General features: G+C 38.4%; 2 protein-coding genes across 2 annotated transcripts; both read left to right on the forward strand.

Moving 5' to 3' along the window:
• The first annotated feature begins 9,507 nt into the window (after positions 1 to 9,507).
• Positions 9,508 to 17,267, forward strand: LSM8 (LSM8 homolog, U6 small nuclear RNA associated). Its single transcript, XM_055590772.1, has 4 exons — positions 9,508 to 9,683; positions 10,858 to 10,898; positions 14,233 to 14,360; positions 17,009 to 17,267. The coding sequence occupies exons 1-4, from the start codon at positions 9,653 to 9,655 to the stop codon at positions 17,097 to 17,099; spliced, it is 291 nt and encodes a 96-aa protein (XP_055446747.1). The 5' UTR covers positions 9,508 to 9,652; the 3' UTR covers positions 17,100 to 17,267.
• A 149-nt stretch (positions 17,268 to 17,416) lies between these two features.
• Positions 17,417 to 42,270, forward strand: ANKRD7 (ankyrin repeat domain 7). The gene is given in 10 exon segments (XM_055589378.1): positions 17,417 to 20,533; positions 25,899 to 27,403; positions 34,509 to 34,623; positions 34,782 to 34,955; positions 36,175 to 36,187; positions 36,190 to 36,304; positions 37,866 to 37,932; positions 37,934 to 37,975; positions 39,043 to 39,193; positions 42,170 to 42,270. Coding segments are annotated over 9 exon segments (1,011 nt in total). The 5' UTR covers positions 17,417 to 20,533; positions 25,899 to 27,170.
• Positions 42,271 to 72,089: the final 29,819 nt, after the last annotated feature.

Raw genomic sequence — 72,089 nt, forward strand, 5'->3', positions numbered from 1 at the left:
GAGTAATTCATCAAGACTTAAGATTTCAGTGCAGGTTGAACACATACCACTCCTCCTTGCCCTGGCAGTGGAGCCTAAACCTTATAACACCAGCATAATGAGTAAGAAACACACATGAAGTAAATGGCAATCTAGGCTGAAGAAACCAATGCTTACACCTAAAAATTCTGGGGAGAGGTTTAGAATTTAGAAGGACTCTGTGCCTCAGAGAAAGATGGTCATGAGCAATAGTACTTACATTGTTTATAAAGGGTCAAATATGCTCCAATTCACCTTCTATCTGATAGTACAGTTACTTTTCTCAATGAGTTTCTTTAGTCAAAATCCACAAAGATAATAAATTAAGTGGTTGTGCATCTCCATTAATTTTTTATTGCTGCCATAACAAATTATCTCAAATTTCATGGCTTCAACAAAAAAACTTTATCACTTTAAACACTGTAAGGTCAGAAGTCTGGTATGGGTCTGACTGGACTAAAATCCAAGGTGTTAGCAGAATGTCTTCCTTTCTGGAGGCTCTAAAGGAGAATGCATTTCCTGTTTACTTGTTTTTTGGGCAGAATCAGGTATGCTTCTCTTCCTGGGACCAAGATACTTGTTTTCTTCCTGGCTGAACACTAAGGGCTGTTCTCAGCAAGAAACCAGCATAGTCCTTGGCTCCCGGCTGCCTCCTTCTTCTCCAATTTCAAAGCCACCAGCAGCAGAACCAGATCTCATGTAGGACTCTCAGACCCACTCTCTTGCCTCCCTCTTCCAGTTTTAAGGATTCAAGTGATTAGAGTCAGGCCCACTCAGATAATTCAGAATATTCTCTGCACCAAACATCCTTAATAATAACTACATTAGCAAAACCCATTTTTGCCATATAAGGTAGTAGTCACAGGTTCCAGGACATCCCTGGGTGGGTAGGGGGGCATGCATTATTCTGGCTACCACAATACATATCTGCTTCTCCTACTTTTCCCAGTGGGATTGATATCTGAAAAATGTTGAGCTGCCTTTGTTTATTCTTGGATATCAATTCCTTCTGATCTCTGAAAAAGTCTACCTTACAAGGGCACACAGTGATATATCCATGGATGTGCTGCTGATCATCTGTAGGTACAGACTCAAATTTTGTCTTGTGAGTAAAAGTTACTTTATTTCTAATTACTGTAAAGAGTACTGAACTAGAATCAAGAAGGCGTTCACTGTTGGCTCTGCTATGTGACCCTCAGAGACTCTCTCAGCTTCTCTGGGACTCAGTTTCCTATCCACCAAAAGAGAGAAGTGAACTTGGAAATTCCTAGATTTCCTTCTAGCTCTTAAAGTCTAAATGCATGGTTTTGGGGGGAAAAAGGCAGCAGAGGTGGGAGAGCAATTATATTATAGGTAAAAAATCAAACAACTACAGCAAAACTTTTAAAATGAAAAATTTTCCAGAAAAGCATCTTGCAGAAAAACCCAAATGAACTTTTTGACCAATCCAATAGTAAGGTAAAGCTTTGACTTTTTCACTCCATACATATTTTAATGTAATTTTAGGCATTTGCTTTCCATTAGTGACTCAAGGTAACTTGGTTTTGTCAAGACAATTCTTATATGCTTCCTGCTACCACTGCATTTTCAAGAGCTCTCCCTTGTGGCTCAGAGGGTAAAGAATCTGCCTACAATGTGGGAGGCCCAGGCTCAATCCCTGGGTTGGGAAGATCCCCTGGAGAAGGGAATGGTAATCCACTCCAGTGTTTTTGCCTAGAGAATTCCATGGACAGATGAACCCGGTGGGCTACAGTCCATGGGGTCCCAAAGAGTTGGACACGACTCAGCAACTACACTTTCTTTCTTTCACCACTCCATTTATCTTTCTATCTTTCTCACATTATTCATACCTCATAGGCTAACCTCAGTATATCAATAAATTAGCTTTGATCTCTCTCACAACATTATGTCTGCAACAAATCTAAACCAATCTATGCTTTCAGTGTGGATTATAACATCAGAAGCAAGTTTAGGTTGAAGATCGTAGATGTAAGTCAAGTAGTTTCTGCCATCAACATCATTTTTCAAGTCCATCATGCTAAAATCACAGTGAAAAGATAGGATAATTTTATCTGTACTGCAATCCAAGCTGCTAAAGACAGTTATCTTTAAAAGACAAGCAAAAATTACAAAAAGCACTCAGCTTAAAAGAATGTTCCTTAATCTGCCTTGCAATAGTGATTACACAAAAATAGTTGTTTACACATGCAAAGGATACTGAAAAAGTGCAAGTCTGGGTGCTCCATTTAGATTAGTCGCACTCTTGACTTGCTATTTAAATCAAGTTACCCCAAGTTGTATGAATCAAGCACCCTTTCAGGCCAAGGTCAGAGGAGGCATAAGACCAACCTGCCTGGTGGCTCAGTGGTAAAGAATCTGCCTGCAATATAGAACATGTGGGTTTGATCCCTGGATCGGGAAGATCCCCTGGAGAAGGAAATGGCAGCCCATTCCAGTATTTTTGCTTGGAAAATTCCATGGACAGAGGAGTGTGGCAGGCTATGGTCTAAAGAGTCAGACATGACTAAAGAGACTAAGCACACGGCCCCAGCCACAGGAGATAAGTAAAATAAGGGCAGGTTAACCAAAGTCAAAGACCAGATATGCAGTGGAATAGTAGTAGTCTGCTGTGCTGGAACACTGTTTTGTGTGGTATAAATCAGCTCACATGAGATTGTTAAGTAGGGGAGTGATGTTAGAATAGTGCAGAAAGCAGGTTGGTATCCAGGTAATTTTTCCTAGCACTTTAATGTCCCGTGCTACCAAGAACCAACAGCTAAAAGTCACATGGCTGACTGATGGATTAATCCTGGCCTGGAAGAACATGGTACCCAAATAACACTTTTTCACCCTGTGGCATCCCGCTGTCCCCTCAGCTTAGCTCAGCCATGTACTCCATTTTGATAGTGCTTATTTTGCATGTCTCCTAGATCTGTACAAAAGCAACAACAGACAACAGGTCAGAGCCATCTGTCTCTGGCATCTCTAATTTTGTGCAAAGTCTGCAACTTCTGAGGGCGATGCTCTTCTGCCCTTGCTTCCATCACTTAGCAGTGTCTGTCTTCCATAAACTGTCATTTGTCAAGACACTTCCAATTTTTTTTAAAGGTACAGCTCTCTAAGTTACTATAGCATCTCATTGCATGCATGCTCAGTTGCTTCAGTCATGTTCAACTCTTTGCAATCCAATTGACCATAGACTGCCAGGCTCCTCTGTCCATGGCAAGAACATTGGAGTGGGTTGCCATGCCCTCCTCCACAGGATCTTCCCAACCCAGGGATGAACTTGCTGTCTCTTGCATCTCCTGCATTGGCAGGTGGGTTCTTTATCACTAGCGCCACTTGGGAAGCCCTAGCATTTCTTTACTTGTAAGGAATTTCACATATCATGTCCTTTTAAATGTGTTCTTTTTGTTTGGACTGTTATTGTCTCTGTTAATGCTGTCCACTGGTTCTCAAACTTCGCTTCCTCTTACCATCACTTGTGGACCTTTTAGAATCCAGATGCCTAGGCTCTCCCCTCATATCATTTAATTTAGAATGTCTGGGGGTGGAAGCCAGGGCATTAGTAGTTTTCAAATATTCCCAATGTGTTTTCAATGAGCAGCAAAGTTTGAGAACCACTGCTCTAGTTCAGTTGTTCAGAGTTTGAGTGGTCTTTCCCAGACCAATTTTTTTCTTATGGTCTGTTATTTTAAGTGAGCTTTTTTTTTTTGTTTGTTTGAACGTGAGGATTTTCAGGAATGTACATGTCACACTGTAGCCAAAATGTTTTATTTTATCATTTCAAATTTCCAAAATATAAATAATTTAAATAATTCATAAAAGTATCTTTAAGCATTTATTAATATGCATTATTGAAGATCCTCTGGAGAAGGAAATGACAACCCACTCCAGTATTCTTGCCTGGAAAAGCCCATGAACAGAGGAGCCTGAGAGTCTATAGTCCATGGGGTCGCAGTGTCAGACACAACTTAGCGACTGAACAACAACAAACAATAATCTATAAATGACACAGTGGGCCTCCTGAGATAGACTGGCTCTCCAGATCTTTAGGATAAAGTGCGTGCCACAGCTGATGTACCCGGTATGTCGGTGACCTCACCACCGGCTGGTGCACAGTGTGTGTCACACCTACACAGGTCTACAACTTGGCCCCCCTCTACTTTATTTACAAGCAGCCCTGTCTTTTCCTGGGTCTCCCTACTCTTGCCATTCTTCCAATTCACCAACACTATCATTATGCTGCTCTTGATTTGCTGGCTGCCTCTCCGCCTGTCTTAACCATTATCTTTTAATCACATGTTTTCGGCCTTTCTACTCCTGCTGCTACAAATCAGAAACTCATATCTGGAGTCTTGCTAGTCTTCTAATCCTCACTTTCTACCTCCACTAAATAATGAAAGTCAGGTTAATTTTCCTAAAGTGCATCTGTACTTTTCCTCAAGCTACAACTTAACTCTTGACTTTTTCATAAAATGGTCCAAGATTCTAACACATATCCACCTTCTTCTTCCTGAATCAATTAAAATGCATACTGCTTTATTTGTCCAATCAGAAAAAAAGAGACAGTGAGCAAAATACTTTAGTAGTACAAGCCCTGGGACTCAGTAAAAGGTTACCTGTGATATAATCTATGTCCATGAGCAGTAAGAACTGACATTAATAGAGTGCTTATTACATCTTAGGTTTTACAAGAATTACTTTTAATCCACCAACAATTTGATAAAGTAAGTACCATCATTTCTCCATTTTACAGATAAGAAAACTGAGGTAAGAAGGTTAAGTAATCCACTCAGAGCCTCACTGGATCCAAATCCAAACAGGCTAGCTCCTGAGGTAGTGTTCTTAATCAAAACCCTATACTGCTTCTCAAGTAGCAAGTTAGTTAAATGTAATTCTTCCCAAATCTTAAAAAATGGCATAAAAAATGCCTGCTCTAATACCTAAAAGGAAAAAACCCATAATATATGAAAAACACTTTGTAATTTACACTATTAAATGAACTAATGTTTTCACATCAATTATCTTTCTTTATAATTTGGGATATTTATTATTTTTCCATACACTAATTATTTCATGCTTATAATTAAAGCTCTGTACCTATTCGGGAATTTCTTTGTAAGGAGAAATCAGGGTTTATTTATGTCCTTTTCAGCCTTGGAAAATCCTAGAAAGATCTATTTAATATACATTGCTAATTGGTTGACACTTTCAGAACTTGTAGGAATACAAATTGATATAAATAAAAGCTACATAATATTAGATTAAAAGTAATATTTTAATTTTCTATTATTGTCATTTTTTTCCTATGAACCATTCAAATTCAGTTTCCTCAGAATCTACCATGAGTCTTATTCTTTGGGTTAACGAAGGAGAACAGGATACAAAGGGAAATGAGTTATGTCCTGCCTCTCAAGGGAATTAACCAGAGAGAGACTGATTTTATATACTTTGGTTTCTACTAATAGAAAGTAAGTTCAGGAAAGTCAGATATCTAGCAAACTCCTTTCTACCCTTTCCCCTTTCTTTTCTGCCCTATTCTTGATAAATCTTGATTGCAGTTCTAGATACATGTAGTTGGATTACTAGTGAGAGATTCATGAATGGGTTGGCAGAGATAAAATATTGAGCCAATCTTAACTGAACTAAATATAAAAGAAAAAGCTTTCTGATCAAAGTTTGAATTCAGACCTAATGGACTAAAACGAGTGCTCTTAGTAAAATAAAAAACATTCCAGCATACTTTGATGTTTTAACAGTGACAGAGTTTCATTCAAATGAGTAGCACTTTGAGATATTTAAGTTCAAAATTTCATTGTGCCCCTTGGTAAAGAAACCACCTGCCAAAACAGGAGATGTAAAAGACATGGGATTGACCCCTGGGTCAGGAAGATCCCCTGGAGAAGGGCATGGCAACGCACTCCAGTATCCTTGCCTGGAGAATCCCATGGACAGGGAGTCGGATACAACTTGGAGACTGAACTTGTAGTTTAGGTATGTAGTTTATGATGAAATTAGTTCTGTAAGTTACTATACAATGTTAATAAACATTGTCACATATAAATACACTCTAAGAGATGAAACACTACACGGGTTATCCATTTTAAATACTTAGTATAATTTGCTGCTGTTGTTCAGTCGCTCAGTCCTGAAGGACCCCATGGACTGCAGCATGCCAGGCTTCCCTGGCCTTCACTATCTCCGGGAGTTTGCTCAAACTTAGCACAATACTTTTTAAAAACTCCTTACTAATGATACTACATTTATCACTAGATAGTACTTTGGTTTTCTTTTAGTTCAGTATCTAACATCTGCACATCACATGATAGCTTCATTTTTCTTTTAATTTACGAAAGATACTGCACTTGCATTTACCACCACCACCACCATCCTCCCAAACAAACAAGAAACTGGGACATGCACCACCTAATTCCTGACTACATGTGGTTCAAACAGGTCAAAGTAAGTTTCAGTATATAAAATACTAAACATTTGGGAATGATCTGTAGGTAATTTTGTGAGTATGCTGTAATGAAAACAGATGCTTTTCAGAAGAAAATTGCTGACATTGCAAGAGTTTTTAAACCTTCTTCAGTTAAGAAACAGCACACCTGTGAAAATGACTATATACTACCAAACGCAATCTATAAATTCAATATGATCCCTATCAAATTACCAATGGCATTTTTCATAGAACTAGAACAAAAAATTTCACAATTCATATGGAAACACAAAAGACCCTGAATAGCTAAAGACAGTCTTGAGAAAAAAGAATGGAGCTGGAGGAATCAACCTTTCTGACTTCAGAGTATACTACAAAGCTACAGTCATCAAGACAGTATGGTACCAGCACAAAAACATAAATATAGACCAGTGGAACAAGACAGAAAGCCCAGAAATAAACCCATGCACCTATGGGTACCTTATTTTTGACAAAGGAAGCAAGAATATACAATGGGGCAAAGCAGCCTCTTCAATAAATAGTGCTGGGAAAATTGGACAACTACATGTAATAGAATGAAATTACACTTCCTAACACTACACAAAGACAAACTCAAAATGAATTAAAGACCTAAATGTAAGACCAGAAACTATAAATCTCTTAGAGGAAAACATGGCAGAACAATTGATGACATAGATCAAAGCAAGATCCTCTATGACCAACCTCCTAGAGTAATGGGAATAAAAACAAAAGTAACAAGTGGGACCTGATTAAAATTCAAAGCTTTTGCTCAGCGAAGGAAAATAGAAGCAAGGTAAAAAGACAACCCTCAGAATGGGAGAAAATAGCAAATGAAACAAATGACAAAGGATTAATTTCCAAAATATACAAGCAGCTCATACAACTCATTGCCAGAAAAACAATCAATCTAATCAGAAAGTGGGAAAAAAGACCTAAACAGACATTTCTCCAAAGAAGACATACAGATGGCTAAAAAACACATGAAAAGATGCTCAACACTACTCATTATTATAGAAATACAAATCAAAACTACAATGAGCTATCCTCACACTGGTCAGAATGGCCATCATCAAAAAGTCAACAAACAATAAGTGCTGGAGAGGGTGTGGAGAAAAGGGAACACTCTTGCACTGTTTGTTAGTGGGAATGTAAATTGATATAGCCACTATGGAAGATAGTGGCCTTAAAAAACTAGGAATAAAACCACCATATGACCCAGCAATCCCACTCCTAGGCATATACCCCGAAGAAACCAAAATTGAAAAAGACACATATATACCATTGTTCATTGCAGCACTATTAACAATAGCTAGAACATGGAAGCAACCTAGATGTCCACTGACAGATGAATGCATAAAGTTGTGGTACATATACACTATGGAATATTATTCAGCCATAAAAGGAACACATTTGAGTCAGTGCTAATGAGGTGGATGAACCTAGACCCTATTACACAGAGTGAAGTAAGTCAGAAAAAGATACATATCATATACTAATGCACATATACAGAATCTAGAAACCAGGTACTGAAGAATTTATTTGCAGGGCAGCAATGGAAAAACAGACATAGAGAATAGACTTATGGACATGGGGAGAGGGGAGGAGAGGGTGAGATGTATGAAGAGAGTAACATGTAAACTTACATTACCATATGTAAAATAGATAGCCAACAAGGAATTTGCTGTATGTCTCAGGAAACTCAAACATGTGCTCTGTATCAACCTAGAGGGGTGGGATGGTGAGGGAGATGGGTGGGAGGAAAAAAAAGGAACAGCACCGTTAACTGACATCATAAGGCAATTTTGTACAAAGGAAAAATAACGCTGGTATTTTGTACATGCATTTTTTCCCCCTAACTTCAAGTCCTTTAAATCTAAATACCACAGTAAAATAAATACGTTTTGTAGTAACACACATAAATATCCAAAATGATAAATGGGGTAGAATTTAAGGAAACTGCGGCCCAGATGAGCTGATGTCATTTGTGCAAGGATACACAATTTCATTAGCACAGCAGGACTAGAATCCAGTCTGCTGCTTATTTAGCAAGCTCTTCCAGAATCAGTCCTTTCCAGGAATAAGCAGCGGACCTGCCAGCCTTTTAAAAGTAACTGATTTTATAACCTGAGGGGAGGGAGACTTTGTGGTGGGGTAAAAGACTGTTTCCTAAGGGAGACTCACATTCTACCATTTGGATTCAGTCCCTGGTAGCTCAGATGGTCAAGCGTCTGACTACAACGTGGGAAACCCGGTTTTCATCCCTGGGTCCGGAAGATCCTCTGGAGAAGGAAACGGCAACCCATTCCAGAACTCTTGCCTGGAAAATCCCATGGACGGAGGAGCGTGGTAGGCTACAGTCCAGGGGGTCGCAAAGACTCGGACACGAACGAGCGACAAAATAAATGAGTGACAACGCGGCCGCGATGCAGCATTTTTTTTTTTTTAAACAACAAAAACATTTGTATTGGGGTATAGCCCATTAACAATGATTAACAATGTTTGATAGTTGCAGGTGAACACGATGCAGCACTTTTAGAAGCAAATGCAAACTGCGAACATGCTTTTAACTACTGACTTCTCCAGATATGTATACCATACGGCTACAACTTGTGGAATTTTGTTCGGGGTCGTTTAGCTTCTAAAAGGTTAATTTGCGGCCCCTGTAGCACAAAATTAGGGATTCCACCTCCCAGCGTCTACACTTCGTACCAAAACAGCACTCATCTCTCTACTTCACTTGTGACAAAAACACCTTATTCGGTTTTCTCCTGCCTTCCCCATCTTCTCTCAACATTTCCCCTTAGTAACTTCTGCCACTAAAGTCTTCCATTCAGCTTTGAAGCGCGCTCGCCCACCTTCTCCCCATCTTCAGGGAGCGTCTTTCTTTCTTCCACTGCCCACTCTCTTCAGCTCTCTCCGGCTTCCAAAACCACCCTCAAGAAACACTGCAGAAATATATTGCGCACGCGCATTAAAGTCGTCGTCGCTTTGCATCTCGGGAATGCTTGGCCGGGTTCTTTCAGTCTCTGATTCGTGGAGCCTCCCTGCGGTAGTTCTCGCGGTATTTGCTGCCGCCAGTCGGCGGGAGAGGCTGCTGTTTCCTGGCGGTCCTTTCTAGCTCATCTGGTGGCCGGGGCTGTTGTGTTTTCAGTCGCCAGGTCGCGTATCATGACGTCCGCCTTGGAGAACTACATCAACCGTATCCTTCAGCCGGCTCCCGCGGGCATTAGCCAAGGCCTTGGTGAGCCCACGTCTGCTCGGAGTGGACCAGTGCTGGAAAGGCCAGGGTTCGGGATCGGCGGGCGGTTGGGGTACCGGGCCACTGACGGGCTTGGAGCCCGGGGTGGGGATACAGAGGTTAAGGATCTGGGACCCATCAGGCTCACCCCTGGGACTGGAACTCTCAGCTCCTGCGGGCCCAAGGCGTCTTTTAACTTGAGAGAAAAACTGAGCAAAACCGACATGATTATTCTGAACTTTTCCGTGTCTCTAGAAATCAATTATTGATTCACCCTTTCCATTTCCCTCGGGCCTATACGTTCACGTTTAGGAATAAGATAAACAGTTTTACCAGTTGCGACGGTGAACTCGTAAATCTATGTGTTTGTTTTATTAATAGGCTTTGCTCAGTCTTCGAGGATAGCAAAAACTTTACAGATGATGCAAAAGTGGAATATCTGCCCTTTTATCAGTTGAAATCTCAACTTTATTGTTGATGGAATTAAACTAATGCTTACCGTTGTAATAGTTCGCCTTATGGGGCAAATAACTTTAAAAAGCCCCTGTAATTGTACCCTATGCACCATTTTAAAGTCTCGGGACAGAAACATTACGTTGTGCTCTCATGTACAAATTTGGGGCAAAAGTGGAACGTTAAAGGTTTTTCTTTTTAAATGATGCAAGCATATTGGTACTTCTGACATTGATTATAATTTCTTTTGAATTCCAGAAGGCAGGTCCTGGAAGACAGTGTCTTAACGTACATTAAATCATTTGACATTGAATAGTTTAGCACTGACCCAATTTTCGTTTCAGAGATGAAGAAACAGGATTAAGAAAAGGAAAAATATTTTCAATTTTCATATTTGCAATATTCCCCCATTAAAAATGAGTACCAAACATCCCAGCTGTTTTAAGGTAGAATACACTGATCTCATAAAAAGGATGTTCTTTTTCTATTTTTCCTTTTTTCAATTGTGTAGTTGTCACAGAGAATTAAGAACATACAGTTTTATGTTGTAAATGTGGCTGTGTTAAATAGTTGTATCTTAATTCTGTCACTTTTTCCCCTAGTAATTTAAACCATTTCCTTGCCAGATTTAAGTTTTCAGTTTGCATTCCCTCAGAAATGCTTTCCTTGATTCGGTTATCAGGAACTGTTGCTGTCATTACTTCTGATGGGAGAATGATTGTGGTAAGTATTTGGTGTATTCATTCTCTGCTTTCTTTTAGGCTTTTCTGCCTGCAATGTTCAGTTTTCCCAGACTCTTTGTGACCTCATGCAGTGTAGCCTGCCAGGCTCCTCTGTCCATGAACTTTTCCAGGCAAGAATACTGGAGTGGGTTGCCATTTCCTACTCCAGAGGATTGTCCCAACTCAGAGATCAAACCCGGATCTCCTGCGTCTCTTGCATTGGCAGGTAGATTCTTTACTGTGGTGCCACCTGGGTAAGCCCACTCTTGTAGGCTTATTGGTTGTAAATTTTTATGTACAACCTCTGATCTCCAGTGCCTAGGCACCAGAATACACCTGCATTGCAGTTTTCTTGTGATTCAACTCTTTATCTCTTTGATAAATAGCTGCCAATTCGTTTTTTGTTTTGTTTTGTTTTTTTCATTAATAAACATTGACTGTAAGTTACATACAAGGCTTCTTCTAGAAGCTGGGATGAATAACAGAATCTGCCCTCAGAGAACTTCTGGTCTAGTCTGCAGATATCTGTCTATATTTTGTATTTATCTTCCTTCATCTTTTATTTCCTTCCCCATTCAGTGCTCTGACATCTACTACATGAATCATACAGTTTTTGTTTTTTTTTTTAATTGTGTGTGTGTGCTTCTTGGAAACTTTTTTTAAAGATTTAGATACTACCTCTATAAAATGAACATTTAAGACATGTATGGTGTTAATCTTCAGATATTCTTAGGTTGTAGTATCTTGTGCTTCTGTAGAATAAATTATGATGAATATCTAAGTTTATTCATCTCATTTTTCCTTTTATCACTGTATCCCATTTTAATTCCAGAAAAGTCTTAGATTCTCTGAGGAATTTATTCCATGATTTTTGGCCGCTTAATTTCATTTATAATTCATGATTGTTAACTTTCAAAAAAGTTTTAAAGCTGCTAAACTTTATTGTCTTATGTAATTCATAGAATTTGTTCTATCTTCCCACTCTGCAATTGCTGTTTTTGTTTTCTTTTTAATCCTTGGGATTTTTCTCAGTGGGTCCTTAAGTGGCAATTACCAAGTGTCAGACTTTGCCATTTATTAAACATATGTCTTGTACCAGGCATGTCACGTGTGTTAGATCACTTAATCCTAGTACAACTCTGTGAAGAAGAACTAGCCCTGCATTATAAGCTAAGTACCTGGATCAGAAAAAGAGTCACTTTCTCAGAATCATGTGAATGTATGTGGCAGAACCAAACTGGGATTTAAACTGGATTTGACTCCAAAGCCTAAGGCCAGTGGCCTTGCTTCCTTCTTAATCAAGAGAGTAGTCATGGTTTTGTTTTAATTTTTTTAAGGTACCTCACATTGTATTTCGGAGAAGGTGACGGCACCCCACTCTAATACTCTTGCCTGGAAAATCCCATGGATGGAGGAGCCTGGTTGGCTGCAGTCCATGGGGTCTCGAAGAGTCGGACACGACTGAGCGACTTCACTTTCACTTTTCACTTTCATGCGCTGGAGAAGGAAATGGCAACCCATTCCAGTGTTCTTGCCTGGAGAATCCCAGGGATGGGGGAGCCTGGTGGGCTGCCGTCTATGGGGTCGCACAGGGTCAGACACGACTGAAGCGACTTAGCAGCAGCAGCAGCACATTGTATTTTGTCAAATTAAGAGAGTTTGAAATATCTTAATCTCATCTTAACTTTGAAAAGCCTACTGCTATTAAGAAATATTTGCAAATAGTTTTTTAGTTTGTGGAAACCTCGAGTTTAAATTTTTTTTTAACAGGATAGATGATAAATTGGAAACTTGTTTTAACTTTATAGAAGGAAAGCCATTTAAAAAGAACATTTTGAGAACTAAAGTTCAGCAGTTCTGTATTCCTTTGACACATAGTTCACTTGATAGAATTTGTTGAGTCCCTAAGTTATGTCCGACTCTTTGTGACCCCATGGACTGTAGCCCACCAGGCTCCTCTGTCCATGGGATTTCCCAGGCAAGTATACTGGAGTGGGTTGCCATTTCCTTCTCCAGGGGATCTTCCCAACCCAGGAATTGAACCCACATATACTGCATTGGCAGGCAAATTCTTTGATGCTGAGCCACTGGGAGAGCCCACTTGATAGAATGTGTGTGTCTACTCAGTTGTGTCCAATTTTTTGCAACCCCGTGGATTGTAGTCTACCAGACTTCTCTGTCCATTGAAACTTGATTAAATAGTTACTTGTAAGATGAAGCCAAGAAGCTATGTATGAGTGTGGTAACAACTATTTGCTAACTAGTTTAGTATAGTAAATACTCCACATTTTGCTTCTTTTCCAAATTTTAAGTTAACATTTTCTCTTTATCTTGGTCTAGTTTTACATATTTTGAGTTTTAAAACATGAAACTGTAATAAGAGATTTAACCAACCAAAGCCATCAGTATAAGTTGATGTTCTTCAGAAACTGAAATAGCATCTGAGATACTGTGTTGTAATATGCCCATGTCTTCCTTTATTAGGAGCCATGATTCTTCTGTAAAACTCTGAATATTTCCTTCAAGTTGTAGAACTTTCCTTCAAGTTGTTGTGATCATATTTGTGTCTACTCTTACTGAGTTATTAGGGGGATTAAATAAGTAAATCCATATGCAACCCATAGAACACTTTGGCAAGTACTAAGTACTCATCTAGCCTTAGCTATTACTACTACCAGTTGAAGCTTGTGTATATTTAGGGGATTGATTTGAGTCTCTGAAAAGTGGTAAATTATATTTGTTTGTTCATAGTAGTGTAACATAGAAGTTCAGTGGTCTGGCTTTGAAGCTAGCCTTTCATGGTTTGGATTCTAGCTCTGCTAATTTCCACCCATGAAACCGTGAGAGATTACTTCTCTGTGCCTCAATTTTTCTTCTCTGAAGTGGGAATACATATAATATCTACTACAAAGGGTAGAGATTGGTTGAGATAATGTGTGTAGCATGTTTACTGGCATGTAACATGTATGATACTGTTACATTACTATAGCTGCTGTGTATAGGAGTATTTCCCTTAAGTTTTCCTTGTTTTAGTTTGTATCTTTAGAATATTCGCTTCTGGACAGCCTGAAGTTTTATGCTACTTCCTTGGAAGTGAACTAGTACATGGGGTCCTTTGTAATTCTCAACAGCTCTGTGCACTAGCAGAAGCTTGGTGCCCCCCTCCCCCTTAAAAAACCAAGAGTACTCTTGGTCATAAAGAGATATTTTATAGTAAACTTGTATGTATATTTAAAATAGGTCCTCCTGTTGGAATACCTGGCAGCTAAAATGGTGTGGTTGAATTTACACATTCAGATAATTTGTCTTTTTTCTCTTGAATATTTTCTTTACAGGGAACACTGAAAGGTTTTGACCAGACCATTAATTTGATACTGGATGAAAGCCATGAACGAGTGTTCAGCTCTTCACAGGGAGTAGAACAAGTGGTACTAGGGTTATACATTGTAAGAGGCGACAATGTGTAAGTAAAATGTCTTTTTTAAGGCAAGTAGCTCAGACTGTAAAAGCATCCACCTGCAATGCAAGAGGCCTGGGGTCAATCCCTGGGTCAGGAAGATCCCCTGGAGAAGGAAATGGGAACCCACTCCAGTATTCTTGCCATGGAGAATTCCATGGATAGAGGAGCTTGGTGGGCTATAGCCCATGGGGTCTCAAAGAAGTGGACATGACTAAGTGACTAACATACAGCAGTATACAATAGGTGCACTGCTTTGCTGAATGGAAAAGAGGTTTCTATTTACTGAGATTTGTCCATATTTCTCATAGTTAAATAGCCTGAATAGGGTCCAGAAAGAGCCCTGCCTTAACACTGGATACTTCTCTGGAGGAGGTTCTTAAAATGTTCTCCCAAAATATCCCTAATTTCAGAGGAACATAAATACACTTCCGGGCTAGAGTTTGAAAATGTCTCTGAAATCTCTTGTGTGAACAGTTTTAAATAATGCTTTATAACATAGCTGAATTTATCCATTTTTTCTTTTAATTGTTAGTGTAATTGGCACACTTAAGCTGTCCCATGTTTATGTCGTGGCCTCAGTTAATTTGTGACACTGATACGGCAGTTTGAGAAGATATGTTTTAGTGGTAACAGTATAAGAAAAGTGTAACAGTGTAGAGTAGTACTGTCCAATACAGTTTTAGGGGATGATGGAGTGTTACATATCTGTTGTATATCTGCATTGTCCACTGTAGTAGGTACTAACCAAGTGTGTGGCCACTGGGTACTTGAAAAGTAGCTGGTGTGACTGAAGAAATGAATTTTAGATTTTACTTATTGTACTTAATTTTAATAGTCACCTGTGGCTAGAAGCTGCTGTATTTGTACAGTTATAGAGACTGGAAGATTGTTGAATCACTTTACTAGTGAGTACTGTTAAAAATTAAAACATGGCTGGAAGGCAGCGAAAGATATATTAGCATCTCAGATTACTTTGTTGGACAAGTAGAATATGGAAGAAAATCACCTTTGGATGGATAAATTATTTGATCTTTAATCAAAACCAGAGGTTTATAAAATATCCTATAGAGATAATATTTAGGTGATGTGAGCTGTAAAGAATGGCACGTAGAGCCCAGATCTCCTGACCAGGACACATTGATTGTATTGGGACACTGCATAATAATTGAGTTTAAGATGATTTCTTCTACTTTAATTTAAAAAATTTTTCTCTTTTTTTGAACTTCATTTTAAAAAAATTTAAAACATTGCTGTAGACTCACGTGGTATGCTGGAGCCATCTTATACTACTCACCAAAGTAGATTTTTATATTTTGGGAAATTTTGCAAGCTGATTGATTGACGTCTTGTTGGTAGCTTAAAATTGGCGGTAGTAGGATTATTTTGCACTATGGCTATCAGTCAACACTGCGAATCAGCCTACCCCTTTTCCTTGGAGAACTGGTTTTAAAACATTTTTCAGCACTCTACTCTCCATAAGGATTTTAAATGACACTAGATGTCACTTAAATGACATTTTAAATGACACTCTCCATAAGGATTTTAAATGACACTAGATAGAACTGAGGTCTTGATTTGTTTCATATTGAGGAAACTGAACATATTCTTCTACAGTTTGGTATTTCTCATTTATTAAAGAATTGAAGACTTTATATAGTTTAAAGCAAAATCAAGCAAATTCTGTGTAACATATTTATCTGTAGAATTTACTTTCAGTAAAGCCAGACAAATTTGAACAACCAGTCTCTTATGAAATAATGTTTCAAATATGTCCCATGGTCTGAATGTAATAATACCTATATCCAGCTAGAGATTTTGGTTACCTAGCATGGCATTAATGAAATTAATGTTATACATATTATGTTAGTGTTGAATCAAGGAAAAAATTTGCTGACTTTTAACCCTAGTCAGTCACAAGTCATTCACATCAAAAATCATTTGTTAGATACCTGAATATCTGTTTTGTCATCTTTGTGTGGAAGAATTGCACTTCTTTTTGTTGTTGGGTTTACACTGAGTAAATTGAGAAACCATGAAAGGGAAACTAATAGATATATTGATGGATTTAGTTCATTGAAGTTACTCAAATAATAGATACTTTTATTTGCTTGTTTAATAGTGATTTTTTGATCCTCCCCCAACCCCACCGTACCTCGCCCATTCCCAGAATAGTCCTTCAGTTCAGTTCAGTCGCTCAGTCGTGTCTGACTCTTTGCGACCACATGAACTGCAGGACGCCAGGCTTCCCTGTCCATCACCAACTCCTGGAGCTTGCTCAAACTCATGTCCATTGAGTCGGTGATGCCATCTAGCCATCTCATCCTCTGTCATCCCTTTCTCCAATAGTCCCTGGATTCAGTGAAAATCAGGATTGAAACTCTGGGGTTTTATACCATTATCTATCCCATATGTTTTTTTCCTTTAAAGACTTGTGACTTTCCTTTAGAGAGTAGTCACACTATGCAGTTCATCCTTTAATCTTCGTTCCTGTAACAGTGTTGCCTTCAATTTGAGTTTTGTGACTTAAATGTACAATTTACTACCTTATGAAAATGTTTTTCACTTAACTAGTAATTCTCTTTATTATCTCCTTTCAGTTTTAGTCAGAAATGAGATTGTTCTGATTTTTTTTTTTTTTTCCCCCTTAACAGTGCAGTCATTGGAGAAATTGATGAAGAGACAGATTCTGCACTTGATTTGGGGAATATTCGAGCAGAACCTTTGAACTCTGTAGCACACTGAGGAAAAACTACATATATCACACAGCTGTAAATCTTTGTACAGAAACTGATTATTCTGAGATTGATGGTCAGAATTTTTAGGAATGTGTAATTGTGGATTTTGACTCCATGTTGATTCATTGTAATATGATATGTAAATTAAAGTATTTCTACATTTTCTTGAAAAAAACCTTTTTTTTTGGCCTAAATAATATACTTGGTAGCTTGGTTTTATTTTTCTATTAAATATTAATAGTAAAGAAATCTAATGATTATTTTGAGAACTTTTAGAAAAGATATTCTACTATTTTAATATTTATGGAAAATTAGTTGAAAAGAGAAATTCATGTACTATATAAATTAAACATACAAATCAGTAGTGCAGGATACATATGTTTTTTTTTTTCCCGGATTTTTTAAGTCATGGAAAGGTAAATCTTGTCTTGTGCAGCTATCTGAACCATCCCCATTTATCACACTGCCCTGCTGGTTGCTCAGTAGCACTTTAGAAATGTGGATAAAAGTGTATTTGGTTGAGAAAAGGAAAAATGCTAACACAGTTGTGTATATTACCTGACAAAAATTTATTCTATATAGTCTTAAAACCCATGTTACCTTTTAAGAATTGGGGAATTTCTAGTATTAAAGGAAATTTTTTGTTATTTTTAAATGTGAGTAAATATATTTTGAGGCAGTGCTTGCTATTATTGTCAACAGCTTTTCATGATTCCCTCGTTCCATAAACCTATTTAAAAAAGATGTAAACATGTTTTCTCCAAGCTTGTCAGGCCTATTCTTTGGTTGATTCTTGGAGTAAGTCAATTAAATAGATTAAATGTTCCTTCTTTGCTCAACTGGTTGTGTATACTTTTTAAAGGATCCCTAGAAGCAGAGCTATAAGCAGTGTTTAGATACCCAAGCTAGTCCACAAAAATTCTCAAGTCATATGTAGGCCAAAGTGCATAACTTTGTGGTAAGAATAGAAAAATATTTATTTTCTTGTAATTCAAAATTTCAGTAGTTTCTTTTTAATGAAAGTATTTAAAGTAGAAGTTGCCAAGCCTTTTTTGTTAAGAAGCAGGTAATATTTTAAGCTTTGAGGGCCATATGGTCTCTGTCACAGTTACTTAAGTCTGTTGTTACAGCATGAAGATAGCCAAAGATAATACCTAATAGATGATAGTTGCAGCTGTGTTCCAATGTTTCAACAGAACTTTATTTACGATAACAGGTGGCAAGCTGGATTTGGCCTGTAGGCCACAGTTGTTGACCCTTGGCTCAAAATGAAAAATACAGGCTCAATAGGAAGAGATGATGACTGATTTGTATAAATTCTGGAAAGGGTTTCTGGAATGGATCCTTTCAGATTTCAGAGGTGGATTTTATTGTATTTTTTTTTTTTTTTGTAATATTGAAATCCCTACTTGTTAAACATGGTAGTTCTTTTGGTTCACAAATAAAACATTTTCCAGAGGAAAATATCTTCACATTTTCACAAAACCAAGACCTGTAAGGAGGGAACTGTTAGATAGTTTTCTCCCTTGGTCATGAGGCACCAATACCCAGAATAACTTGGTTGATGTTCCGATGTTCAGGGCTGTCTCTGGGAGGATTAGAGGAAGGTTAGGTAGTATTGGCTATCCATAGATATTTGGCTTTTGTAGTATAAGGTTTTATAATCAATTTAGTTATAAAATGAAAACAATGCAAAGTGGGTAAAGCAAATAGGCCACTTTAATTAGGGATTGTAAACCAGATGTTCTGTTTAAATAAATAATGTATTTTAAATTGGTCAACTAATTCCAAAAGGAAGGAATACAGCTCATTCAATTGCTAAGTAAAATATATTCTAAGTATAAATGATGTCCAGAATCTAATGCTTTCTCCACAAACTTGACCTAACAAAAATAACACACATACCATAATCCCTTTCCCTCATAGTAACAATTTTCCTCTATATGTGTCCTGGGGGCAGCAGGGGATAAGATGGTTAGATAGCATCACCGACTCAACATGAATTTGAGCAAACTCTGGGAGATAGTGAAGTATAGAGGAGTCTGGTGTGCTGCAGTCTATGGGGTCACAAAGAGTCGGACACAGTGACTGAACAACAACCTTTTGAAATCTAAAATGCCTCATAAAGATGTATTTTCCTAATTGATGCCAGAATAATCATTCCCAAAATATAAATTGAATGTCTTTATTAATGGTTGGTAGGGGAAGTGAATGAAAACACAAAAGGGTAATTCTTCATTCCTGGGTGCACATGGTGGGCCTTTTATGCTTAACAAATTCAAGTTGGATTTCATATTGCATGAACATTGTAAGGGAGCCACAATTATGAGTGCCAACTTGATTAATATGCAGTGTCAAGTCTTATATTCTTTTTTTTTTTTTTAAAGGTAGTACCAGTACCATTTTATTTAGTGTTGTAGGAAGTTTTTAGGTTACTTCTCAAAAACAAAAGCAAAGAAATGCAAAATTCCCAAAATAACAAGGCAGGAGATAAGAATTCTATAATCCAGAAATGCTGGGTGAGCTTTCAATCAGAGAGAGGAAGAGGTCACGTCAGTAGCTCACACAATAGATACTGAGAAAACCACAGGGTTGAGATTGGTGTAGAAACTAGAGGGTAAGCTCTCCACCCGCCCCCCAACGGCAACAGATCCTTCAGCCTTGAGGGACCATTCACCAGTGAATGGGTCTAAAAGTGAAAGGGCATGAGGAGTGAAGATCGCGCCTAATTTTACAAGTTGCCTCTGGCCTTCAGTCTGGCAGGTGGCTAAGGGTCATGGACCCTCCCCACTCCGTGCCCTTCTGAGCCCCCACTGTCAGCTGAGCTGGAAACCACACACGTGTGCCAGTCACTGCCCACACACCCTCCACTCTGGGTCAATGGCTGTTAGTGTGGCGAAGGGCAGACTTTCTTGCTCTTCCATCCCGCTACCTGGGGAGGCTGACCCACAGGAAATAAAAGGGGTGGGCAGGACATCTGTCAAAGCCCAACGACAGAGATGATATGAAACAACTGGGCAAAGGATTGACTTTTTTTTCCCAGATGCTGACCTCCAGTGGAAGTTCATCACAAGGTGTTTGGTATTTCACTGGATGCTTCCCTGAAGTACTGACTGGTCTTCTGGGGGTAGGGGGTGGGCAGCCAGGCAGGGCCAAGAAAGAGCTGCTCCTGCTTCTGCAGGGCATGGCCTCCTCCAAGGACCCATCAGTTCAGTGAGCATTCTCAGCAGCCAGACTTTATAATTTCTTTATAAAAAGGCTCAAATCAATTTAACCTGCAATTATCTCTGTGCTTTGATTCAGACTGTCTAAGCTGAGCTTAATGAAACAAGCAAGATATCCACGCAAGATATTTTCACTGAAGTTTTTTGTAAAGGGCAATTAACTGCAAAAAGAACTTGTTTTTTAACTGAAAAGATACCAACAGTTTAAAGCATAAAGGTAATCCTTTAGTAATACTTGCTTTACTTAAACATGTGTTTAGTACCTTTATAAAATTCTGGATTTTTAATGTGAAGTAGAAGTATGACAAAAACAGCTTATAAGTAGTATTCACTATACAAATGTTGGCTGTCTTGTTCTCAGATGTGTAACATGGAATGTTCACCATGTAGATGAGAGTATAGTGTCCCTTTATAATGTGAATGTACTTGTAGTCACAGTTAAGAAGCAATCTGTAACTGGCAATATAGTGTATTCTGGGCCTTCACTTTTGAAATTAGTAGGGAGCATTTACTGAGTGCATAGCATGGACTAGGCATGATACCAAGTGCTTACGGATCATTTTACATGTGGGGAAACAGACTCAACAGGGTTAAGTGTAATTGAAGCAGGTTTTTTGTATTCCTTATATAGCCTCTCAGCAGCAAGTATAATCTCAAAATCTCTGCTGTCTAGTATCTCTCAGAAGCCTGGAGGAAATAGAACTAAGGCAGTTCGCAGCACCATTTTCATTTGGTTACGTGAGATGCTTTAAGTACTCTTGGGTCCTACTCTTGCTGATTGTGGCTCAGTAGATCTGAAATGGGGCAAAAAGGAATACTTACTAAAAAATTAAATCATGAAATTGTGGTGGAATTAAAAGACCTAGCACTTGTCATATGCCAGATGAATCCCCAGTTATACCTCAGAACCCTTACCTTGAAGACAGTGGTAATACCTATCTTCCAGGATTGTGACAAGTGAAATTAGACTGCATTTGAAACAATTGGTATGATTTGCTAGCCACAACAGTACACTATTCTAGGTATCCAAAGACCAATGTGGAAAAGTTATAAACATGGGTCATATCACCTTAGTTTTTCAGAGTCCCACTGGCTATCATTTCTATAAGAGTTCTCAGTATATAAATTAGGAGGATTTCAGGTTGAATAATAATAATGTATAATAAATTTACATTATTTTAACAAATATACAGGAAGATTGATTTGTTTTATGAGGAGCTCTATGCCAAAGGGCAAAGAAAACCTTTTCCATTTAATTGTATTTTTTGTTAGTTTGTTTTTCAAGCCCTTTAAAAAGCTATCCATTGATCTTTTATTATAGAATGTTGTAGCGTGACTTAACAGCCTTGAAAATTTAACAGAGGTTAAAGTAAGACAATACAGACATTACTCCCAAAGTAGAAGCATATGAAAATACAGAACACAATTTTAAATGTGTATTTAGGTAAGAAAAAGACTTTTTAAATACTCCAATATTAGAGCATATCAGTACACCTAAAAGGCACAAGAATTATTTGTTGAGTGAATAAGTTAGCAAATGAAAACTATGTTTTTCTTAGGAAAGGATTTTTGAGGAACCACAGAAATTAACTCTATAGTGAGTACCTTGATGACTAAAACTACATCTATTCCATGCTTCTATTTTTGACATCTAATAAAATGCTTCATTTATGTAAGGGCATTTTATAAATTTATAAATTTTTAACTACTATAAATTTTAAACTAATGGTGGCCTCATAGTTGTTCAGGTCATGCACTGCACAAGTTATCACCTTTAAGGGGAACCATTTTCATTGCAGCATTTTTGCTTTTGTGACATATTTTTCTACTTCTATCAAAACTCTGAATTAGGTTCAGAGATGGGCTATTTATAAACTATTATACAAACATAATTTCTCTGCTTGATGGCAATTAAGTGTCTTGTTCTAACAAAATTAGTAAACATTGTGGACTGGATCAGACATGACTGAGTGACTGAACCACCACCATGGACCAAATGGTGTGTCCCTCCAAAATTCATGTGTTGAAACCCTAATTTCAATGTGATGGTATTTGGAGGTGGGAACTTTGGGAAGTAATTAAATCATAGGAGCCCTCATGAATGGGTTTAGTGCTCTTATATGAAAAGGCCAGAGATAGCTTCCTCTTTGAGCCACATACGGACACAGCAAGTAAACCAGAAAGGGCTCTCACTAAGAACCCGCTCATGCAGGTGCTCTGATCTTAGACTTCCAGTCTCTGGAATTGTTCTAACAAATGTTTGTTGTTTGAGCTACCTAGTCTATAGTAGTTTGTTACAGCAGTCTAAACTGATTAAGTAAATCATGATGATTAGCCAACAAACAGAAGAAAAGTATTTTCTTCTAAGAGGAGCAAAACATTCTCTTCAAATTATGAAAGAAAGATCGATAATAGATTGTTAATACAACCACATATAAAATAACTTGTGATTCTCAATAAAGAATTGCTTTAATAACATCTATACTGATTTGCAAAAGTAAATTAAAATGTAATATCTTATTAGTATACACCATCTAAACCTGACATTTCTTTTGCAGTTCATATAATTTTGTTGAAAGTCCCAGTTTAAAGAGACAGGTGTTTTTCTTACAAATAAATCACTCTGTAAATTATTATAAATGATTATCATATAATAATCATTTATTAGAAATAATGTTATAAAAATAATGAACTCATTTTATAATAAATCCAAATTGTAATTATAGAGAAACAAATGACATACTTCCTAATTTGTACAAAGGGACCATATGGGTTTAATGAACTTAGTGAACTTTTGAAACTAAATATAAATCTCTCTTCAGACATTATTATTTCACAATTTCAGTTACCTTCTTAAAGAATCATAAATTGTAGAATTTCAAGAAAGAAATGCTGATGACAAAATTTATATATTGATCTTTAGACAGGTCTTTTGTTATCAAAACTTTCATAAGCCCATTCTCTGTATCTTTGGCAGGACCACCAACAGAAAATCCACTATGAAAAGTCTTTAACTTGATAGGTACATTTGAGATCAAGGATATTTGGATGTCTTTTATTATTTTTCCTAGGAAATTACATGGGGGTTGTTATGTAGAAAATATGATAAATAACATAGCTATTTTAATACTGATATAGGTACCAACCATGTTACATAATACTCATGTGTCTGATAATAGAAGAGACAGCAGCTCATAACCTATTGATAAAAATTATATAAAATTAGCATACAATTATCCATACACTTCAAATTCCTGAGCTCTATTAGCTTTATCTTAGCATTTAAGGGAAAAATTGTTCTCAAGTCATCCTGAATTCAAGGGGACTCAGCTCATTAAATTAACCAGAGATAGCATGATATGAGAAGTGTCCTGAAGCTTATCAGTTCCTATCCCAGTTCTAACACAAAGCTTTTTCCCTTGGTCAAGTAATGAAAATGAGAGAGACGATGTTGGCCTGGACTACAGTGATAGCTGTGGTCAAATTCTGCATGTATTTGGAAGCACTTCATACAGGTTTTGCTAACTCATCATATGTAGCCTTTGAAAAAGAAGGAAGTCAACGATGATAGTAAAATTTTTGACCTGAGCAACATGGAGAATGGAATTCAGTTCAGTTCAGTTCAGTCGCTCAGTCGTGTCTGACTCTTTGCGACCCCATGAATCGCAGCATGCCAGGCCTCCCTGTCCATCACCAACTCCCGGAGTTCACTCAGACTCACGTCCATCGAGTCAGTGATGCCATCCAGCCATCTCATCCTCTGTCGTCCCCTTTTCCTCCTGCTCCCAATCCCTCCCAGCATCAGGGTCTTTTCCAATGAGTCAGCTCTTTGCATGAGGTGGCCAAAGTTTCAGCTTTAGCATCATTCCTTCAATGGAATCCCAGGGCTGATCTCCTTCAGAATAGACTGGTTGGATCTCCTTGCAGTCCAAGGGACTCTCAAGAGTCTTCTCCAATACCACAGTTCAAAAGCATCAATTCTTCGGCGCTCAGCTTTCTTCACAGTCCAACTCTCACATCCATACATGACCACTGGAAAAACCATAGCCTTGACTAGATGGACCTTTGTTGGCAAAGTAATGTCTGCTTTTGAATATGCTATCTAGTTTGGTCATAACTTTCCTTCCAAGGAGTAAGCGTCTTTTAATTTCATGGCTGCAGTCACCATCTGCAGTGATTTGGGAGCCCCCCAAAATAAAGTCTGACACTGTTTCCACTGTTTCCCCATCTATTTCCCATGAAGTGATGGGACCGGATGCCATGATCTTCGTTTTCTCAATGTTGAGCTTTAAGCCAACTTTTTCACTCTCCACTTTCACTTTCATCAAGAGGCTTTTGCCTGCCCTTAAGTAAGAAAGACAGTGACAGATTGGAATGAGAGGAGAACACTTGAAACATGTTAAGTTTGAGATGCCTATAGAAGCTATAGACAACTGGATATACCAGTCTGGAGTTTAGCAGAGGGAACCAGACTAGAACTCCCAAATTTGGCATTGACAGTGTATAGATATGTTGAAGTTTTGGAACTGAATGAGATCAACCCAGAAGGGCATATAGATGGTGGAAGAAATCAAATGGATTCTGGACATATTGTATAGTTAGACTTGACAGAATTTGTTGTTAGTTAAATGTAGGTGTAAAAGGTAAGATTCAAGAATGGCTCCAAGGGTTTGGAGGAAAAAAATGAAGCTATGGATTGACTGATCCTGAGACTCCATTATTGGCAATAAAGAGGAATCAGGGAACTAAACAGTAGGACTGGTTAGAAAGGAAGGAATGAAACCAGAGAAGGAAAATGTCTTGGAAACCAAGTGAAGTGTGTTTTGAGGAATAAGCAGCGAATTGACTTGGATTTACATGAAAAGTGAGAAATGACCCTTGGGTTTCATGTGATGGAGATCACAGTCAATCATATTTAAAGTAGTGTGGATTGAGCAAAATTGGAAAATAGGGTAACTATGGCAATTGCCTTTAAGTGAGAACAGAGGAAGAAAAATTACAGACAGAAATTACAAGATTATAGATAATTCTAAGGCTTTTGCTGTAAATGAGAGAAATGAGGCAATGATTGCAGGGGGAGGTGTGGTCAGTTTTTTGTTTTTAGGATAGATACTAGCATGTATTTATGTCAATAATGTCATCAGAGACAGAAACTAAAGACATGAGAAAGCAGGGGAAAGGTTGATGAAGCAATACAGAGGATGGGGTTCTAGAAAATAAGAGAAGTGCTGGCCTTTGCTAGAAACATGGACATATTATATGAATAGAAGAGAAGGTAAAATATTTTTTTGGCAAGGTGTAGATAAGTGGATGGGCTTCCCAGGTGATTCAGTGCGAAAAGAATCTGCCTGCCAATGCAGGAACCCCAGGAGACACGGGTTTGATCCCTGAGTCAGGAAGATCCCCTGGAGTAGGAAATGGCAACCCACTCCAGTGTTCTTGCCAGGATAATTCCATGGACAAAAGAGCTTGGTGGACCACAGTTCACAGCATCACAAAGAGTCAGACATGACTGAGCAACACAGCACAGTGGAGAGATGTCTTGGTAGCCTATAGAATTGCTTTTCTGATTCTTTTCTCAGTGAATCAAGAAGCCACGTCATCAACCAAGAAGTTTGAAGACAGAGAAGATATGAAATATTCAAGGAGAGTGTAAGTATGAATGGATGAAGAAAACACCTAAGAATTGCTGGGAAGTATAATCCATTTCAAGTGAAATCCATTTCAGGGTTTTCATGAACTGAGAATGAGAAAAGACATCACAAATGTGTATTTTCCTTTAGTCACATAGGAACTCAGGGCTAGACAAATTTAGATAAGAATTTTATTATTTATTTATGCATGTATTTATGTATTTGACATTAAATTTATGTATTTATTTATGTATGTATTTATGTATTTATTTATTGTTGCAGCATGTGGGATCTTTAGTTGCAGCATGCAGGATTTAATTACATAACCAGGTGTCCAGCCTCAGCTGCTTTCATTGGGAATGCAGAGTCTTAGCCACTGAACCACCAAAGAAGTCCCTAGATGGGAGTTTTAAATGTAACTAAGTCTATGGTTTAGGCAGACAAGTAAGAAAAGGAATAGGGGCCAACTTATTGTAGGTGTATGCATGGGAGTGATAATCATTAACTGTGTAATTTAATCTAGTTATGTAGGGAAGTGAGAACACAGAGTGGGGTGGTCAATGTCACTGAAAGGTGGCAGAATTAAGGGACTGTAGGTGTAAAGAATTAGAAGGATTTTTGGAGTTTTGTGATGAATAAGTTAAAATATGAGAGATGGTGTTCAAAAGTATGTTTGAAATTGATATTAGGAAGGGATTTCAGTTATTATTAAAGGCTAGTTGTATCATGTGAATCATGTTGGTGAGAGGCAGGATGTAGGCTGGAGGCAAGGTCACTGGAGGAGGTTCATCTCCACCAGAAAGAAAATAAATCTTGGTTTGTAAGAGTTGAAGCCATTAAGTCTATCTTTGAAGGAAAAGGGATTATTTGTAAGGAAGTTGGTAGATTTCTACCCAAAGGCTCTCGATCTAATAGGAAGACTGAGAGTGTTTGAGTTAATCTAAGATCTTGGGGGAAGAATCTGGATTTGGGCAACACTGGGTGCCAAGGCCCTGCGTGTTGCTGGGCAACTGAGAAAAGCTGCCCAGCCTAGTTCTGGTCTTTGGCGCACTTCCTGTCTGCCACCCACTTCGGGTCTCTGGTCGCTTTGACTCCAGCGTTGTGGGGGAGGATCTGGCCAGAGGGGTCTGTGAGCCAGAGCCTCAGGGCCCAGAGGTAGGTGGGGCAGTTAGGAGTTCCAGGACTTCCTGGTCACACTGAAGGGCTGCCTCCTGCACCTCCATGAAGAAGCTTTTCACCTTACCGAGAAGGAAGGATAAGCCCCGCTGTTCCTGCTCACCCCTGCTTGTAGGCAGATGGGCCAGTATTGGTCTCCTCGCCCAATCAGGCTACACCCTTCGAGATAAGAATTTAAAGAAACTTCACAGAGCTGCCTCAGTCCGGGATTTAGAGACGGTGAAGGAGTATCTTCAGCTCAAGAAGCATGATGTGAACATATGGGACAGAGAACTCAGGTGACCAGAGTGACTGAAGGGCAGCACAGTGGGGAAGCTGGGGCCACTGGGTCCTCTAACCAGAATCATGACTTGTCTGGGCCCCCCCTCTGCTTGTGACTCCATGTTTCCCACAGCAGAGAGGTCTGGTAACCATTGGCAGAGGGTCACACCTCCAACTTTCAGCTTCTTCCCTTTAGAAAGGCTCTTCTGGATATCTGAGGGCATTTGCCTTAATCTCCACTGCTTACTCCACCCTCTTCCCGATCTACAGTTTGTCCCTGTGGCAAATCTTGTCCCTAGCCACTAAGATTTTCCATGTTCCTAACGTACTGATAGAAAAAGAGTAGAGGCAACTTTTCAGAAGAGTACTTGTTAAGATTTTAAGACTAAAAGAGCAAAACTTTTTAATGTAGATATCCTATGAAAAAAAACTTTTTTTTTTTTTGAGTTATAGAGGATCTTCAAAAAGCTCATCAGCAACCACTTACTGCAAAAACAAAACTAATTTTATAAAGAAATGAAAAAGTTATGTATTTGGCATTAATAACAGAAAATGTGTTCTATATGTGCCTCCCTTAAATCTTGTGGGGAGTTTTCAGGTCATTGATTGTGTAAAATGTCATGTTTCATCACTATGGTTAGAGGATTTGTGTTAACTTATGGATAGGTTTATCTCCTCTTTTAATAAAATCAGAGTTATCTAATTTATCTGATTTTTATCCTGTACCACTGCTTTGAATTTCTTTACAAGGTCATGAATAACCTCAGCATGACTTTATTCAGTGGTCAATTCTCAGTCTTATCTGGTAGGCATCTCAGCCAAGTCTCCTACTTCTTATCAATAGTATTTAAAATACTGTATTGTCGTGCGGGACAACTGGTTCACCTGGCATTTGTCCTACTTTTGCGTACAGTTCTTTTTAGACTCTTTTTCTGGTTTCACTTCATCTTCCTGACTGGTAAATATTTGAAGCCTCAGACCTTGAAATGATTCTGTTTCTCTTAATCTTCACTTGACTGGTGAAGAGAGATCGTCTGTATCTGATTTCCAATGCTTCCCAACTTTTTAATCTCCAGCTAGACTTCTCCCTGAACTCTAGACTCACATATACAAATGCCTACAGTATCACTTGGATATCTAATAGACTGTGGTGTGCTTGTAAATGTTAAATAACAGGCTTTTGAGTTGGGGTAGGAGTGAGGAGAAGGGAAGAGAAGCCCTGATTTCAAGCTACAAATGTGATATCAATTGGCTTGAGTAATTCCTGAGACTTGAACAATCAGCTTGTGAGAGCCACTAGCTCCACTCCATCACTGCTTTGGGATCTCACATATCCCCATACTGCACTCCTGTTACTTCTCAGATCTGCTCTGCTCTTCCTATAAATGCCAAATCCTTTCTTTCAGTTGTATAGACCAGAACGCCTAGAGTCATTCTTGACTAATCTCATTCTTTCACATCCTCCATTTCTTTCAACAGGAAATCTTGGTTTTACCTTCAAAATAGATCGAAAATCTAGCCGTTTCTTGCCACCTTCACAGTTACCACCCTAATCAAAGCCACTGTCATACTTTAACGAGACTACCACAGTGGCCTCCCAGGTAGTTTTCTGTCTTCTAACATTTTCAGTTTATTCTCCACACATTAGCCAGAATGATCCTCTAAAGTGTAAGTGAAGTGATGCTTTCCTTGCCTAAACAACATCCATTGGCTTTTCTTCTCATTAGGGGTTAAAGCCAAAGTCCTTCCAAGGCTCATAAGCCCTACACAACATTCACCCCCACTTCTTGGTATCTCTGTGATCTTGCCTCCCACAACTCTCCCTTTCATTCATCTCCAGTTCCCACTTGCCTTTTTAGTGTTCCACAGAAATGCCAGACATGTAGTTAGAGCCTTTGGACTTGCTGGTTCCTTTACCTGGGGTACTTTTCCCTCCCAGATAGTCACATGGCTTGGTCTCACTTCCTTCGGGTTGTCACCATATCAGTGAAGGCTTCCTGGGCTACACTACCTTCAATTGAACCCCCTCTCCATGCTGACATTTTCTGTTCCTCTTCCCTGCCTGATTTTTCCCTTTAGCACTTAATACTGTCTGTTGTACCTTGTATTTTTTTTTTGTTGACCTCTTCCGCTAGCCAGATATGATTCATAAGGTCAGGTATTTTTGTTTTGTTTGCTGCTGTGTCTTCATCACCTACAAACTTGCCTAAGCCATAGTAAGTATTTAATAAATATTTTTGATGAATTAATACATACATATATATATATCTATGCAGATAAATATAAAGATATTACTCAGCAATAAAATGATATCTCATTAATATAAGAAATGAAATTACTGATACATGCAGCAACATGGATGAATCTCAAAAGTGTCATGCTAAGTCAAAGAAATCAGATAATAAAGACTGTATATCAAGTGACTCCTTTTCTATGAAATTCTCAAAAGGCAAAAGTATAGCCAAGGAAAGCAAATCAGTAGTTACCAGGTGCTTCATACAGGGACTGGAGGAATGAGATTGATTACAAAGGGATATGAGTGATAGAAATGTTCTTTATCATGTTTATGGTGGCAGTTATATGACTATATATTGGTCAAAACTCATAAAATTGTACATTTAAACTTTTTGTATATTATACCTGAATAAAGCTGAATAAAAAAGTTTCAAACTGTATATTCTATTTGAATATTTGTGTGTGTGTAGAAAGACTGAGAATGGGATAAAGTATGAGTGGATACATACTAAACTTAAAATCACTGTTTCTGAAGAGGAGATGAGATTTGGATAGGGGAAGTAGAGAGAGTAAGAATGGTTATGGGAGACATGCCTTGTGCTGTTTAATTTTTTTAAGTGATTTATAGTTATTTATATAATGCTGCATGAACTCATTTTAGAAGCATTATGCTAAAGGTCTCTGATGCCTCATGTAGGTATATGTACATATAAATAATGGCCTTAGGAAGTAATATTCTATATATGTTTTCTAGTAAACATAATGATACTAAAAGTGGAAGTTTCTGGTTAGGAGAGAACAAGAGAAACACCATGACAGTTAATGAGCAGGTTGTTCTGAAGGCCATAGTAACCCAGTAGGAAGAACATTGTTTTGGGAATAAAATTCTGAATTTGCAGCCTGTCCTGCATTTGTATGACCTTGACCCTAAATCTCATATTGTCAAATCAGAATTATTACTAGATAAGACTGATCTCTGATCTGAAGTGTTTTTTAAACCAAGATCTGCAAGCCCTGTTGCAAACTATTTCTTATTAAACCAGAAGAGCTCCGTATTAATGTCCTTTGTTTATTTGGCTTATATTTATGTTTTTATTTTAAAAGCAATGTACCTAATAAGTATAAAAATGAATGGAAGATATCTAATAACTCTACCAGCAATAAAATTAAATTACCTTCTGTGTGTGTGTGTGTTTTTTTTTTTAATAAAAAGTCCCTCAGATCTGTAGATAGCCCGGTCAGTGCAGGCTCAATTCCAAATGAACACTTTCTACCATACTACTCAAACCCAGATTAGATCTAAAGTGCTGGTTTACAGTTGAAAGTAGTGATCTAGTGTGAGGTAGCTTCCTTGGTTACTTCTTCACTCACCCTGAATTCTAAGTTATCATCAAGAGCCCAAGTCAGTTGATAAGGGGGGTGTTCTCAGGATGACCTAATTTAAGAGGGCAGCTGTGTTCTGGTCTTGCACCCTGTGCAGCAGGTAGGACTTCTCTTCAGTTTCCGGAATAGTGACTCTTCATATCCACCTGAGTCACTCCTTTTGCTAAACTTCAGTTAAAGATTTATGGGATCTGATAATTCTTCATTTGGCCACAATCTCTGCTGACAGTTCTTTCACTGGTATATGAGAGATGAGAGACTGGGAGGAAACAAAACTTGAATCAAACAGTAGGATACCAGCTTGCCTAAAACCCTAGAAACCAGCACTAGGCCTTGCAGGGATTTAAGTTTCTTGTAAGTACCATGAGTTAAAAGGTAACAATATAAATCAGAGTCTTCACTTTGCAATATGGTACACTAATAAAAGTTGTGTATTTTTGAGAAATGGAATAATACACTTGGTTTTAAAGTGTGTTGCTAAGATATTTGTAAATACATGTTTTGCATTCAGCTATTTAAAAAAATAGGATGGTTTTTGACATTAGGTGAAAAAGCATTGATATTGTAGAAGCTCTTGTATGTGTACACATTTGGTAAATGATTATAACAAAGGCATTACTTGCTGCATATTTCAATATTCCATATTCTTAATTCTCTGAAATTAAGACTAGTTAATCTAAAACTTGAAATGGAGGCAATCTGTATATTCTTGAGACTTTTTGTCTTTTCAAGCCAGGATGACTCATTTGAAAGGATGCCAAATATTCTGAGAAAAAAATCTTTTTAAGACTATTTTGAAGGTTGATGAATATTATAACCTTTGTAAGGTTTCATGCCTACTCAGGATAGATTAGTCTTGTTTTCAAATTTTGTGTAAAAGACCATAGGACTATATATCGCTCAATGCTTCCTTAAGAAACTGAAGCTTTCATAGCTATTTTATTTTATTGACTCTGTGGTTGATTTCCTGTGTTCCTTGGGGCATATAGATGTGCTCTGTGATCTTTATAAAAGTTTCATTGTCATGTAGGGTTTAGACTTAAATTGGAAGAGTGAAATATTCAGCAGGCATGCATCAGCTACTTTTGGAAAACCTACTGGGAATTACCCAAATGCCATTTACTTTCTCTCAGAGAAAGAGAAATTGGCATTGTTTTTGCTTGTTTTCATGGAAAAAGGAAATTAGAGCTGGAGAGAGAGGTAGATCTAAAGACTGAGCAAAAACCACCTAAGTTCCTTGAGACTAAATTTTTGAGATAGGTGTAACAGTAGGTGAAAGAGACAGATCAATATATCTGTTAAGATTTGCTATGCTATCACAAGGAGTTATTTTAGGTCAGCTTAAAGCCTTTTGGCCCTATATATTTGGGTTGAAGACTGGAGAAATTTCCTATTACATAAGAAAGTTTACCTTTAAGCCAAATTATGGATGTCAACAAAAAGGCTGATCAGTGCTTTTCCTGTTTTGTAATTTCTGAGAAATCAAATTAGTTATCAGAAGTTTGTTTGGTAAGGATGGAATCACAGCAAACAAGGAAGATCATTTTGAGGGATATTTTCATCTAGATCACGATGTCTGAGGAATCATTTTTGTTCTACACAAAAATAAAGTAATCCTTTCCAATGACTGGGAAATGTGTGTTCCTTAAATTCACATTTTCTTTACCATGGAGGATGTTAATCACAAATAACTTCTGATTTCAGTCTATTACCTAGCTGACTATCCTCTTTCTGATTATAGTCTTTCTTCAGATAGGATAATATAATTGGTTAGGTTTCTGTTCTTTTGTATTATACTTAGTCTTGTCTTCCGGAGATTATATTCAGATAACTTTGATTGGAGTTTGTCTATTTCCAAATTGTTCAAAATTATTTTTACATTTTTTAATTTTCTCCCATAAATGGTAAATTATAACATCATCTATAGATTTTATGTCTAACTCTTTGGAAGTTACCTTATTTGAAAGTCCTTATGGGCTACCTTTTGCTCCTCTTAGTATAAATACCAGTACTGTTTAGGTACGTACCCATAAAGTACTTTTGAGAATCTAAAATAAAATGGAAAATGGCATCTAAAATCTTTTGTTTAGGACCTGAGCTATCTATATATAGATTTTATATTATAAAATTATCTTTGCTGCTTCTGCTGCCAAGTCGCTTCAGTTGTGTCAGACTCTGTGCGACCCCATAGACGGCAGCCCACCAGGCTCCCCGATCCCTGGGATTCTCCAGGCAAGAACACGAGTGGGTTGCCATTTCCTTCTCCAATGCATGAAAGTGGAAAGTGAAGTCGCTCAGTCATGTTTGACTCTTGGCGACCCCATGGACTATAGCCTACCAGGCTCCTCTGTCCATGGGATTTTCCAGGCAAGAGTACTGGAGTGGGGTGCCATTGCCTTCTCCGAAAGGTACCTTTAGTAAGAATATAATGATATCACCTTCACAAATAAATAAAAGATTATTGAGGTCCAGTTCAGGCTAAAAACTACAGATTTTAAAAGGAGTCATTAGTACCTGTTATGTTATACTTCATGAATATGTGCTTGATTTCTTGGAGGCCACATAGAATATGGCTCTTTGAGAAGAAAAAAATATTTTAATAATTAAAAATTAGGCTGAGGTCTACAACTTAAAGAGAGCCCTTAGGCTTTTCACCTTTGTGTTCACTTCTTAGAGCAAATATCAACTTTAATAGCTAAGCAAAGAGAAATACACACAACTTAGGTGTAGCATGCTGTGGAACAGGGGTTCCAAGCATAGGCAATGTCCCTTCTTTCTATTAGCTGGAACAAATATCTTAGGTTTTGGAGATCATTTCTAGATTTTTTTTGGATATCTAATTTTATCATTCATTCCAAGGCTTAGACTCACTTTGGTGTTTGAAAAAAGCTATTTTTTTTTAACATAAATAAATTCTCTTGGAAGTGAAACCAGTTAAATAAGTATCTTCAGGGCATTTACATAGGCCTTTTAATTCAGTAAAAATTAATTATAATTAATATGAATTTTATGTAAATATAAGTAAGCATATGAAGCAAATACCTTAACAATATATGATCCAGCATGTTCTTGGGCATAGTAGGTAACTTATCAAACTAAGACTTATCTCTATTTCTGTAAAAAGTAATTATAATTAATATGAATTTGGTGTAAATATAAGTAAGCATATGAAGCAAATCAGTCAGCTCAATTGCTAAGTCATGTCCAATTCTTTGCGACCTCATGGACCTCTCACTAGGCCTCCTTGTCAATCACCAACTCCTGGAGCTTGCCCAGGCTCATGTCCATCAAGTTGGTGATGCCATTGAACCACCTCATTCTCTGTAGTTCCCTTCTTCTCCTGCCTTCAGTCTTTCCCAGCATCAGGGTATTTTCTACTGAGTCATCTGAACGTATATGAAGCAAATACCTTAACAATATATGATACAGCATGTTCTTTGGCATAGTAGGTAACTTCTCAGACTAAGCCTTATCTCTAACTTGTGCTTCATTATGTCGATACAGAACACCTTTGCACCTGGTCTGTGCTAATGGATATTCAAATATTGTCTCTCTTTTAACTGAGAAACAGTGCAAAATAAATGCCTGGGATGGTGAAAACAGATCTCCATTGACTAAGGTGTGTTGATTTTTCCTTTTTGATTGAATTGCATTTGAGTTCTTCTCCTAGTTAACCTTTGTTATATGTCATATTTTAAAACAGTATTAAATATTAGTTTAATATATCAGATCCTAAGTAGTAAATTGGTTGGCCATCTATTGCTTTTGTGTTGACAGGCAGTACCATGTGACAAGGAGAGTTGTGCTACTATTCTTCTAGAACACAGTGCAGACCCCAATCTGGTGGATTTAGATGGCACCACTGCTCTTCATTATGCTGCCTGTTGTCAAAGTGTCTCATTAGCTGCAAAACTGCTGAAACACAAAGCTAACCTTAAGGCTCAACATAAGGTAGCCTTCTATTAAAAATGATACCTGGTATTTTAGGAAGCAGTGAAAGAAGATATTCATTGCAGATAATTTATATCGGTTGAGACATATGTTATATAAAGCATGAGTTTTACAAAATGAATTTAGGGAGAAGGAGAGGAGAAGATTATCAAATACTGATAAGTTTTCTTTTTATAAAAAACTTTATTTCATTTTATATTATAATCCTGACCTCCAAAGCAACATAATGTTTAACAATTAAAATTGTTCAAAGGACCACATCAAATGAGAAATACTTGATTTCACTATAAATCAACATTGATTAGAAATCATTAAGACTGTATCTTTTTCTATTTTATTTATATACTCATGAATAATTATAAGAATAGAGTAAAATTAGAAATGTACCTGTTATACTAAAAGTAATCCAAGTCCCCTATTAAGATATTATGCATAATTGATAAGCATACCTTTTAAAGCTTCCTAACACTTTAGTTCACTGATATTTTATCCTCATGACAGGCCAAAATAAGTGCCAGCCTTGGAAGTTTAAATGAAACCCTAGGAAACCAACTGTGTATTGTGAATTAATGTTTTGTAATATTTGTATATATTCTAGGTGCTCATTAATTAAATGTTCCATACTGCTCTTGCCCACAATTTGAATTAAGCCTGAAGTAGAAACTTTAATTTTATTTTTTAACTGGTTAGCCATATTTTATGTTTTTATTATTTTATTTATTTGTGTGTGTATGTGTTAGTAGCTCAGTTGTGTCTGACTCTTTGCAACCCCATAGACTGTAGCCCACCAGGCTCCTCTGTCCATGGAATTCTCCAGGCAAGAATACTAGAGTGGGTTGCCATGCCCTCTTCCAGGGGATCTTTCCAACCCAGGGATCAAACCCACATATTTTACATCTCCCGCATTGGCAGGCAGGTTTTTTAGTACTAGTGCTTCTTGAGAAGCCCCGGCATATATATTTATAAATATATACAAGTATGTGTGTGTTAGTCCCTCAGTTGTTTCTGACTCTTTGCAACCCATACACTGTAGCCCACCAGACTCCTCTGTCCATGTATATATTCTTTTCTAGATTCTTTTTCATTTTAAGCTTTTCATTATAAGATATGACAGAGGTTTCTTATAAACACACTAATTTTTTAAAATTGAACTTAAATCTAAAAAGCATGTAATGTTGGTACAGTATTTAAAGTAATCATTTTGAAATATTTTTTCCAGGATGGGTTTACTCCACTCTACTTGCTGTTACTGAAAATAATGCAGAAATGGTAGAATTTCTTTTGAAGAGTGGGGCAGATGTGAATGCTTCAGATAAGAATCGAAGGTATCAGATCAGATCAGTCGCTCAGTTGTGTCTGACTCTTTGCGACCCCATGAATCGCAGCACACCAGGCCTCCCTGTCCATCACCAACTCCCAGAGTTCACTCAGACTCACGTCCATCGAGTCAGTGATGCCATCCAGCCATCTCATCCTCTGTCGTCCCCTTCTCCTCCTGCCCCCAATCCCTCCCAGCATCAGAGTCTTTTCCAATGAGTCAGCTCTTCGCATGAGGTGGCCAAAGTACTGGAGTTTCAGCTTTAGCATCATTCCTTCCAAAGAAATCCCAGGGCTGATCTCCTTTAGAATGGACTGGTTGTATCTCCTTGCAGTCCAAGGGACCCTCAAGAGTCTTCTCCAACACCACAGTTCTAAAGCATCAATTCTTCGGCGCTCAGCCTTCTTCACAGTCCAACTCTCACATCCATACATGACCACAGGAAAAACCATAGCTTTGACTAGACGAACCTTTGTTGGCAAAGTAATGTCTCTGCTTTTGAATATGCTATCTAGGTTGGTCATAACTTTCCTTCCAAGGAGTAAACGTCTTTTAATTTCATGGCTGCAGTCACCATCTGCAGTGATTTTGGAGCCCAGAAAAATAAAGTCTGACACTGTTTCCACATCTATTTCCCATGAAGTGATGGGACCGGATGCCATGATCTTCGTTTTCTGAATGTTGAGCTTTAAGCCAACTTTTTCACTCTCCACTTTCACCTTCATCAAGAGGCTTTTGAGTTCCTCTTCACTTTCTGCCATAAGGGTGGTGTCATCTGCATATCTGAGGTTATTGATATTTCTCCCGGAAATCTTGATTCCAGCTTGTGTTTCTTCCAGTCCAGCATTTCTCATGATGTACTCTGCATATAAATAAACAGGGTGACAATATACCATTATCTAATAGGAATACACACACACACACACACACACACACGTGTGTGTGTGTTAAATGCTAGGTGTTCATTTCTTAAATATACCAGGCTGCTCTTGCCCACAATTTGAATTAAGCCTATATTTTATATATATATTTATACACACACATATATATATATGACATATATCTGATATTGAAAAAATTTGGCCATATGATTTTGGACAAATTATCTAGATTCTAGGATCTATCTTTCTATCTGTAAAATCAAACAGTTGGGCCAGATTTTTAGGTTATTGTTACTCTTTTAAAAAAAAAATAATGTTAGAATCTTCTACAGAAACCCAATCTATAAATCCCATATGCTGTAGTTAAATGTAGATGGGGACTCAGAGTCCCAGACACTCCTCTCCATAGAATTTTTGACACATTTCCTGGAAAACATTACGGTTCTCTGGAGCAGGGATTGAAAACCACTAAACTAGTTGCTGCTAGGGACTCTTATTTTCAGACTCCATAATATATATGATCTGTGATTACTGCACCTTTTTGAGAAGATTTGCCCCACATTTTACATTCTTGCCTTCTTTTCCTGATCATACATTTGAACAGGAAATTCAGAAGACTAACTTTTTAAAAAATAAAAGATATTGTTAAGATTCATAAATGGACATATATTTCTATCTCTTGCTCCAGAACAACCCTTATGATTGCTCCAGTGATGAACCCACAAGTTTAGTTACTCTTCTTCTTCAGCAAGAAGTGGACCTATCTTGCTAAGATATTTATGGATTCACAGCTGAGGAATATGTGTCTTTCAATGGTTTTAGTATGTAAGTGATATTGTGTATCTTTTAACAATTGTGTGGAATTTGAGCATAAGGAAAGAAACAGTAGCCCCAAAGTACAAAGCCCACAGTAGGGGTAAACACATGATGAACTCTGGACACAAGCATCCAGTGATGCTTGATTTCCCCATCAGTATAAGAACCACAGGTTCTTCTATTGAGGGGAATAGAGACTTCTCTCTTAAAGGGCACACACAAAATCTCACACTCTCCAGGACCCAGGGCAGAAGCCGTAACTTGAAAAGGAGCTTAAGTCAGACCAACTGCTGTTCTTGGAGAACCTCCAGGAGAGGCAGGAGGCAATCAGAGGTCACCTTGGGGACACGGACACTGGGGCAACCATTTTGGGGAGCTCATTCTATCACCTGGACACTGGTGCTGGCAAGCACCATTTTGGAATTCTCCCTCTGGCTTATTAGCCCCAGGACCAGCCCTGGCCCAGTGGTCTGCAGGCACCAGTGCTGGATGCCTCAGGTCAAGCAACTAACTGGGCTGGGACACAGCCCCACCCACGCCAGACAAGCTACTTTAAGGCCTCCATATATATAGATGCAGATATACCATATCTTATACAGTGTATAAGCAAACTCTTCTTTCTTGAGATTTTAACAAAACAATTTATTCATATATTCCTTATGGAATAAATAATTAAAATGAACAAGAAAAAAAAAAAAAAAAAAAGACACCCCTGAGCCCACAGCTGCCCCTAGACAGGGCCATGCCCACAGAAAGCACAGACTCAGACCCACACTCCAGTGCATAGGTACTAGACCTGGGATTCTCCAGAGCCCTCCAGCCAGAGATTCTGGGACCCAGCTCCACCCACCAGTGGGTAGACACCAGCTGCAAGACAGCACCAGCCCTGAAGCCTGCAGCCCAGGTCCACCTACTAGCCAGCATGCTCTAGCTTCGGGACAGACCTCACCCATCAGCATGCAGACAACAGCCATAAGACAACCTCAGCCCTGCAGCCTGTCAATCTGGCCCCTCTATCTGCAGGTTAACAGAAGCCTGAGGACAACCTGGGCCCTGTGGCCAACTATGTCAGGAAGTGGCCCCACCCACCACCCATCATGAGCCGAGTGATTTAATACCAGCTCTGGGACTCCTGGACCCTGCAACCAGGCCCCAGGATCCAACTCTGCCCACCAGTAGACTGGCACTTGCCCCAGGATCTGGTTTTACCCACCAGCAGGCAGGCAAGAGCCCTGGAGTCTTCTGAACCCTGACTTTACCCGCAGGGCCCCCTAGAGTTCATTAGTCAGCTACCTCATAGCATGGCCCTGCCAACTAATGAGGCAGGGCCTGGCGACTAACCAGGCCAGGAGCCAACCAAGCCCACCAGACTGCCCATAGTAATCAGTCTGCCACAATAGAAGGACCCATACACTCCACATTGGGGGAGTGGCTACCCCTAGAGCATAAGCACCTCTGGTGCTAAGAGGGGAGTGCACTGCTGGGGTGCACAGGCCTACGAAAGGCCACTTATCAAAAGAAATGTAACCAAGCTACCAAATACATAAAAATAAAAACAGCAAGTTATGCAAAATGAGGTAAAGAAACATATTCCAAGTGAAGGAACAGGATAAAACCTCAGAAGAGGAACTACGTGAAGTAGACAAGGAATCTACCTGAGAAAGAGTTCAGGGTAGTGATCATAACAGTGATCCAAGAACCTAGGAGAAGGATGCATGGACTAGGCAGTTAGAAGTTTTTAACAAGGAGTTAGAAAATACAGAACAACCAAACAGAGCTGAAGAATACAGTGACTAAATTTAAAAATCCGGTAGAAGGAAATAATAGTAGACTAAATTTTGCAGGTTGGTGAGCTGGAAAATAAAGTTGAAGAAATCACTGATTCTGAACAGGAAAAAAGAGAGAGAGAGAGAAAAGGAATGACAATTTTAAGAGATCTCTGGGAGAATATTAAGCACACTAATATTCACATTAAAGGGGTGCCAGAAAGAGAAGAGAGAGAGACCAAGAGGCTGAGAACATATTTGAAGATATAATAGCTTAAAACTTACCTAACCTGGGAAAGGAAACAGCATCCAAGTCAAGGAAGGGCAGAGTGTCCCATACAGGATTAACCCAAAGAGGAACATACCGAAACAGCTTAGTGAAAGTTGTTTAGTTGTGTCTGATTCTTTGCAACCCCATGGACTATACAGTCCATGGAATTCTCCAGGCCAGAATACTGGAGTGGGTAGCCTTTCCCTTCTTCAGGGGATCTTCCCAACGCATGGATCGAACCCAGATCTTCCACATTGCAGGCGGATTCTTTACCAGCTGAGCCACAAGGGAAGCTCCAAGACAGACTATAATTAAAATGGCAAAAACTAAAGATAAAGGATAGTGGTGGTTGTTTAGTTGCTAAGTCGTGACTGACTTTTGTGAACCCATAGACTGTAGCCTGCCAGGCTCCTCTGTCCATGGGATTCTCCAGGCAAGAACACTGGAGTGGAACCCAGGGATTGAACCTGCATCTCCTGCATTGCAGGTAGACTCTACCTCTGAGCCACCAGGGAAGCCCAAAGATAAAGAATATTTAAAAAACAGCAAGGGAATAGCAACAAATTATATACCAGGGAACTCCCATAAGGTTATCAAATGACTATTCAGCAGAAACTCTGCAGGCCAGAAGGGAGTGGCACAATATATTTAAAGTGATGAAAGGGAAAAATCTACAACCAAGATTACATGATAAGGCTCTCATTCAGATTTGATGGAGAGATCAAAAGTTTTATAAACAAGCAAAAGGTAGAAGACTTCAGCACCACTAAACAGTTTTACAAGAAATGTTAAAGGAGCTTCTCTAAACGAAAAAGAAGAGGCTGCAACTAGAAACATGAAAACTATGAAAGGAAAAAGAACATCAGTAATTTAAGTGTAAATAAATGACTATGGAATTTTTATCATCTCAATATTACTTTAATATTTTTAGTGTTGAAAATTATAAGAGCATTATATTATTGTTCTTTTTCCAAAAAGGTAAGAGGGGAGAGAGAGAACTTCCTAATGACTAAGCAGTTACCTTTAGGATATGAGAACTATCAAAATTTATTAAAAAATGCAAATAACTTTAAACTTCAATCTAATGCCTCTATCCCTCTTTTTTGTTTATGCCTTTCTTTTGTGATGGGAACTAAGCTTTTTGTAATTGTGACTTCTGCTGGGTAACAGCTATTGCCTGTCTACAGTCTCTGCTTTTTATTATCATTTGTTAGCTCGCTTTCCTGGTATATCAGTTCAGTTCAGTCACTCAGTCGTGTCCGACTCTGTGCGACCCCATAGATGGCAGCCCATCAGGCTCCCCCGTCCCTGGGATTCTCCATGCAAGAACACTGGAGTGGGTTGCCATTTCCTTCTCCAATGCATGAAGGTGAAAAGTGAAAGTGAAGTCGCTTAGTCGTGTCCGACTCTAGGCGACCCCATGGACCACAGCCTACCAGTCTCCTCCATCCATGGGATTTTCCAGGCAAGAGTACTGGAGTGGGGTGCCACCAGCTCCTGGGGTCCACCCAAATCCATGTCCATCGAGTTGGTGATGCCATCCAACCATCTCATCCTCTGTCATCCCCTTCTCCGGCCTTCAATCTTTCCTGGTACATAGGGTCTATTATTTGGTAAGAGTGGAAGCCTAGAATAGGCTTTTAAAAAAATAAAGGAAACCATCTCAAATGAGGGAATTATATTTAGGTATTTGTTTTACAGTTAGCTTTAACCCATACATTGCCTCATTCCTTTCACTGAAATTCTGAAATCATATGCCTATTAATGAGTGGCTAGAATGGGCTCTTTTCAGGCATGGAGACAAGGTTTCTTCTTTGCTAGATATGGTTCATTGGGGTGGGCCCTAGTCCTATCTGACTGGTGTCTTTATAGAAGAAGATTAGGAATGCAGAGACACACAGAGGACAGTTATCTACTAGCCAAGGAGAGAGGCCTGTAACCGTTACAGCCTTCCTGTATGGCCCTCAGGAAACCAACCCTGCTGACACCTTGATCTTGGACTTCCAGTCTCCAGAATTGTGAGAAAATAAATTTCTGTTGTTTAAGCTACCCAGTCTGTGGTATTCTGTTACAACAGCCCTAAAATCTATATACCAATCTATATACCAAGTATAACCTAAAGCCCCTTTTTCTACCTTGTGAGTGGTTTTTTGTGGTTACAGGAAGAAAAGAAGTGCCAAGAATGGGAATATCTAAAACAAAAATGGTGTCTATTGATGCAGTTGACTTGAGAGGAGGTTGTGGTCAGCAGTTGAGTGTGTGATGTAATTGGGAAGGCATTATTAGCTAACATCCATGGTTTTCACTTGAGAATTATGTATTATGAATTGAACTGAATACTTATGAACGTTGGAATTCATATATTTAATATATTTTCTCTTTATGGATAGATATCATCAATTAATTGTTAATAATGAAAAGGAAAAAAAAGTAAAACAGATATCTAACTCTATGAACACAACTTTGGGCACTATATTTGATACAGAAGAACTGCAGGAAGGTAAGAATATACAAATTGAACAAGTAGTTTTCCTTGTTGATTTTTATTTGTTTGGTTTTTAGGAAGGAACACTGCTTTTGCAAATAATATATAAATTTGAAATTTTCTATTTTGAAATGCTAAATATCTTAAACACTATCCTTAAGAATATTAGTGATTAAAACATTCTGACACTGTTGAGTGAAATGTAATATAAAAACATACTGAATGATGAAGACATTTTTATTCATTGTCTTGAATAGTTAAAAAAAAACACATTTTTGCAGGCAATGGCAACCCACTCCGGTACTCTTGCCTAGAAAATCCCATGGACGGAGGAGCCTGGTAGGCTGTAGTCCATGGGGTCGCTAAGAGTCGGACACGACTGAGTGACTTCACTTTCACTTTTCACTTTCATGCATTGGAGAAGGAAATGGCATCCCACTCCAGTGTTCTTGCCTGGAGAATCCCAGGGATGGGGGAGTCTGGTGGGCTGCCGTCTATGGGATAGCAGAGTCGGACACCACTGAAGTGACTTAGCAGCAGCAGAGATTTCCAAAGATAAAAAACTATTAGTATATTTTTTATTTTATTCTAAAATTACTTCACATAAATACATTTGCTATCAATTAATGAGATTGCAAGGAGTTTGTCACGACTCAGTGACTAAACTACTACTAATATAACATATCATGAACTCCTTATTGCCAAATTCAGACTGAAATTGAAGAAAGTAGGGAAAACCACTAGACCATTCAGGTATGACCTAAATCAAATCCCTTATGATTATACAGTGGAAGTGAAAAATAGATTTAAGGGACTAGATCTGATAGATAGAGTGCCTGATGAACTATGGACGGCAGTTCGTGACATTGTACAGGAGACAGGGATCAAGACCATCCCCATGGAAAAGAAATGCAAAAAAGCAAAATGGCTGTCTGGGGAGGCCTTACAAATAGCTGTGAAAAGAAGAGAAGAGAAAAGCAAAGGAGAAAAGGAAAGATATAAGCATCTGAATGCAGAGTTCCAAAGAATAGCAAGAAGAAATAAGAAAGCCTTCTTCAGCGATCAATGCAAAGAAATAGAGGAAAACAACAGAATGGGAGAAGAGAGATCTCTTCAAGAAAATTAGCGATACCAAGGGAACATTTCATGCAAAGATGGGCTCGATAAAGGACAGAAATGGTATGGACCTAACAGAAGCAGAAGATATTAAGAAGAGGTGGCAAGAATACACAGACAAACTGTACAAAAAAGATCTTCATGACCAAGATAATCATGATGGTGTGATCACTCACCTAGAACCGGACATCCTGGAATGTGAAGTCAAGTGGGCCTTAGAAAGCGTCACTATGAACAAAGCTAGTGGAGGTGATGGAATTCCAGTTGAGCTCTTTCAAATCCTGAAAGATGATGGTGTGAAAGTGCTGCACTCAATATGCCAGCAAATTTGGAAACCTCAGCAGTGGCCACAGGACTGGAAAAGGTCAGTTTTCATTCCAATCCCAAAGAAAAGCAATGCCAAAGAATGCTCAAACTACCGCACAATTGCACTCATCTCACACACTAGTAAAGTAATACTCAAAATTCTCCAAGCCAGGCTTCAGCAATATGTGAACTGTGAACTTCCAGATGTTCAAGCTGGTTTTAGAAAACACAGAGGAACCAGAGATCAAATTGCCAACATCTGCTGGATCATGGAAAAAGCAAGAGAGTTCCACAAAAACATCTATTTCTGCTTTATTGACTATGTCAAAGCCTTTGACTGTGTGGATCACAATAAACTGTGGAAAATTCTGAAAGAGATAGAAATACCAGACCACCTGACCTGCCTCTTGAGAAACCTATATACAGGTCAGGAAGCAACGATTAGAACTGGACATGGAACAACAGACTGGTTCTAAATAGGAAAAGGAGTACATCAAGGCTGTATATTGTCACCCTGCTTATTTAACTTCTATGCAGGGTACATCATGAAAAATGCTGGACTGGAAGAAGCACAAGCTGGAATCAAGATTGCTGGGAGAAATATCAATAACCTCAAATATGCAGATGACACCACCCTATGGCAGAAAGTGAAGAGGAACTCAAAAGCCTCTTGATGAAAGTGAAAGAGGAGAGTAAAAAAGTTGGCTTAAAGCTCAGCATTCAGAAAACAAAGATCATGGCATCTGGTCCCATCACTTCATGGCAAATAGATGGGGAAACAGTGGAAACAGTGTCAGACTTTATTTTTTGGGGCTCCAGAATCACTGCAGATGGTGAGTACAGCCATGAAATTAAAAGATGCTTACTCCTTGGAAGGAAAGTTATGACCAACCTAGATGGCATATTCAAAAGCAGAGACATTACTTTGCCAACAAATGTCCATCTAGTCAAGGCTATGGTTTTTTCAGTAGTCATGTATGGATGTGAGAGTTGGACTGTGAAGAAAGCTGAGCGCCAAAGAATTGATGCTTTTGAACTGTGGTATTGGAGAAGACTCTTGAGAGTCCCCCGGACTGCAAGGAGATCCAACCAGTCCATTCTGAAGGAGATCAGCCCTGGGATTTCTTTGGAAGGAATGATGCTGAAGCTGAAACTCCAGTAGTTTGGCCACCTCATGTGAAGAGTTGACTCATTGGAAAAGACTGTGATGCTGGGAGGGATTGTAGGCAGGAGGAGAAGGGGACGACAGAGGATGAGATGGCTGGATGGCATCACTGACTCGATGGACGTGAGTCTGAACTCTGGGAGTTGGTGATGGACAGGGAGGCCTGGCGTGCTGCGATTCATGGGGTCACAAAGAGTCGGACACGACTGAGCGCCTGAACTGAACGAACTGAATCATCTTTTTGTGTTTTGTCTAGTCTTCTATTGTTAAAAGAGTCACTTCCTATGCTCATTGATTCCACTCTTAGCCCCTCTGCTCCTTAGTGTTTCAACTTTTCTTAATACTACATTCCTGAATTACCATCACGGAACACAAACTATAGGAACTTTTGCAAGAATCTTAATCTTAACATTTCTGAACTTGTTTCCTCATCTGAAAAACTTACTGTGCAAGTAAATGAGACACAGTAGCTGATAAAGAGTTGTTGCTGATAAAAATGTTAGTTTACTTTCCTTTTACTTTGGGTTGAATAAATAAAGCTGTAACCGCTTTTTTTTTTTTTTTTTCCTCCTGCTGCTGGTTTTCATATTTTCCTGGACTTACTTTTCAGTTCTGTGCAGACCTTAATATAAAACTCACTATACACTCTGGCTTTTACCAAATTTCATGTGATATCAGATTTTTCATTATTTTCTTACTTCGACTATAGTTCTATAGCATATTATGTAGTAGATTGTAGAGCTTCCCTGGTGGCTCAGTGGTAAAGAATCCGCCTGCCAATGCAGGAGACTCACATTTGATTCCGGGTCAGGATCCCTAGAGAAGGGAATGACAACCTACTTCAGTATTCTTGCTTGGGAAATTCCATGGACAGAGGAGCCTGGTGGCATATAGTTCATGGGGCTGCAAAAAGAGTTGGACACAATTTAGCAACTAAATAAGCAATAGTAGATTGTAATATTGTTCAGCAAATATCTACTCTTTCTCCCTGACCCTATTTCCTTTCAAACTGACTTGGTTTGACCATGTGACTTCCATGGATGGGAATGACAGGTTGCCTTTTTCTTGCAGAAGCCCATCACCTTCTTTCAGTCTTATCATCCTCCATCAGAACATCATGATTAGATAGCAGTTACCTCTTCAGCCTGGGTCCCAGCATGAGACACAGTGCGGATCTGCACTAAAGCCTAGGTGATGCCAGGAACCCAGGTAGGCCCAGTAGGGCCACAGCCAACATTCAGAAGTGAGAAATAATTGTTCATTTTTCAGGCCACTGGGACTTTAGGATTGTTTATTATCCCAGAAAAAAGTTGACTAATAAACCATAGGGAGAGGGTCATAACATGTAGCTCCTGGCATTTAATTCACACAGGCCCCAGGACATGTACTCTGTGTCCTATTTCCGGATTCCACATCCCGTCTCCCCCAGTTGTCCCATAGAGGCTCAGTCTTTCATCCCCTCATTGATCTCTTTTATTACGCAGGATTATTTTTTTCTTGCCAGTTTAACTTGGAAAAGACTTATTACTTCCACAGTATATATCCCTAGGAAAGACTGAAGGCACAAGGAGAAGGGGGTGGCAGAGGATGAGATGGTTGGATGGTATCATCAACTTAATGGGCATGAATTTGGGCAAACTCTGGGAGATAGTGGAGGACAGAGGAGCCTGGTGTGCGGCAGTCCATGGGGTCACACAGAGTCGGACATGACTTAGTGACTGAACTACAATAGCAATGTGCTTATCCAACTAGGTGTGTGTTGTGTGCTAAGTTGCTTCAGTCGTGTTTGACTCTGTGTAACCCTTGTACTGCAGCCTGCCAGGCTCCTCTGTCCATGGGATTCTCCAGGCTAGAGTACTGGAGTGGGTTGTCATGCCCTCCTCTTTCAAGGGATCGTGTCAACCCAGGGATCAAACCTGTGTCTTTTACGTCTCCTGCATTGGCAGGCAGGTTCTTTACCACTAGTTGTCCAGGCCTTTCTCCACAAGCAATTATTTTACCAGTTACAAGGAATTTTCACTATGTGTAACATCAGATGAATGCTTTTATCTTGCAATCTTTTCTGAGATACAAGTGAATCTTACTCAGGTTTAGGTAATTACCATTTCGCTTTAAAATACATACCTGACATTTCTTTTCTAAGGAGTTGTATTAATTTCTTATTGTTGCAGCAAATTACCACAAATACAGTGGCTTAAAACACCACAGATTTTTTTTTTTGTCCTACAGTTCTGGAGGTCCGAAGTCCAAATGGATTTCACGAGGCTTAAATCAAGATAACAGAATGTACTCCTTTCTGGAGGTTCGAGCGGAGAATCTGTTCCCTTGTCTTTTCTGCCTTCCAGGTACTGCCCACGTTTCTTGGTTCCTGACTGCCAGAAATCGAATTAATCTGTCCTCTGCTTATATCTCACATCTGACTCTCCTGCCTCCCTATATGAACCTGTGTATTTGCTTTGGGTCCAATCTTGTGGAGAACTACTTTTTGATGATAGCCATTCTAACAGTTGTGAAGTGATATCTCATTTTGATCTGCATTTTCCTGATGCTTAATGATATAAAGCCTCTCTTCATGTACCTGATGGCCATTGATATGTTCTTTGAAAAACTGTCTATTCAGTTCCTGTGCCCATTTTTTACTCAGGTTGTTAGCTTTTTTACTCTTGAGTTGGATAAGTTTTTCATCTGTTAACTCATCAGATATATGATTTATAAATATATTGTCTCATTCATTTTGTTGATCATTTCTTTTGCTGTGCAGAAGATTTTTTGTTTGATGCATTCCCACTTGTTTATTGATTTGCATGAATATCTGAAATATGAAGCCCACTGACTGATTATTTGTCACTTTATTGCATACATGCAGAGTAGGCAGAGATACTTTTAATTTGTTTCAATGTATCTTATGTCAGTGATTCTTTATAGTAATTGACTCTACCCCTAATAATATATTAATCCTTCACTAAAGTATTGTTATTTGAATATTTTCTCTTATGATCATTGATATTTCCCCTGTATGCAAAGTTTTTACTTATAAAGTAATTCTAATGTTTTAAAATCTAGACAATTTTACTCATAGCGGGCTCATTTCTATTTTATTTATTACTACTTCAATGATTAATAATTATGAACTTATTGCTTAGTCCCCATGACTGGGAAATATTTCCTTTATATAACCATTCTATTTATTTTTGTTCGTTTCTGATTCATAAATAATTATAGGGAATAGGAATTTGGAAGGATTTTTTTCCTGGATAAAAATTTTAGGTGGTTTTAGGATATTTTATTTTGTACTTACTTCATTTTTAAGACACAAAAACTCTGTCTTTTGTTTATAATAAGATATATAATTTTAAAGGAAATCAACCCTGAATATTCATTGAAAGGACTGATGCTGAAGCTAAAGCTCCAACACTTTGGCCAGGTGATGCAAAGAGCCAACTCACTGGAAAAGACCTTGATGCTGGGAAACACTGAAAGCAAAAGGAGAAGGCGGCAGGAGAGGATGAGATGGTTAAATAGCATGATCAACACGATGGACATGAATCTGAGCAAACACCAGGAGATAGTGAAGGACAGGGGAGCCTGGTGTGCTGCAGTCCATGGGTTCACAAAGAGTCCGACAAGACAGTGACTGAACAACAACAATAAAGATAATTTTATAAAATCTGTTTTCTGTTGTCAATCTCTTCATAAAACTGTTTGCCATCTAGTGGACAATCTAAATACTGCTTAGTTTTGTAAGACAGGGTTCTATGTAGAGTATCGAGAGAGAGAGAAGGAAATTAATCAGAGGTATTCTGCGGCAAAATCTCAATAAATGAAAAGATGTAATATATTTATAGATAGACTCAACATAGTAAAAATGAAAGTTCTCTTGAAGTAGATGCAGGTTTAGTGCAATCTAATCAATATCCAAGCAAGGTTTTTTTATAGGTATTGACAAGATTCTAAAATTTATATGGAAAGGCAAAGGAAGTAGAATAGCTAAAACAATTTTTCCAGAAGAATAAAGTATGAAGAATCATTCCACCTGATTTAAGGACTTTTTATATAGCTACAGTAATCAAGAATCTGTGGTACTGATGGAGAGAGAGAAATACAGAGCAATGGAAGAGAAGAGAGAACAGAGATATAGACCCACACGAATATGGTTGACTTGACAAAGTTGTAAAAGCAATGCAATGGATAACCTTTTAAAAAAAGGGTCCTGGAGCAACTGGACATCCATAGGCAAAAAAATAAATACTGCCTTAAGTTTCACACTTTATATGAAAATAAACTAAAAAATAGGTAATGGATTAAATATAAGATGTAAAGCATAAACATTTTAGGAGAAAAAAAAAAAGAGGAGAAAAACTTTGTTCTCTAGGACTAGATAGAATTTTTAGACCTGATACCAAAAGCATGGTATATAAAAGGAAAAATTGATAAATTAGACTTCATAAAAGTTTCAAACTTTTGCTCTGTGTAAGACTCTTCTTTAATCTCTGTTTAGGACTAAAGTAAGCTACAATCTGGAGGAAAATATTTACAAACTTCATATCTGACAAAACACTATTGTATCTAGAATTTATATAGAACTCCTATATCTCTACAGTTTTTTTTTTAGAAAAGCAATTCAGTCAGAAAAAGGATGAAATACATGAAAAAAAAATTTCACTAAAGAGGAGATACAGATGGGAAGTAAACACATGAAAATATTTTCAACATTGTTGCTGCTGCTGCTGCTAAGTCACTTCAGTCGTGTCTGACTCTGTGTGACCCCATAAACGGCAGCCCACCCGGCTCCCCCGTCCCTGGGATTCTCCAGGCAAGATCACTGGAGTGGGTTGCCATTTCCTTCTCCAATGCATGAAAGTGAAAAGTGTTAGGGAAATGCAAATTTAAACTACAATGAGATACCATTACACATGTATCCAAATGGCTAAAATAAAAAACAGTCAATGTCAAGCGCTGGTTAGGATACAGAGAAACTGGATCACTCATACATTGCTACTGGGAATGTAGAATGGAAGAGCCACTCTGGAAAATAACTTAGTTTCCTTAAATACTAAACATGTAACTACTATACAAACCAGCAATAGCACTCCTGGGCATTTATCCCAGAGAAGTTGAAACTTATGTTCACACCAAAATCCATACACAAATGTTCATACGGCTTTATTTGTGATAGCTCCAAACTGGGAACAACCTAGGTGTCCTTCAAGGGGTAGGGTGAATGGTTAAATAAATTGTGATACATCCACATCAAGGGATATTATTCAGTGGTAAAACAGAATGAACTGTTGACATATGTATATACTACAATCTGAGTGAATTTCCAGAGAATTATGCTGACTGAAAAAGCCAGTCCTCCAGGATTGCATACTGTATGATTCCATTTATATAACATTGTTTAAATGTAAATTTATGCAAATAAAGAACAGGTTGCAAGAGGTTAAGGAAATACTGGGGGCATGTGAAGAAAGTGGGTGTGGACTTTTATAGCCACATTTTTATATGCTACATAAGGTATCTGTGATGATGAAAATGTTTTATACCTTGCTGATATCAATATCTTGGTTATTAAAGTATAGTTTTGCATGTGGGAAACCAGAGTACAGGATAAATAAGACCTCTCTATTATTTTTTACAACTGCATTATTTTTTATGAACGATGATGATCTGCAAATTAAAAAAGTTTAATTAAAATATATACATATAAAAATAATTCCTAGGGCAAAATGCACTATTTTGAAGGTATGAATACTTAAGGAATCAGTTTATTTCCTAAGGAATAAAGATCTCTTCTTATCGCATATAAATTTGATTCACTGAAGTTTTTATGTCCTTGAAACCTCTAACTATTCTATACACTTGAAGAGTTGGGCTCTGTTCAATATGGACAATATTCACATTTCTCCACAGACATGCAATTGTTACTAACATAATATCCTTAGTCAGAATAGAATTCTGACAAAGATGTATTTATTTTTCTAAACAATAGGTGGCATATGAGTTTTGCAAATAAAACTGATGATTCATCCTCTTGTAGCAGGAAATGTAATTGTATCTTTCAAACTAATTTAAGTTTAATTTACACACAGGTACACCTCAGAGATATTGGGGATTCAGTTCCAGACCACCTCAACAAAGCAAATATTGCAATTAAGCAAATCACACAACTTAATTTCCCAGTATAGAAAAAATTAAATTTATACTTTACTCTATGAAGAGTACAATAGCATTATGTCTAAAAAAATGTATGTACCTTAATTTAAAAAATAATTTATTGCTAAAAAAAAATGCTAACCATCATCTGAGCCTTCAATACATCAAAGACCACTGATCACAGGTCACCATAATGAGTAAAATGATAATGAAAAAGCTTGAAATATTGTGAGAATTACCTAAATGTGATGCAGAGACATGAAGTGAGCAAATGTTGTTGGAAAAATGGTTCCAATAGATTTGACAGAGGGTTGACATAAACCTTTCATTTAAAAAATGAATCATCTGCAAAGTATAAGAAAAGAGGTATCCCCCAAATATGCTAAAAAATCACTAATTATTAGAGAAATACAAATCAAAACTACAATGAGGTATCACCTCACACTGGTCAGAATCAGTATAGTTCAGTTGACTCTTTGCAGCCCCATGGACTGCAGCATGCCAGGCTTTCCTGTCCATCACCAACTCCTGGAGCTTGTTCAAACTAATGTCCATTGAGTGCATGATGCCACCCAACCATCTTGTCTTCTGTTGTCCCCTTCTCCTCCTGCCTTCAATCTTTCCCAGCCTCAGGGTCTTTTCTAATGAGCCTTTCACATCAGGTGGCAAAAATATTGGAGCTTCAGCATCAGTCCTTCCAATGAATATTCAGGACTGATTTCCTTTAGGATTGACTGGTTTGATCTCCTTGCTGTCCAGAGGACTCTCAAGAGTCTTCTCCAACACCACACTTCAAAAGCATCAATTCTTCAGTGCTCAGCTTTCTTTATGATCCACCTCTCATGTCCAAACATGACTACTGGAAAAAACATAACTTTGACTAGATGGAACTTTGTCAGCAAAGTAATGTCTCTGCTTTTTAATATGCATCTAGGTCATAGCTTTTCTTTCAAGGAGCAAGTGTCTTTTAAATTCATGGCTGCAGTCACCATATGAAGTAATTTTGGAGACCAAGAAAAAGTCTGTCACTGTTTCCATTGTTTCCCCATCTATTTGCCATGAAGTGATGGGACCAGATGCCATGATCTTTGTTTTTTGAATGTTGAGTTTTAATCCAGCCTTTTCTCTCTCCTCTTTCACTTTCATCAAGAGGCTCTTTAGTTCTTCTTTGTTTTCTGTCATAAGGATGGTGTCATCTGCATATCTGAGGTTATTGATATTTCTCCTGGCAATCTTGATTGCAGCTTGTGGTTCATCCACTCCAGAATTTCACATGATGTAATCTGCATATAAGTTAAATAAGCAGGGTGACAATATACAGCTTTGGCATACTCCTTTCCTAGGTTGGAACCAGTTTATTGTTCCATGTCTGGTTCTAACTGTTGCTTCTTGACCTGCATACAGATTTCTCAGGAGGCAGGTAAGGTGGTCTGGCATTCCCATCTCTTTAGGAATTTTCCACAGTTTGTTGTGATCCACACAGTCAAAGCTTTAGTGTAGTCAGTGAAACAGATGTTTTTCTGGAATGCTCTTGCTGTTTCTATGATCTAAATAGTCAGAATGGCCATCATCAAAAATCTACAAACAATAAATACTGGATAGGGTAGAAGAAAAGGGAACCCTCCTATGCCTATTGGTTGGAATGCTAACTGGCACAGTCACTAAGGAGAACATAGTGGAGGTTCCTTAAACAACTAAGAATAGAGGTACCATATTATCCAGCAATTCCATTTATGAGCATATACCTGGAGAAAAGCATAATTAAAAAGGATACATGCACCCAATATTCTTGCAGCACTATTTACAATGGCCAGGACATGAAAGCAATCTAAATGTCCACTGATAGATGATTGACTAAAGAAGATGTGGTACATATATACAGTGAAATATTATTCAGCCATAAAAAGAAGGAAATAATACCTTTTGCAGCAACATGAATGGATATGGAGATTACCATACTGAGTGAAGTAAGTCAGACGAAGGCAAATATCATATGATATCACTTATATGTGGAATCCAATAAAAGGGTACAAATGACCTTATCTATAAAGCAGAAATAGCTACAGATGTAGAAAATCACAAACATGGGGGTAAGCAGGCGGAGGGGGGAAGGGATAAATTGGAACATTGGGATTGACATATATCAGAAATCAGATCAGTTGCTCAGTCGTGTCCGACTCTTTGTGATCCCATGAATCGCAGCATGCCAGGCCTCCCTGTCCATCAGCAACTCCCGGAGTTCACTCAGACTCACGATCATCGAGTCAGTGATGCCATCCAGTCATCTCATCCTCTGTCTTCCCCTTCTCCTCCTGCCCCCAATCCCTCCCAGCATCAGAGTCTTTTCCAATGAGTCAGCTCTTCGCATGAGGTGGCCAAAGTACTGGAGTTTCAGCTTTTGCATCATTCCTTCCAAAGAAATCCCAGGGCTGATCTCCTTTAGAATGGACTGCTTGGATCTCCTTGCAGTCCAAGGGACTCTCAAGAGTCTTCTCCAACACCACAGTTCTAAAGCATCAATTCTTCTGCACTCAGCCTTCTTCACAGTCCAACTCTCACATCCATACGTGACCACAGGAAAAACCATAGCCTTGACTAGACGAACCTTTGTTGGCAAAGTAATGTCTCTGCTTTTGAATATACTATCTAGGTTGGTCATAACTTTCCTTCCAAGGAGTAAGCGTCTTTTAATTTCATGGCTGCAGTCACCATCTGTAGTGATTTTGGAGCCCAGAAAAATAAAGTCTGACACTGTTTCCACTGTTTCCCCGTCTATTTCCCATGAAGTGGTGGGACCGGATGCCATGATCTTTGTTTTCTGAATGTTGAGCTTTAAGCCAACTTTTTCACTCTCCACTTTCACTTTCATCAAGAGGCTTTTGAGTTCCTCTTCACTTTCTGCCATAAGGGTGGTGTCATCTGCATATCTGAGGTTATTGATATTTCTCCCGGAAATCTTGATTCCAGCTTGTGTTTCTTCCAGTCCAGCGTTTCTCATGATGTACTCTGCATATAAGTTAAATAAACAGGGTGACAATATACAGCCTTGACGAACTCCTTTTCCCATTTGGAACCAGTCTGTTGTTCCATGTCCAGTTCTAACTGTTGCTTCCTGACCTGCATACAAATTTCTCAAGAGGCAGATCAGGTGGTCTGGTATTCCCATCTCTTGAAGAATTTTCAACAGTTAATTGTGATCCACACAGTCAAAGGCTTTGGCATAGTCAATAAAGCAGAAATAGATGTTTTTCTGGAACTATAGTTGATTTACAATGTAGTGTTAGTTTCAGGTGTATAGCAAAGTTAATCAGCTATGCATATACATATATCCACTCTTTTTTAAAGATTCTTTTCCCATAGACACCATTACAGAGTATTGAGTAGATTCCCTGTGCTATACAGTAGATCATTATTAGTTATTAATTTTATATATAATAGTGTTGACCTACTGTATAGCACAGGGAATCTACTCAATACTCTGTAATGGTGTCTATGGGAAAAGAATCTTTAAAAAAGAGTGGATATATGTATATGCATAGCTGATTAACTTTGCTATACACCTGAAACTAACACTACATTGTAAATCAACTATACGCCAATAAATTTTTTTTTAGATTGCTAAAAGCACAATAAAAAAGGGGTATGCTAGTACATAGTTCTCCTCATAGCTTATAATACACTTAAAAATATCAGTTAACTGACTGAAAGAAGACACCTATTTTTTCCAAAATTAATTCTGGGAATTTTGCTACTTCTTTGGGGAAAAATATGAAAATAACCTCTAGACTTCATAATGCAATATTCTGTTCCTTTGAATATATTATAGTTTATACATTGTATGAGAATACTCTTTTTCTCTCAAAATCATACTGGAAGTTTAACTGAAGTCTAGTAAATTCTAATGCATATCAAATGTTAATTTTTCTAATTGTAGTTAATATTATTCAGATATATAGAAAAATTTCAAGCAAGTATTCAATATATGAATAATACATCAATTTATTTTTAAATAAAATTTACATTATGAACTTTGACTACTTTGTTATATCGTAGGCAGCAAATGTTTTCTTCCCTTAGGAGTTGAAACTTACTTGGGGGCTATTTTAAGCCTGAGGAACCACTGGCAGGTGAGATTAATCATTTCCTACTGCCTTCAGGTGTTCAGTATTCGGCTACTTATACCCCAGTTTAAAAAAAAGCCTAGCGGCCTCTTTGTTATTTGTTAGCTGTAAACTCACAGATGTATTGAGAGCTGTTGACTTTATTCTTTCCTAAGAACCCCAGCCTATATTGTTTTAAATATATTTGTATTTTATGTTGTCATTCTTTCATGGTACCTGCTTGAACATAACCATTCATGGGAGGCCACGGAGAAAGTCACCTTCCAGCCTCACCACGAGTATTTGGGCCCTGGCCTTCAGCATAACAGGATAAAAGCCTAAACCCTGACAATGAGAGGTAGAAGCAATCTGAGGCTTTCCACTGAGAAACTGGGTTTGAATGCATGTCCTTCCATTTTTGAGCTCTGAAACCAAGATTAGGTCTCTAAAGCTAAGCCTCAATTTCATCTACAACAAGATCTGTTGTAAGAATTAAAGTTAAATAACATATATGTAAGCTATTCTATAACAGGAGCCTTATTTTTTGATGTTCATTAGAAAATAAAAAAATTTTAAATGAATTCAACTTATAAACTCAAGCTATTTTTAGAGAAGTATTAACTATAAGTTTATAGTAATATGTAGCTAGCAGTTGTCAATTACAGGAAATTTGAAAAGAAAGGCACAAAAAAGGTGGAAGAAAAAAATTTTTTTCCCACTTTAGAAGTTAGTGATCAGGGTAGAACATGTTCTGTATTGTCACCCTGCCTGATCCAAATATTGCTGTAAGATCTCTGAGTTGGGAAAAGCAGAAGCTGTCATGAAGAGGGCTTATTTTCCCAAGAGAAGGTGGAGACAGACTTCAGGAGAGATAAGCAGTGGTGGAAGGGCTTTGGCACTCTGGGCAGTGTGTTGTGGGAGAGGGCCTATCAATACTGCATCAAGGATGTGAATGCATGACTTAAAAAGTTAAACTGAGACATCATCTCACAGCAATACACTATCATACCATAGTCAAATATTGTCAGTTATTTAATCATTTTTGAGGGTTTATATGAATACATCTTATCTCTGGAAGGACAGCTTTTTGAATAGTGGTGCTTTATATTTTACTGTCTCATAGAGTCTCTAGTACTATAACATAAAATATGATTCTATAATAGGTAATAAATAATGACTGAAATTAGCCTTTTCATCTGTAAAAATAAATTCTTAAACTATGCATCTAGAATAAATAAATGGTTTTAGTTAACCATCTTAAATAAAATGGTTTTTATTTAACTCTGAAGTTCTATTTTATTTCAGGTTTTACTTTTATGTTCTTCAAGAATTTATTGTCACTAAAACTTTTATCGAGTTATTTATTTTCTATAAATTCAATGCAGTATAATACAAAGATAGGGAGACCCCTAACTGTATTTTCTACTTGAGGTGGCTGTTATCTTTAAGATGCATTTGTAGAGGGGGTGGTCCCAAGATGGAGGAGTAATAGGATGGGGAGACCACTTTCTCCCCTACAAATTCATCAAAAGATCATTTGAATGCTAAGCAACTTCCACAAAACAACTTCTGAACACTGGCAGAGGACACTAGGCACCCAGTACTGCAGCCCATTCTCTTTGAAAGGAGGTAGGACAAAATATAAAAGACAAAAAGAGAGACAAAAGAATTAGGGATGGAGTCCCATCCTGGGAAGGGAGTCATGAAGGAGGAGAAGTTTCTAAACAGCAGGAAACCCTCTCAGTGGCAGGTCTGTGGGGAGTTTTGGAATCTCAGAGGGCAACATAACCGGGGGTGGGGGTGTGGGGGTGTGGTGTGGAAACCCACAGAATATGTGTCTAACTGCAACTCCTAGTGGAGAAGTAGCCCAGACACTCATGTCCGCCACCAGGGGATGGACAGGGAGGCGTGAGAGAACTTTTCTGCAAAAGGTTCTAACCTAACGTGTAGCCTGGCCTGCTCACAGAACAAAGGATTGAAAGAAAACCAAAGGAAAGCTAGCTGGCGGCATACAGGGCCCTCCCCTGCACTGGAGGCAGAGAGGCATGCATGCGACAGCCAGAGATGGCAGGCAAGGGGCAATCTCAGCCCCAGAGACTGGCATCCTCCACCAAACTGTGAGCAGGCTCCCAGTTGCTAACCACATCTTCCTGGGATCCTGGATGGCTGACATCTGCCAGGAGGGTCGCAGCCTGAGATCAGCTCCTTAGAAGAGACACAAGGCACACCTGAGATGGTGTTCTCGTGGCCTCCTGGGAAACTGAACAGCCAGGATTGGGGAGGTGATTAAGACACACGGTCCACCTGGGACTGTGTGCTTGCCAAGCACCTGGTCGCCTGAGCTGGGAAGGGCACAAAACACACGCCCCACTTAGTCTGTGCCCTTGAGGAGTACCCGAGAACATGAACGTGAGCATCTTAGAACCGGGAAGTGCACAAAATGCAGGGCCCACTTTGGACAGTACCCCTGCAGAGCAACCTGGAGTCTGAGAAGTGTAGTTATGGAAAGCACATGCTGCTGTGAGCTGGGGCAAACCCAGTGTGGACCATACACTGTGAGCACTGCCCACACACGCCAGTGATATTTGTTTGCAGTATTCCTTCTGCCCCACAACATAACTGAACAAGTGAGTCTAAATAAGTGACCACGTTTGCCCCCTTTTGTCAGGGCAGAAATTAGACACTAAAAAGACTTGCAAACAGAGGAAGCCAAAATTAACAAAGAAGAGGAAATGCTCTGGAAGTGACAAGTGCAACAGATTAAAACCCTATAGTTAACATTGACTAAGCATTTGAAGGGGCTTATAGACCTTGAGAAGTACAAGCTGGAACAAGGAACTATCTGAAACTAAACTGACCCCACACTGCCCACAACAGCTCCAGAGAAATTCCTAGATATATCTTTAGTATTATCATTTTAACTTTTTAAAAGTTCTTTATTACTCCTTTAATTTTCATTTTTATAACCTATTATTACCTTGTAAAAAAAAGACCCTATTTTTTAAAGCAAATTTCACATATATACTTTTTATAATTTTTGTGATTGATTTTGTTTTGTACTTTTAATATTGTATTTTTGAGAGTCAAACCTCTACTCTAGATTTTTAATCTTTGCTTTTTGGTATTTTGTTATCAATTTTGTACCTTTAAGAATCTAATCTTCAGTATCCATGTTCACTTAGGTATGTGATTACTGGCTTGATTGCTCTCTCCCCTTTTGACTCCCCCTCTTCTCTTTCTGGTAACCTCTATCGCCCTCCTCCCTCTTTTCTTCTCCATGCAACTCTGTGAACCTCTCTGGGTGTCCCACACTGTAGAGAATCTTTTCACCATTAACCTAGATGTTTTATCATCTGTTCTGTATGGATAGAGAAGTCTTGAGGCTACTGTAAGGACAAGACTGAAAGCCAGAGGCAGGAAGCTTAAATCCAAAACTTGAGAACACTAGAGAACTCCTGATTCCCGGGAACATTAGTGGACAAGAACTCATCCAAAAGCCTCCATACCTACACGAAACTAAGCTCCATCCAAGAGCCAACAAGTTCCAGAGCAAGACATACCATGCTAATTCTCCAGCAATGCAGGAACACAGCCCTGAGCATTAAAATACAGGCTGCCCAAAGCCATAGAAAACTCATAGACACCTTAAAACTCACTACTGGACACTTCATTGCACTGCAGAGAGAAGAGATCCAGCTCCACCCACCAGAACACAAATGCAATCTCTCCTAACCAGGAAACCTTGACAAGACACTAGTCCAATCCCACCCACAGGAAGCAAGCTCCACAATAAAGAGGATTCACAAACTTCCAGCCTACAGAAAGGCCACCCCAAACACAGCAATCAAAAAAAAAAAAGGGCAGAGAAATATTCAGCAGGTAAAGGAACATGATAAATGCCCATCAAACCAAACAAAAGATGAGGATATAGGGAGTCTACCTGAAAGATAATTCAGAATAATGATAGTAAAGATGATCCAAAATCTTGAAAACAAAATGGAGTTACAGATAAATAAACTAGAAACAAGGATTGAGAAGATGCAAGAAATGTTTAACAAGGACCTAGAAGAAATAAAAAGGAGTCAATCAATAATGAATAATGCAATAAATGAGATCAAAAACACTCTGGAGGGAACCAACAGTAGAATAACTGAGGCAGAAGATAGGATAAGTGAGGTGGGAGATAGAATGGTGGAAATAAATGAAGCAGAGAGGGAAAAAGAAACACGAATGAAAGGAAATGAGGACAACATCAGAGACCTTTGGGACATTGTTAAATGCCCCCAACATTCGGATCATAGGAGTCCCAGAAGAAGACAAAAGAAAGGGCATGAGAACATACTTGAGGAGATAATAGTTAAAAACTTCCCTATAATGGGGAAGAAAATAGCCACCCAAGTCCAAGAAACCCAGAGAATCCCAAACAGGATAAACCCAATGTGAAACTCCCCAAGACACATGTTAATCAAATTAATGAAGATCAAACACAAATGACAAATATTAAAAACAGCAAGGGAAAAACAACAAATAACACACAAGGGGATTCCCATAAGGATAACAGCTGATCTTTCAATAGAAACTCTTCAGGCCAGAAGGGAATGGCAGGACATACTTAAAGTGATGAAAGAAAATAACCTACAACCCAGGTTACTATATCCAGCAAGGATCTCATTCAAATATGAAGGAGAAATCAAAAGCTTTATAGACAAGCAAAAGCTGAGAGAATTCAGCACCACCAAACCAGTTCTTCAACAAATGCTAAAGGATCTTCTCTAGACAGGAAACACAGGAAATGTTTATAAACTCAAACCCAAAACAACAAAGTAAAGGGCAATGGGACCATACTTATTAATAATTACCTTAAATGTAAATGGGTTGAATGCCCCAACCAAAAGACATAGACTGGGTGAATAGATACAAAAACAAGACCCCTATATATGCTGTCTACAAGAGACCCATCTCAAACACAGCAATCAATGTTTAACCAGTGTGGACCATACACTGTGAGCACTCTCTGCACACACCAGTGATATTTGTTTGCAGTGTTCCTTCTGCCCCACAACATAACTGAACAAGTGAGTCTAAATAAGTGACCACCTTTGCCCCCTTTTGTCAGGGAAGAAATTAGACACTGAAGAGACTTGCAAATAGAGGAAGCCAAAATTAACAAAGAAGAGGAAATGCAGACTGTAAGTGATGGGCTGGAAAAAGATATTTCATGCAAATGGAGACCAAAAGAAAGCAGGAGTAGCAATACTCATATCAGATAAAATAGACTTTGAAATAAAGGCTGTGAAAAGAGACAAGAAGGACACTACATAATGATCAAAGGATCAATTTAAAAAGATATAAAAATTTTAAATGTATTTGCACCCAACATAGGAGCACCTCAATACATAAGGCAAATGCTAACAAGTATGAAAGGGGAAATTAACAGTAACACAATAATAGTGGGAGACTTTAATACCCTACTCACACCTATGGATAAATCAACCAAACAGAAAATTAGCAAGGAAACACAAACTTTAAATGATACAATGGACCAGTTAGACCTAATTGATATCTATAGGACATTTCACCCCCAAACAATGAATTTCACCTTTTTCTCAAGTGCACACAGAACATTCTCCAGGATAGATCACATCCTGGGCCATAAATCTAACCTTGGTAAATTAAAAAAAAAAAAAATTGAAATCATTTCAAGCATCTTTTCTGATCACAATGTGGTAAGGTTAGATGTCAACTACTGGAAAAAAAACTATTAAAAATAAAAACATATGGAGGCTAAACAACATGCTTCTGAATAACCAACAAATCACAGAAGAAATAAAAAAGGAAATCAAACTGTGCATAGAAACAAATGAAAATGAAAACACGACAACCCAAAGCCTATGGGATTCAGTAAAAGCAATGCTAAGGGGAAGGTTCATAGCAATACAAGCTTACCTCAAGAAACAAGAGAAAAATCAAATAAATAACTTTACACCTAAAGCAACTAGAAAAAGGAGAAATGAACCCCAGTGTTAGTAGAAGGAAAGAAATCATAAAAACTAGGGCACAAATACATGAAAAAGAAACAAAGGAGACTATAGCAAAAATCAACAAAACTAAAACGTCGTTCTTTGAGAAGATAAATAAAATAGACAAACCACTATCAAGACTCATCAAGAAAAAAATTAATGAAAATGGAGAAATCACAACAGATGACACAGAAATACAAAGGATCATAAGAGACTACTATCAGCAACTATATGACAATAAAACGGACAAAGTGGAAGAAATGGACGAATTCTTAGAAAAGTATAACCTTCCAAAACTGAACTAGGAAGAAATGTAAAATCTTAACAGACCCATCACAAGCACAGAAATCAAACTGTAATCAAAAATTTCCAACAAACAAAAGCCCAGGACCAGATGGCTTCACAGGTGAATTCTACCAAAAATTTAGAGAAGAGCTAAAACCTATCCTACTCAAACTCTTCCAGAAAATTGCAGAGGAAGGTAAACTACCAAACTCATTCTATGAGGCCACCATCACCTTAATACCAAAACCAAATACCTAATACCAAAAGATGCCACACACACAAAAAAGAAAATTACAGGCCAATATCACTGATGTGGGGGTGAACATAGATGCAAAAATCCTCAATGAAATTCTAGCAAACGGAATCCAACAACATATTAAAAAGACCATACATAATGACCAAGTGAGCTTTATCCCAGGAATGCAGGGATTCTTCAGTATCCACAAATCAATCAATGTGATACACCTCAAGAAACAAGGTTAACAAATTGAAAGATAAAACTAAAAAAAGATATGATTATCTCAATAGATGCAGAGAAAACCTTTGACAAAATTCAACATCCATTCATGATAAAAACCTCCAGAAAGCAGCCATAGGAGGAACATACCTCAACAGAATCAAAGCCTTATATGATAAACCCACAGTAAACATTATCCTCAATGGTGAAAATGGAAAGCATTTCCCCTAAAGTCAGGAACAAGACAAGGGTGCCCACTCTCACCTCTACTATTCAACATAGTTTTGAAGTAATCAGAGAAGACAAAGAAATAAAAGGAATGCAGATTGGAAAAGAAGATGTAAAAGTTTCACTGTTTGCATATGACATGATCCTTTACATAGAAAACCCTAAAGACTCCACCAGAAAATTACTAGAGCTAATCAATGAATATAGTAAAGTTGCAAGATACAAAATTAATACACGGAAATCCCTTGCATTCCTATATACTGACAATGAGAAAACAAAGAGAAATTAAGGAAACAATTCCATTCACCATTGCAACGAAAAGAATAAAACACTTAGGAATAAATCTACCTAAAGAAACAAAAGACCTAATTTTTAGTTCAGTTCAGTCACTCAGTTGTGTCCGACTCTTTGCGACCCCATGAATCACAGCACGCCAGGCCTCCTTGTCCATCACCAACTCCTGGAGTTCACTCAAACTCATGTCCATCGACTCAGTGATGCCATCCAGCCATCTCATCCTCTGTCATCCCCTTCTCATCCTGCCCCCAATCCCTCCCAGCATCAGGGTCTTTTCCAATGAGTCAACTCTTTGCATGAGGTGGCCAAAGTATTGGAGTTTCAGCTTCAGCATCAATCCTTCCAAAGAACACCCAGGACTGATCTTCTTTAGGATGGACTGGTTGGATCTCCTTGAAGTCCAAGGGACTCTCAAGAGTCTTCTCCAACACCACAGTTCAAAAGCATCAATTCTTTGGTGCTCCACTTTCTTCACAGTCCAACTCTCACATCCATACCTATATATAGAAAACTATAAAACACTGATGAAAGAAATCAAAGATGACACAAATAGTTGGAGAAATATACTGTGTTCATGGATCAGAAGAATCAATATAGTGAAAATGAGTATATTACCCAAAGAAATATATAGATTCAATGCAATCCCTTTCAAGCTACTAACGGTATTTTTCATAGAACTAGAACAAATAATTTCACAGTTTGTATAGAAATTAAAAAAACCTCGAATAGCCAAAGCAATCTTGAGAAAGAAGAATGGAACTGGAGGAATCAACCTGCTTGACTTCAGACTATACTACAAAGCCACAGTCATCAAGACAGTATGGTACTGGCACAAAGACAGAAATATAGATCAATGAAACAAAATAGAAAGCCCAGAGAAAACTACATGCACCTATAGACACCTTACCTTTGACAAAGGAAGCAAGAATATACAATGGAGAAAAGATAATCTCTTTAACAAGTGGTGCTGGGAAAACTGGTCAACCACGAGTAAAAGAATGAAACTAGAACACTTTCTAACACCATACACAAAAATAAACTCAAAATGGATTAAAGATCTAAACGTAAGACCAGAAACTATAAAACTCCCAGAGGAAAACATAGGCAAAACACTCTCTGATATAAATCACAGCAGGATCCTCTATGACCCACCTCCCAGAGTAATGGAAATAAAAGCAAAATAGGACCTAATTAAACTTAAAAGCTTTTGCACAATGAAGGAAACTATAAGCAAGGTGAAAAGACAGCCTTCAGAATGGGAGAAAATACTAGCAAATGAAACAACTGACAAAGAATTAATCTCAAAAATATACAAGCAGCTCATGAAGCTCAATACCAGAAAAATAAATGACCCAATCAAAAAAATGGGCTAAAGAACTAAACAGACAGTTCTCCAAAGTAGATATACAGATGGCTGACAAACATGAAAAGATGCTCAGCATCACTCATTATCAGAGAAATGCAAATCAAAACCACAATGATGTACCATCTCATGCCAGTCAGAATGGCTGCTTATCAAAAAGTCTACAAACAATAAATGCTGGAGAAGGTGTGGAGAAAAGGGAACCCTCTTATACTGTTGGTGGGAATGCAAACTAGTACAGCTACCTTGGAGAACAGTGTGGAGATTCCTTAAAAAACTGGAAATAGAACCGCCATATGACCCAGTAATCCCACTGCTGGGCATATACACTGAGGAAACCAGAATTGAAAGAGATATCACAATGTTCATTGCAGCACTGTTTACAATAGCTAGGACATGGAAGCAACCTAGATGTCCATCAGCAGATGAATGGATAAGAAAGTTGTAGTACATATACACAATGGAATATTACTCAGCTATTAAAAAGAACTCATTTGAATCAGTTCTAATGAGGTGGATGAAACTGGAGCCTATTATACAGAGTGAAGTAAGTCAGAAAGAAAAACACCAATACAGTATATTAACGCATATATATGGAATTTAGAAAGATGGTAACGATGACCCTATATGTGAGACAGCAAAAGAGACACAGACTTTTGGACTCGGTGGGAGAAGGTGAGGGTGGGATGATTTGAGAGAATAGCATTGAAACATGTATATTACCATATGTGAAATAGATCGCCAGTCCAGGCTCAATGCATGAGACAGAGAGCTCAGGCCTGGTGCACTGGGATGACCCAGAGAGATGTGATGGGGAGGGAGGTGGGAGAGGGGTTCAGGATGGGGGACACATGTACACCCATGGCTGATTCATATCAACATATGGCAAAAACCACTACAATATTATAAATTAATTAGCTTCCAATTAAAATAAATAAGTTAATAAAAATAAAAAATATATTTGTAGATGCCAGATCTAGATAATGAAGTGAATATTTTGTCTAAGACCTTGCACATAATTAGCATATAAGTGAAAAAAATCCTTAAAGCAGTGGAGGTAATACAATTACTTTTTTGAGCAGTCTCTCAGAATTTACTATGAATTTGACTTATGTAAGATAAATTTAAAGTTCCATAAGGAATCATGTCTCAAGAATTTTAAATTTTACTCTGAAAGTATGTATCTATATTATCAATAGATACTTACAAAAGATAATAAATAGTATGCAGACTTTTAAAAAAGTAAGCCACATTAACTTGTTTAAAATTTGGATTTCATACCAAAGGGGTTGTGTAAGTCTTTTTTGCCCTAAGGCGGTGACAGAACTCCACACTGGAGAGAACATGGTTGAAACTTAAATATATGGATTGCTTATAATATGATTCTTTTTTCTTGACTTACTTTTGCAAGCACTATATTTGTAATTAACCAAATCAGATTAAACCTACTGAATTTAGAGCAAAGATGACCTTTGTGCTCAGAGCTGAAAGGTTCATTCACCAACTGTCAGCAAATTCTACAAATATTCAATTCCTCTGCCATGTGGGTAGCAGAACCTTTCTCCACTGCGCGGATGTTCAGGAGGAGAGGAGTCACAGAGGTGGGCACTGTCATGGTCTGTCACTTTTTATTTATAGCAACATGGTTCCCATCTCATCTGCAGTGTGTAGGAATGCAGTAGCACGTTGCAAACGCATTTACTGTTCACTTATCTGTGCAAAATTGTTTACATGAGCAAATTTAAATAAGTAAGAAATATGCTTAGATTTTTTTTCTGTAGAACAAATGCTGCTCTCATACAATATTTCTTTCTGCTTGCTAACACTGCTGAGATCAGCATAACCTGTGGGTGCAGTAAACTGTCTAATAAATCTTCATCTCTGCTATATATTGAAAATACCACAGTGATATGACAGACACATCAGGAGTGGAAATGACTGTTCAAATGAAGTGATCTAGTGCTAAGATTAGTTTAATTCTATTGGCATTAGTGAACGTTCTATATTACATAAAGTTTTAAGGAGATTTTGTTTTTCATGTTTCCTATTAATCTTCGTGATATGGAAGGTAATCCTTTAACTGCTAAATTGTAGCTGCGTTAGTGTTTTTGAGGTGGGTGGCCGTGAGTTATCTCCTTTATTGGTCCTTTTCTGATAAGCACTGTTTATGCAGAATTTCATCTACTATCATAACTTGAAAAGAATGATTGGAGTGATTAAAAAAAACACATGTAATATGTGTAATGTGTAGAACATTCATTGTAACAATCAAGGTTCCAGAAAGATCAAACTCAGATGATGTAAGAAACTTTAATGAATAAAGAATTTAAGGCATTATTAAATTCCAAGATTAAGGAAAGATTAAGAAAATCAGCAGAATTAAGGAAATCAACAAATTTAGAAGTTTAGGGATTAGCAATATAGAAATGCCATTGCTACACCAATGAAACTGGAGTTTGTAGACAAGGAGTACAAAAAAGAAACTATAGTTGTGGAGGAATTCAAAACACTGTCAGAAACACATCTTAGAGAATTTGGGAATGGGTAATACACAAACCTCTTTATCCTTGCAGCTTCTAATTTCCCCATGTCTCCAACTGGCTGAATACAAATGGGAACCAGTTGGCAATGTGCAGCCCATGGGGCTGGGCATCTTGGAATACAGAGCAGGGTACAAAGAAAGGCTAAGAATGAATCTAGGGCAAGGTCGGTGGACAAAAGGTGAATAACTGACAAAAATGTTAAAATAACCTTCTGTAGTGGCTACAGTCCCAGTGATTGCAAACGTGGTGCTGCTTTTGTCCACTTTTTAAAAAGTGGAGTATAATTGCTTTACAGTGTTGTGTTAGTTTTTGCTATACAACAAAGTGAATCAGCTATATGTACACTTTGATTTAGTGGATTTCCAGCTTCACTAGGCAACAGTTTCTGAAGTGCAGCAGCAAAGAAAATGATGGTGGAGTTCCAGAGCTTGGTTATCACTATTTTGCGACGGTGAAATCAGTTCTGACTTGTTAACACGGCCACACACATAATTGGAGTTCTTTGACCAAGACTGACTGTCCCATAGCCTCTCAGGTGGTTAATTCCAACACTGAGATTTGAATGTTGATATGACTATATCTTCATTTACCACTTGGTGGCGCTTTTACACTGAAGTTATAGCTCTTACTGATAAAATAAACTATGTATAAAAAGATACCTGGTTACATAGATAACATCACTGACACAATGACATGAACCCAGACGTAGTGGAGGACAGAGGAGCCTGGTGTGCTGCAGTCCATGGGCTCACAAAGAGTCAGACACAACTTAGCGGGACTGCAGAACAATGTATTAAAAAAAAATCTACTAAAATGTGTTCTCCCTATAGTTTTCCTTTCTTCTTAGTGTAAGCAGGTTACTAAGCTTGATCATATCCTGCCTTAGAAACTGCAGAAGTTGGAAAGCAGAAGAGTCTGAATGCAAAGCCTATTCTCTCTTTGACAACAGCCCAAGTTGTTTGAAGAGGAAACTTTTAGAGGGAGAAGGCTACTGAACACAGAGAGATGGGAATATTTCTCAGAAATTGGGAGGGGCAGATGTCTGTGGGTTTGGGAATGGTTCATTTTTCCATGTGGGGATTGCAGAGAGGCATCAGGTCCTTATGACTAGGGTTCCCATCATCCCTGAAGGTTCCCAAATCCCAAATGTGGTATGGATGAAGCAGAGGCCAGAGGAGTAGGCTAACTGGAAGAATAATTATCAATACAGGTTAATTGATAAATGACCAATGGCCTATGTGCACCTCTGTACAACCTTGCAGTGAGGAAGGAGCACCACTATAATTGGGTTGAATTTCTTATCAGCAAGGTCAACAGGTTTCCAGAGTTGAATTAGCTTACATAAAATGTTGAAATAGTTTTTGCAGTGTTGAGTGTGTGGACTGAGATTCCTTAACCTTACCAATGATTCCTATTACAAGGGCTGTTTCCTATCAGTTTTTCACAAATCTTTTTGATTAGAATCTGGTTAAAAGTTTTAGCCATGTGGCAAGGGAGTCAGTCTTCTTTGTTCTTGTCCAAGTTGGATTCCTCTTTTTTTCTACCGCGGGTCATAGGATTCTTCATGTCATTGTTTAGGACCTTTGCTCTCAGTTTCCACATGTTCACCTACAAAAACATGTCTCTAATCAAAGCCTTTATCTAGTGATTCTTATGAAACCTTGCCTACTTAGTATACTCTGGAAAAATGCTGGGTATCCGCTCTACCTGTTTACTTGAGGTCCAATCCCAATCTATATCTGAAAGTTTTCAATAAATATCTCCTCCTGTGGCTACTGAACTATGGGAAAACTCACTAAAGCCACCTTTTCTTTGGCTCAATGGAATCCTCATTCTACCCTGTACTCCACAACTCTCCTCCCATTGCTGCCTAACCTTTCCATGATTCTTAACTATGTTTGCTTTGCATCTTCTTTGAATTTCTCATTGTTCACTTATTTGAATTTGGAAGTACAATTCTAGACTTCTTTTTCTGAGATGCAAGACACAATGGGACTCAATATCACACTGCAATTCAAGGCTATAGTAAACAAAACAGTATGGTATTGGCATGCTGCTGCTGCTGCTAAGTCGCTTCAGTTGTGTCCAACTCTGTGCAACCTCATAGACGGCAGCCCACCAGGCTCTGCTATCCCTGGGATTCTCCAGGCAAGAACACTGGAGTGGGTTACCATTTCCTTCTCCAATGCATGAAAGTGAAAAGTGAAAGTGGAGTCGCTCAGTCGTGTCCGACTCTTCGCGACCCCATGGACTGCAGCTTACCAGGCTCCTCCAGGGATTTTCCAGGCAGGAGTACTGGAGTGGGTTGCCATTGCCTTCTCTGTAGTATTGGCATAAGACACAGATATCAATGGAACAGAATAGAGAGCTTACAAATAAACAATAAACCCATGTATATAAGGTCATTTACAATAAAGGCACCAATAATATGCAGTAGGTAAAGGATAGTATCTTCAATAAATAGTGTTGGGAAAACTGGATATTCACATGCAAAGAATGAAACTTGACCCATATCTTGCAGCATACACAAAACCAACTCAAAAGGGAATAAAGATTTGAATCTAAGAGTTGAAGCTATAAAACTCCTAGAAGAAAACAGTGTGGATTAGCTCCTGATATTGGTCTTGGCAATGATGTTTTGGATTTGGCATCAAAAGCACAAAAGTAAAAATAAACAAGCAGAATTACCTTAGGCTAAAAATGTTCAGCGCAGCAAAAGAAACCATCAACAAAAAGGTAAGCTTTAGAACTGGAGAAAATATTTGCAAACCATGTGCTTGATAAGGGGTTAAAATCCAAAATATATAAGGAACTCATATAAATCAATACCAAAAAAAAAAAAAAACCCAATTTAAAAATGGGAAAAAGAGTTGAATAGAAATTTTTCCAAAGAAGACATACAAATGGCCAAATGATGAAATGGTACATGAAAAGATGCTCAACATTACTAATCATCAGGGAAATGTAAATCAAATTCACAATGATCAAAAATGTTAGTATGCTGCTGCTGCTGCTAAGTTGCTTCAGTTGTGTCCGACCCTGTGCGACCCCATAGACAGCAGCCCACCAGGCTCCCCCGTCCCTGGGATTCTCCAGGCAAGAACACTGGAGTGGGTTGCCATTTCCTTCTCCAATACATTAAAGTGAAAGGTGAAAGTGAAGTCGCTCAGTCATGACCGACTCTTAGCGATCCCATGGACTGCAGCCTACCAGGCTCCTCCGTCCATGGGATTCTCCAGGCAAGAGTACTGGAGTGGGGTGCCATTGCCTTCTCCAAAATGTTAGTATGGTTATTATCAAAAAGACAAGAGATAAATGCTGGCAAGGATATGTTAACTGGAAAAGTCATTATGAAAAATAGTATGGAGGTTCCTCAAGAAATTAAAAATAGAACTCACCATATGATCCAGGAGTCCCACTTCTGTAGATACATACATATATCTCAAGAAAATGAAGTCATTGTCTCAAAGAGATGTCTGTATATACCTATATTCATTGAAGCATTATTCACAATAGACAAGGTATGGAAACAACCTAAATGTCTGCCAACAGATGAATGGATAAAGTGTGAGGTATAACTCATAGATATAATGCATTTTTGAATACTATTTTACCCTAACAAGGAAAAAAATCCTGCCATTTACAACAACATGAATAAGTCTGGAGGACATATTCCTAAGTGAACTAAGTTAGAGAAAGACAAATACTGCTTGGTGTCACTTATACGTGTGAAATATTAAAAAGAAAAAATACAGTTTAGTTCATTAAACGGGAGAGTAGAATGATGGTTGGGAAATACTGAGTGAGGAATAGTGGGTAATGGTTGGCTGAAGAAATAGGGTATAGTGCATGGTGAAAATGGATAATGGTTGGTCGAAAAGTACAACACAAACTTTCTGTCAGATGAATAATTTCTGAGGATATAATGTATGCTGCTAAGTCTCTTCAGTCGTGTCCGACTCTGTGCGACCCCATAGACGGCAGCCCACCAGGCCCTGCCGTCCCTGGGATTCTCCAGGCAAGAACACTGGAGTGGGTTGCCATTTCCTCCTCTAATGCATGAAAGTGAAAAGTGAAAGTGAAGTCGCTCAGTCGTGTCTGACTCTTAGCGACCCCATGGACTGCAGCCTACCAGGCTCCTCTGTCCATGGGATTTTCCAGGCAAGAGTACTGGAGTGGGGTGCCATTGCCTTCTCCAATATAATGTATAGCATAATGCTAAAGTTAATCATACTGTACTGTATAATTGAAATTTGCTAAAAGAATAGATTTTATGCATTCCCATTCTCCCCCGCAAAAAGGGTAATTAAGTTATGAATGTGTCAACTTGAATCCTTTCACAATGTATATATATGTTAAATCACATAGTACATTTAAGTAATTACTCAAAATTCTATTTGTTAATTATGCCACAATGAAGCTGGGGAAAAAATGATATAAATGAAATTGTCTTAGGCTTCATAACAAAGCGCTTGATCCAACACAGCACTTTGATACCATTTTCATCTGTCTATTCTCCCCTAGTACCTCAGTTCAGTTCAGTTCAGTTCAGTCACTCAGTCATGTCCAACTCTTTGCGACCCCATGAATTGCAGCACGCCAGGCCTCCCTGTCCATCAACAACTCCCGGAGTTCACTCAAATTCACGTACATCAAGTCGGTGATGCCGTCCAGCCATCTCATCCTCTGTCATCCCCTTTTCCTCCTGCCCCTAATCCCTCCCAGCATCAGAGTCTTTTCCAATGAGTCAACTCTTTGCATGAGGTGGCCAAAGTACTGGGGTTTCAGCTTTAGCATCATTCCTTCCAAAGATCACCCAGGGCTGATCTCCTTTAGGATGGACTGGTTGGATCTTCTTGCAGTCCAAGGGACTCTCAAGAGTCTTCTCCAACACCACAGTTCAAAAGCATCAATTCTTCGGCACTCAGCTTTCTTCACAGTCCAACTCTCACATCCATACATGACCACAGGAAAAACCATAGCCTTGACTAGATGGACCTTTGTTGGCAAAGTAATGTCTCTGCTGTTCAATATGCTATCTAGGTTGGTCATAACTTTCTCAAGAAGTAAGCGTCTTTTAATTTCATGGCGGCAGTCACCATCTGCAGTGATTTTGGAGCCCAGAAAAATAAAGTCTGACACTGTTTCCACTGTTTCCCCATCTATTTCCCATGAAGTGATCAGACCAGATGCCATGATCTTCGTTCTTTGAATGCTGAGCTTTAAGCCAACTTTTTCACTCTCCTCTTTCACTTTCATCAAGAGGCTTTTGAGTTCCTCTTCACTTTCTGCCATAAGGGTGCTGTCATCTGCATATCTGAGGTTATTGATATGTCTCCCAGCAATCTTGATTCCAGCTTGTGCTTCCTCTAGCCCAGTGTTTCTCATGATGTACTCTGCATATAAGTTAAATAAGCAGGGTGACAATATACAGCCTTGATGTACTCCTTTTCCTATTTGGAGCCAGTCTGTTGTTCCATGTCCAGTTCTAACTGTTGCTTCCTGACCTGCATACAGGTTTCTCAAGAGGCAGGTCAGGTGGTCTGGTATTCCCATCTCTTTCA

This window comes from Bubalus kerabau, chromosome 8, assembly GCF_029407905.1.
Source record: "Bubalus kerabau isolate K-KA32 ecotype Philippines breed swamp buffalo chromosome 8, PCC_UOA_SB_1v2, whole genome shotgun sequence".
Taxonomy (NCBI): Eukaryota; Metazoa; Chordata; class Mammalia; order Artiodactyla; family Bovidae; genus Bubalus; species Bubalus kerabau.

Bases quoted from the DNA above. Each gene is read 5' to 3' on its own strand.
- LSM8 (XM_055590772.1), top strand. From the start codon at position 9,653: ATGACGTCCGCCTTGGAGAACTACATCAACC. The intron at 9,684-10,857 runs GTATCCTTCAGC...TTCGGTTATCAG, and splicing joins CTTGGAGAACTACATCAACC to GAACTGTTGCTGTCATTACT. The intron at 10,899-14,232 runs GTAAGTATTTGG...TTTTCTTTACAG, and splicing joins CTGATGGGAGAATGATTGTG to GGAACACTGAAAGGTTTTGA.